Source organism: Centruroides sculpturatus, unplaced genomic scaffold (assembly GCF_000671375.1).
Source record: "Centruroides sculpturatus isolate CEXI.00-Female unplaced genomic scaffold, Cexi_2.0 scaffold11, whole genome shotgun sequence".
Lineage (NCBI taxonomy): Eukaryota > Metazoa > Arthropoda > Arachnida > Scorpiones > Buthidae > Centruroides > Centruroides sculpturatus.
The window spans coordinates 180,774-252,862 of NW_019384501.1; the positions used below are offsets into that span (position 1 = coordinate 180,774).

The window sequence follows — 72,089 nt, forward strand, 5'->3', positions numbered from 1 at the left end:
ATATTTCGTCCTGATTTCCTTTTTAGAAATTTATTTAAAAAAAAAAAAAAATTCGTAATGTGTGTGGAGAAGATGCTCCTAAACTTCGAACGTGTCAAATGTGGTTTAAAAAGTTCCGTTTAAAGGAAATAAAACGTATGGAACGACCAAAACCTATCGACGAAAGAAAACTGAGAAAATAAATTGTTTAAAAATCGACGAATAACACACAATATATGTAACCAAACACATCAAAAATAAAGCGTATGAACGTAATACGAGAGCGAGAGACACGCTTTGAGCACGTTTTTTCACTACGGTACAGTTCGAAATTTAAAGGATCGTTCGAACTCCGAAACGAATTTTTGCCGAATTTAGGATTGGAAGTTACGAGGTACCACTGTACTTTCACGAAATTATTAAATACAATATTAGTAGAAAGAAATCTGTCTAAAGAGTGAAAGAATTAGTTAATTATACAACTGTTAATTAAATTATAAAAAACCCTGTATTAAAAGATCATTTAATTAATTAATACGTGCCTAAAATTCGTTAATTGTATTGTAATAACAAATTATTATTATTTTTTTATAAATATAACTTAAATTATAATTATTATTACAAATTATTTTAGTAATTATTGCTTACCTTGAATATTATGAATGCAAGAAAGAATGGGATTCAGGCCCTTCAAAGATATATCGTTGTTATGCGATTCTAAAACTGTAGTCATGTTTGTTGAAAGTGGTTCCACATAATTTTTCTTCTAACTTCTTATAAAATAATGCTATTAAATAAGAAAAAAAATTATTTACAATTTATGTTTGATATACAGTACAGTACTTTGAATAGATTATATCATAATTTTGTCACGAACCGCAAGACATTCAATTGAAATTCTTACTATTTGCAATAGAATATATTAGGAAAAAAAGAATCAATGAAGTTATATAATATTAATATTTTTAAAATATATATAAAATCTATGAAATAATTAAATAATTTTAACGATAAAATCATTAATTGGGCTGCAATTTGAAAAAAAAAAAATTATAGACCTTTATTTTATGCTATTATATATCAATTTTCGTTTAGATTAGTTGAAAGAATATTTTATTCCTTCACTAAACGTGTATATTCACATAATAATTTGTTAATTATTTCATTTATTAAAAGGTTAAAGAAACGAGTATTGAAAAACTAAACCTATACAGAATATCTTTTCTCACTTTTCTTGATTTTCTATAAACCTTTCTTGATAGCTTTACAGTTTCTCTATACCAATGTTTCTTAACCTGGGGTGCATTCAACCCAGGGGGTACGAGATTTCTGAAAGAGACATTTTCTAGGAAATAAAATTGTATTCATCTTTTTCGTTGAGAATCTATCCTTTTTTTTAACATAAGCTCTTAATTAAAATGTATTAATATCACATTTAAATATATAATTGTGTTTTTTTTTTGTGTTGTAAATATCTACACTTAAGTCTTTTTATATTAACAAATGAGCGCGGATATATAACTATACTCGTGTTAAAATATCCGTGAGAACTTTGGATAACAATCATTCATTATCCATCTTAGTGCTTTCAGAATGGAAAGATTTAAATAAATAAAATACTATAAATGACAGTATTCATATCCTTTCGGTTTTCTTGATAGTTACACAGATACTCAGTGCATGTTTCCATAGTTTTTCTTAACATTTTACGATTGTCGAAGGTTATAAAACGATCAGAATGACTAGGAGAATTAAATCTAAAGAAATCGACAATAAAAGAAATAATTTAGAAATCACATAATAGAGGAAAAAGGATTTCAGATTCATTTCTTTCAATCAATTTCTTCTCACATTATATAAAACTTGTAAAATTTTCTTCTAGTTTTAAAAGTGATTCTTATATAAAATTTTTATCTTGATAGAATATTATATATAAGTGTTTTAATTCTATACAGTATTATTCTTATTGTATAGTATATATTTCTAATCATTTCGGAATTTATAATATATAATTTCGAATTAAATCTTAACGATTTCTCTCAATTTAAGCTAAAATACGTAATAAATACTTTTTTTTTATATACTTAATTCAATGATAAATATTTATATTGATGTATAAATATTCTGTATTCACCGAATAATTATATTTTGAGCAATTTGCTTACAAATATTCAAATATTTCATTCACTTGTTATTCAAATTTATATCCAGTGACAAACTCCAATGACAAGTGAGCGTAATTATAATTTTATATTCGTGATTTAATGCTCTCATTTCAAACATTCCATTTTAAAATTAAAAATTTAAACTTATAAATACAGAATGCATACACAAATTAATTAACAATTAATTAATACTTATTAAAAATTATGAATAGAAAATTTGATTATTATAAAAATTAATTTTTTTATACTTGAAATTCTATGCTTTACGAAATTAAAAATGTATACAATTATTAATTTCGTATTAAAACTATGCTCTTGTGCAAATTTTAAATTAAGTTAGCATTCAATAGATAAAGCAAAGTGATAATCAAGAACATTAATAAGTACTAAGCGACATATTTTACAAATAAACAAACGAATATACTATCTATTCACCTACTTATAAAAAGAATAAATACTAAATTAGTACTCAACAAAAATTCCATTCTTCCTTAAATAAATGCTAAAAATTCATCAGCAAAAATTACATTTTTTTTTTTTGCAATCAAATATTATTAAAATAAATCTCAAAAAATACAATACAAAATTACATTAGAGAAGTGTTAAAACTTCAATTTTCTATAAATTTAAAGCATAAAAAATATCTTAAATAATAATTTAAAAATTAAATTTAAAAAAAAAAGAAAAAAACTATAAATTACAAAGAAAATGCATTTACTTTTTTTCTTTCTTTCTTTAAATTTACTAAACAATTTCTAAATTGTTATTAGAGATCAGAATAGACGGAACCACTCACCAACAGAAAGCAACTAATCTCCTCAACGCTGTGCAATGGAAGGTTTCACGCACCGTGACACGTGAGTAGCTCTGTATCCGGTTGCCATGACGATTCTGCAGAACATCACGCTTCATCAACCAAAACCTTTTTTTTTTTTTTTTTTAACGATTATTTCATACCACTTAGCGGAATCTCAATAAATTCGAGTCATATACACGAGCGTATTAAAACACGAAGTTACGCAATTAAAATTCGAATTAAAAGAAAAAAAATTATAATAATTTATACAAAAAATAAAGAAAACTAAATTAAAAATTTTATTTAGAAGAGAAAAAAATATTAAAAAAAAAAAAGAAAATCATCTATCTATAAGTTAGAAGTTAAAAAGAAGATTAGAACTTATCTTCCTTGTATAAGAAAGAAGGTCATGTTTATGACTGGGCACGTTTCTGGTGCTGTTCACGTTGCTTGTGCATGTGCCTTTCAATATATAGGCCTACCCATGGCTAATCCACTTAGTTGCGTCAGCAATGACACTCGCTAGTATTATGTTGGGATGAAGTAATAACAGGGGGGAGCCTTTACTTTTTTTTCTTGAGCAGTGACAATAAGTATTATTATTATTATTATTATTATTTATTATTATTGTGATCGAACATAAGAAATTTCGTTTCTCTCCATTTAACAAAAGTGACTTTTATATAGTACATGCTGTGAATGTATACGGAGATTGAATCCTAGAATTTTTAATACTCATAAACTTAAAAATTTTTATTTTAAAGAAATTTTCTTACAGAAGATACTTCTTTTATAAATGTAATTCTGCTAAGAGTGTTAATTAATTTTATTAAATTTTGAGCATATTTATGATGCTGAATTTCTTGTTGTGGATCTCTTTATTCTCTATAGTATTTAAAATGATGATAATATTGAAACAAAGATAACCTTAGAAAATTGGTTAAACAGTTCTACTGACCTTGAAGACATCACGTTGCTGTTTTCTTTTAAGATAAATCTCAATCAATAAATGTATTGAAAACTTTTTATAATAGGCATTAATTAAGTAGATATTATTATTATTATTATTTGTACAAAATCTAAAAATATTCAGCTGGTAAACAAAAGAAGAATTTTTCACGTAATTATCCTTTATTTATTTATTTTTTCCTTCATAAAGGATCAGAATTCCTCATTTATTCTTTATTAAATATTCTTCAATTACAGCAACCTTATATGTTGCTGTAATTATTTGTATATATATATATATATATATTTTTTTTTTTGTAGCATGCTTTATTTTTCTTCCATCTCTTCATTTCAGGTATTGAATAGCCTGCAATGACGTCACAACACAGGTACTTTTAACGTCAGCAAGTTATATCACCCCAGTTACGGAAGTCATCACTGGTCTTTAACATAGGAACAATTTTAAATCATTCGAACAATGCATTTATGTATTATTTGTAAAATCCTTTGAAATAACAATTATATGAGCATCAAGAGTAACAGTAAAAAAATAGATAAAGAATAAATATATATTATTTAAAAAGTAATACAGTAAATATACTTCTTATAGGAGTGCAAATAATAAATATCTGGTGTAATAATAAATAAATCTAAAATTACAAAATAAGAAAAATTATATATTAATTCTTATAAAGAATACTTTCGAATGTATTTATATAATGTAGATTATTTTGTATTTGCATTTTATTGGTCAATAAAATGATAAATTATACTTTAAAGAAAAGAAATAATTTAGCGTTTTAGTTCAATTTGTAAAAAATATAATATTTTCTTTATTTTTTATTCCGAAGGAGGATTATATCTAATAATAATGACATCTCATAATTGTAATCTATAATTTATATTTTCTTCATTTCTTCATAATTTATTTAATATTCGAATTTACATAACTGATATTTAAATTACAATAAAAGAAATCTTTAACAGAGAAATAAGTTATTCATGTTAAGAGGAGAGGGAAATAAAATTTCATTCACAATATTACATAAATTTATATAAAATTGTGAGTGAAAATTCCTTTTTTTCCCTCTCATATATGTAGCAACCCAGGCACACCAGTGACTAAGCGGTTCCGTTCCCTAAACACTGGGAGTTCGGTCGTGTGTTCGCGCCTCGCTAGGACGGGCTGGCCACATGTTTTCCGAGTTTTCTCCACGTCTATAAAGAGGTGAGGGACGAGGCCCGACATATTGGGTATGTTGGGGCCTTCCCTCACTACCCGGTCGCCCCGTTGTGGGCCTAGCCGAACCCATAATTGGCTTGCTAAAAGAGGCCTACAGGGCGGAAGGAATTTTAAAACAATTGGGCCTGCTGAATAAAAAATGTTTTTAAAAAATGCTATATGATAATATCTCGATTATTAGAATCTATTGATAAAGTTTTATTGATTCACAAAAAGGGTTTGAACAAGCAAACAATGATAAAGGCAGAAATACTTCATAAATGCAAGAGTAGAATATTCGTTTTCTTCATATTTCTTGCAGAGACTAATTTGAAGCAAAATGCTAATGGTGTTTTCAATGATCCGGGCCCTCATGACAAATATCCGTATTTGAAAAAATGCGTACCGTATGAAATTTTGAAATCTTGGTGCTAAGAACTGAAAATAGTCGAACGATTGTAAACACAGAAATCTCACTGCAAAAGTTGAGATTTATCGACAGTTTTGTCGAAATATCTCTTTAATGTGTTGGCCATGCACCTGAATATTTGTGTTAACATGTTTTTTAAAATGTATTTCGGAAAGACCAGATTTGGCTTTTTCGCCTTTGTCTCTGACCAGTAAATGTCCATTCCTTGTGAATATCAAAAATTCGTAAAACATTTGTATAGTAGATCTGAATTATTCAAATAGTAACACAGAATAGCTAAACGTTGGAGGAAGTAAAAATATGAATCTCCTGCTCTGTGGAACTCTGGTTTGAGTCCGGGTTGGCTCAGAGATTTTCGTGGATGGGTTAGATCAAATATTTCCTCTTAGTTATCCCAAAGTATGAAAAAAGAGCAGCAATCATAAAATACTTTCAAACGTACACATCATGGCGATATTATTTGTTGATTATGATGATGTCGTTGACATCATTTTTTAATTTGAATAATTCTTCTATTCTTCACTATTAACAATTCCTCATTATTTGAATAGTGAAGAATTGTTAATAGTATAGGACGTTACAAAATTTGTTTTCTTGAGATCAGAGTAAGGTGAAGAGTATTTTAAGTTTATATATAAGCTACATATTTTATGTATTTCTATATGATTGTATGTTTTGTATCTGTTAGGAGGAGCCGATAAAAGCAATCTACTGTGAATATATATATATATATATATTAATTTAATTATGTATTATATGTATAATATTATAGATTTATCGCGTTATCATCGAATATAAATTACGTTAAAATTCATAAAGAATTCGTTATTGTTATATGTTTGTAAAAAGGCTGTTAAATAGTGTGTGCAGGAGCGTCATTTGACCTGGTTCAGCAACCATCAATATAAGGAATTATACTGCAATTATGTTTATATAAGTTTTTAGCTTTTATGTTAAGCTTTCTTCAAGGCTTAATTAAAGAAGTTCTAAAATAGTGAGTGACCAGACATACTGATTTTAGAGATTGTGTTCCGATTTCAAATATGTACTGAATTTTAAAATTACGCTGATTAAGGGGAAAAAAATGCGGAATAGTTCCCTTGACCTATTGGCTGTGAGTGAGAGGATGTTTTAGACACGAACACTGTCTTTTCTCTATCCTAAGTATCCTTTCCAAAGTATCCATTTTGTTCCCCTATTTTATTTTATTCATAATTCCATCACGTAATCTTACAATATTAATTTTTTATAGAATAATTCATTTTTAAGCAAGATATCTATTCATAAATTTATTTTATTTTCATTTTAACTAATAATTTCGAACAAAGCATTTATAATTATGAACAGAAAACATAGCCTAAGTATTGTACCGGTATGTCACAAATCGTACTTTGTTTAAACTTTGTCCATGACTATATTTTAAACCACCCACTTTATTTAAAGTACAGTATAACGAGTTCTTCAACGTTGACAGTACGATAAACAAATAATTCGCATAATTTCGAACTAATGCTTACCTGGGAGCTAGATTCTTGTGAAAGAATATTCTTCATTTGTCATCAGCTCGCGGAGTCTTGTATGTACTATACTGTACTGTCCTAGCAGAATACAACGTTCTTCGTTAGATAAAGCTTTCGTTCAGTTAGCTCGGCGTTGTCTGTCTTATCTGCACTAACAATGTACTGACGAACACAAAATTCTAAGACAACCACAACATATACTGTATACTTAAAGCAAATAACAGGAATTTTCACTAACCCATATTATTATATAGGAGAAAGGGTATAAAAAAAAAGGAAACTACAGGTAAGAATTGACGAATAAAAAAGCTATTACACTAAAATATAAAAACTCAGCAATAGCAGAACACTGAGAAAAATACAACTGTAATATAGATATGAACGGAATTAAACAATTACATCACGAAGAAAATACAATAAAAAGAAAAATAAAACAACATACTAGTATTATAAATAGAAAAAAATAAAATGAATTTAAATGACGAATTTTAACTTAGCGCTAACTGCGATGAATATATTAGAACAGAAGTAGAAGAGTATAGTTGGGTGACAAGACTCCCCGGTTTTGCCTGCTTTTAATATTCGATTGTACAGTACAATCAATAGAAACATCACCAAACGATCGCCTAAATAATCAGGCTGTAATTCCGTTAAATTAAATAATTAATACTAATTTACTACTAAAGGTAGACGTTAGACACCATCTCCTAACTAAATTAATAATTATAATTTTAATACTTTATTAAATAATTTAGAACCATCTGGAAGAAAAGAACTGAGCCGGGGAACCATCTGGAAGAAAAGAACAAACTCGCAGCCTCCGCTTGCCAGTTGCGCCATCCTGACCCTGAGTAAGCCTTCGCTTCCAGATGTATTTAAATTTTGATATAACCTTACGTGGCGCCGGCTGGGGACGACTCCTACGCCCACGGTCTAAGTACAACTCCACCACAGCACTCAGGCTGAGTGCCGTGGTGGAGTTAGCTGGCTGAGTGACTCAGCCACCTTACGTTTTACCCGTCGAGGTATATAAGTACTATATAACAAACATTATTTAGGCAATAATCGTTTGGTGATTTTTATACCTATCGGGCTTCGCGATATTTTACTTGTAGAATCAATGTTTGAATAGAGCAAGTTTATTAACACGCAAATATAATATCACCAATTTATAGATCAATAAATGAATAAATTTTAAAAAATAGCCAAAATTCAATCAATTTTAGACCCATTTTCCTGATTCTGAAATATGTCCTGTAGGATTATAAATGTTATAGCCAGCCTAGTATAGAGAGAGAAGAGAACAATGTTAGTAGTGAAAGATATAGGTGATATGCAGAAAGGTTACTAGCAAATATTATACAAAAAAAAAAAAAAATCGTAGGCAGAGAAGAAACTGTACCAATACAAAGAAATACAAGAACACTACAAATATGACTGAAGAAGGATGTCAATAATAAAATATGACATTTGCAATACATTTCATCATGTAGAAGTTAGTGAAGCAAGATTTTTTGGTTTTTAGACCAGGAGTGGCAAACTTTTTTGAGCATGCATGCCATATAGTAAGCATACTTAGCTTTAAAGATGTTTATGTTTAGATGGCTGGATGGCAGAGTGGTCAATGTGGCAGCCTACCACTCTGGCGAGCCTGCGATTGAATCAGGATGGGTCGAAAAATCTTCAGGAATTTTTTGGGGTGGTCCTCATATAACAAACTCTCTCTGCTCCGCCAAATGGCACTTTAGTCTATAGAGTACAAAGAGGCTATGCCTTAATCATAGGCCTGGTATGGCACCCAGTAATCACTGAGGTGTCTGGACTTATAAGGTCGAATCTGAGTTAAGTGCTCAGGCTCTGGTGGTACTACCCAAGCCCACCAGTGGCCGAGCGGTCTTTATACCCTGAACACTGGGAGTTCGGTTGTGGGTTTCCGCCTCGCTCGGACAGGCTGGCCATGTGGAGTTTTCCAGGTTTTCTCCATGTCTGTAACACCTGAATAGGGGCCAGTTTCCCTTAAAAAGACCTCCTGGAAGGCATCCCCTAGGCAGATCGCCCTATGTTGTGTTGCCGTAACTTAAGAAACAACAACAATGGTACTACCCAACAGGGACCATCCATCCTCACTCCCAAGTCCAACCCTCTTACATGGATAAATGTTTTGGTGCAGTCTGTACTGCACAGAGTTCTCTAACAAGGAGAGACCGGTTTTTATAAATGGTCAGCAGGGTTCCCTCCCCTAGAAAAGGGGGCCTTGCCCAGTACGTCCACTGAACTTATAGGTCAAAGAAGCCTATTACAATTTCCATCAATTCCTTTAGTTTCAATAGGTTTCCTTTACTTGCAGCGATTGTTCAAAGTACTTGTTCAGAAGGCTAGACCAGTCAACCGGAAGTCCTTGCTTAGAGGACAGTCAACTACCATGTCTCCGAGAGGGCACCAACAGGAGCAGCTACCATCTCTTTATCCGAACTTGGACTTGAAGTGGGGAAACCTCCTGTGTCCCGGTCAGTATTTGCATTATGTACCAATTACAACTCACTGGAGTTTGCTCAACTTCAGACATGAAGGTGTAGGTTGGCCCATCTATAGTACTTTGAGTCCAGCACTCTTGCCAGTATATCATAGATCTTTGCAATAAAGTACCTTTTATGTAAGAAGACAAAGGTTCAACTCTGTCTTCATTACAAATGGGCCCCTGGCTGCTTCCTTGGCTAGTTGGTTGGCGTGCTCGTTACGCAGAATCGCGATGTGGCCTTGGACCCACCTCAGGTCAACGTGTCGTGAATGCCTCGCACTCAGTACCCTAACTCTGATCTTCTGTACCAACTTGTCCTTATGATACCCGTCACTCAGGGCCTGAAGCGATGACTGGCTGTCAGAGTAAACCATGACCGACTCTGTACCCGGATGTTGTAGGATCCACTGGGATGTCCCCTCCAAGGTCACCAGTTCCGCCTGGAACATGAACGCCTACTCATTCAGTCTGACTGACTGACTGTACTCTTTAACTCTGTCACAAAAAACGCAGTACACAGCACTTACTAGGATACCGTCTTTAGAGCCATCGGTATATATTTCAACATTGCTGTTTGTCGGTTCACTCCATAGACACAGTTTCATTACCTGCAGGGCGGTGGGCCTCTGAACCATTAGCAGCATCCTGCTGTGTTTGATGTTGGCAGATTCCTTCAACCAAATACCAAATCACACACTCTTCCACCAAATACCAAATCACTCAGATCGCTTCTCCACTAAGACTGTAGTCCTGTCTAGCTAGTCTCAAAAGAGCCGCTATTGTGACGTTTGTTCTTTCTTGAACACACCTCAGATAGGGCATCCAGTATAGAGTCTAGTGAGGTTGGTCCATCTGGATATGTTGGGACCCATCCCTCACCATCCAGCTGCCCCATTGTGAACCTGGATGCCAACCATAATGAGCTTGTTAAAAAACAAAGATGTTTATGCATGCCAAAGTTTAAGACTTCAAATAATGATATTTATTAAACGAATATGCTTTAAATTAAACGAATATGTTTTAATTACAATAAATGTAAAAATCTGATTGTAAAGGCAGATTAAGAAGGATGATTGAAATCATATGATAATGTTTCGTAGCAGATGATTTCTCCTTACTTGCCATAGATTTGCCACCTGACTTAAACTAACTAATTGATCTGTATATCTTGTTTTGTTTAAAAATTTTAAAGTGATCCTCTGATTTTAAGATATTTTAATAAACAAAATAATAATAAATAAAATCATTGCAAATTATGAAGAATATAGGAAGATCTTATTTGCTATATTCTTGAACCACTAGGTAGCTGCTTTGGGGCCTAATTTATTTCTCCTTCATAAACACTATGCTCTAACTTATCTATGAATGCATCATCATCATCAAAGATGATATCATCTTTGTGTTACTGAAGTAGCACAATGATGTATTCTATACATTTTTGTGCTACTTCAGTAACAACTATTTTTTATCTCCTCCCATAAATAAGTGAAGACAAAAAAACCAGTGAGGTTTTCATGTCACCAGTTTCTTTTGTTACAAACCAGAGCAAAAATCTGATTTTGATTTTGATGGCATATGAAGTAGGGATTTTTTTCAACATTAAACCTTATTGTAGACAGTATTTTGGTCCTGCAAAGTCTGTTTAACTCTGGCAAGGCATAATAGATGATCTGAGCCACAGTCTGTACCCAGTATGCTTTAACTGCTTGCATCATTCCTTTTTCCCAAGTCATAGTTGCCTGTGATGTTTGAATCTTGTTTTTAAACAAAACAAGATACACAGATCATTTTAATTAAATTATTCATACACAGATCAATTAGTTAGTTTAAGTCAGGTGGCGAATCTATGGCAAGGAGAAATCATCTGCCACGAAACATTATCATATGATTTCAATCATCCTTCTTAATCTGCCTTTACAATCAGATTTTTACAAACTTACTTTTGCATTAAAGTTTCTTATAAGGTAAACTAATGCTCATTTTAGAGACCTTCTTTACCTAGATGTCATCAGAAAACCATTCACTCTCATCATCTAAGATACCTTTATGCTCACACTGAGGAAGCATTGAGGTGCATCATCTGATGCACCTACACTTGGATCCACACCTGCAGAATGGTGATGCTTTGCAGTTTCCTATGCTATGCACTAATAGGAATCATCATCATCTGGTCGCTTGTACTATGAAAACTCCAAGCATCTTGAAACTTTTCATGCTTGTTATAAATGTTACTTGTTCATTGTTGATATTAACCATTCTCAGAATAGCAAACTGTGAAATTGTCTGATTGAAAATATTCACTCAGACAATTTGTTTATTCCACTACATATCCAATTGAGTTCATTTATGCCAAGTATGCTGATATTCAGTCTCTGTCATTAAACCTGAAATGCATATCCTTTAAATTATAGAAAATAAACCTACTTTTTCCATCAAAAAGAGAGTTCCTGTGTGATTTGTTCTCAACAGCAACCTTGTGCTAATTCTGAAGGTAATACTAAAAAATATTTTGTTTAAGATCTTATAGCAGTGCTACTCAATCTATGGGTTGCAACCCCAAATGGGGTCGTGGAAAATTACCTTGGGGTCACACTGTTAAAATGTTTGAATACCATTGCCTTATAGTATTCCCGTATTGCAAAACTTTCAGAGTCACCCTGTAGAATGCCTTTTCCCAAACTTATCACAATGATCACAAATGACTAAAAGTGATTTATTGATTGATTAGTTTTTCAATTTTTGTTTCTATATATTAATTCCAATATGCATGTTGAATGTATTACTTGACACTCCTACTATGTCTGAAATGCATATTGGAGTTAATACAAAGGAATAAAATAAAATAAAAAAACAATTACTTTAAGTCATTTGTGTTCATTGTGATAAGTTTGAGAAAATGCATCCCAATAGCTAAAAGTACAGTACATCAAGATTATTAAAAGCAAATAATTTTATTTTAGTGTGATTTGCTTCTTAACTTGAAAAGTATTTAATAAAAACATATTGAAAAAGTATTTACAGTAAATGATTGCTACTATTGTTAAATTATATTATTAAGTGACTCTAAAATAATAAAGAACTATTAATCAAATTATTTTCCACCTTTTATACAAATGGTTTGCACAAACCTTTATTTTTGTGAAGCACATATACAAAGGGAGATTTATTGATCAAGAAGGATGACATTGAGTAATATTTTATATAAATTTAAATACAATTAAAAGGCCACTCACTGTAATTAATAAAATAATATCATAGTCAAAATAATCACATTAATTAATATAATACATCAATAATACTGCATGTATTTTTAAAACAATACACAATTACAGCACCTCATTATTTTATAATTGTTTTTAATTTTGTTTGATGGGATGTTAAAGTCATTTGTATATTGTAGTGGGTGACAAAAGCTTCTTATGTTTTTTTTCTTTTGATAGAGGCACAACAGTGAAGAGCACGGTGCAACAACAACAAATATGGCCTATAGCCATCCGTACAATACAGATGTCTTTGAATATGTTGTTACCTTGATGTTACTTGTTGTTTTATTTGAACTCTGATGTTATTAAGCGACCCTTTGTTTAGCCTACATAGAAGGCATGAAGTTCATATATCATGCTGAAATGTTTAGTTGCTGGATGCCCAAGCTAAAAAAGAAAATTAAATAGATAAAAGTTATTATTATTTTCTACTTATTATAGTTATAAAAAGTTATTTAGTAATTATTAAAATAATAAATAATGAAAAAGAAAGATGAATTTAGAGCTGAAAATTAATATTAAAGTGCTAGTTACTTTGTCATCAGACAACTAGAATGATATAAACCAAATCATCAATTTATAGATTCAAACTAATTTATATGAGATTGTAGTGCTTTGCGACTATTTTCCTTTTTTGTTGTTTCGGTTTTTCCCTCACCCCTTTCGTTTTTGTTCGTGGTGCCACCTGTCCCCAGTTCACCATATATTGGCAGCTGGATTGGCCAGCTGATGTCACGTGTGGAGGCTATCCGCTGTGTAGGATATATAAGGTCATGACCCACGTGGAGGAGTACCTTTTGGCTTCCCGATTGTTCCTGACTATGGTGTGCCAGCCATGTGTGTAAGATCGAGACGTTGAGCATGGGAGACCTGAGGACATAGGGAGACAAGACAGCAGAAATCGGTTTGCATCTAAATAAGGACAGTGTGGCAGGGGATAACAATTAGTTCAAGAGAAAGAAGACCGGCTGAAGATTCATAGGCACAGATTAGTTCTTCTTCAAATGTTTGTACACGGCGGAAGATTGTCGTGAGTAACTTTGTTAATTAATATCTTCTGTTGTTACACATCGTTTGTCACCCGCGTTGTCACGTGTCGTGAGCCCCCAAAGTCGAGGAGGGAAAGAGAGGAAAGGCATAAACGTATGTATTGTTCGCTTGTACCACTTGGATATAATACATTATTGTCAATAGTTCGTGTCTTATGTAATTATCCCGTTTGTACCCTAACGAAAGTTAATTAAATACTAAGTTATTGTTGAGCCGACTTGTCCGTTGTGTTTTGTCTGAAGCCCTGCGGACTTGTTCTACAGGAACCCTACAAGATATTTCATCAGATGTGTTTTATTGGATATTGGAATATTTTTCTTAACACTGATACAGATCAATCAAGTACTGTGGTTTAGGCACAAGATTCACAGTGCTACAGTAAATTTCATGGTCTCACGTTCTTGTTTTTGAATTTTTTATGGCCAAAAAAACTAGTAGTACATCTTTTAATTTGTTCTATTATTGCATTGTGGCTGTCCGCCATTTTTGTATATACATAGTTATAGTATTTAGATTTAGAATTCTTTGTTCTTTCCTTTCCTTCTTCTTCTTTCTACTAATGACCATTTCCGGTCACCCGACAGGAGCGGGAAATTCGTGGGTCCTGATTGGTGGCTTATCGACGTGAACAGGGAGGGGCCCTGCCCGTGGGGTACAGAAGGAGAACAAAGGGGTGAGAAAGACACTTTTTGCCCGGGTGACGAAGAGAAGAGGTTGCGAAAGTATCGTCGGGACATTAAGTCGGACCTCGAGGACAAAGAACAAGCCGAACGTGCTGAGTATCGAGTAGTCCTAAAAGAAAAGAAAAGGACTAGTGACTTGTCCAATAAGAAATAGTGGTCTACAAAACCCAAGTGACAATTATCATACCAGGAATGTTGGATATTCCAATGTCGATCGACAAAATCCCCACAATCATCAGAAACCACAATCAGGACCTCCTGTGCTAAATACCGGTATACTTTTCCTTCCTTCATTTTCCTCTCCTTAGTGTAGTGTTAGATTTAGTTAGTTATAAGTTAGTAATTAGAATCCGTATCGTGAGAACAACTCATTGTAAGAATCCGAACGAGAACAGAGACTTGTTATATATATCTATCTGTGTATGTGTCTCTGACGGGCATCACTGTATTACCTGTTAATTCTGGTTGTAATAAACTATTGTTTAGTTAGTATTTGTTGGAATAATTGTCTCGTACATCCTTAACTTTCACAGCATCCTAATATAATTTTACCATGTCTTATAAAACTTACAACAAAAAAAAATGTACAAAAACAAAGTAGTAGTTTTGGTCAGAATATTTACTTATTCTTCATAATCTGCATCAAATTAACTCAAAATCTGATTATATACTAGGCTCATATTAATTTTTTAATTATTATATTCTAAATTAGAATCCAAAAATAATCAATTAAGAAGTCAGTAATGAATGCTTCATTTGATAATATTTAACAATTGCCAAAGCTAAATAATTGATTAATCAATTACATCCAATTAATCACCCACTTTAGAGTCACAAACATTTTGCCAGATTTGAAGATTTGTTGGTGATATTAAAAGTATGTAATTTAATCGGAACATATTTTTAATTTACAGTACTATCACATTTTATTTTCTGAGAACCCAGCTGGATGGTACAATAATAGAATCCATAATTTACAAAACACATTTTAAAGGCAATAGAGAGGTCGCGGCAAAGTTCAAACGTTAAACTTGTATGGCAAGCAGAAGTACACATTTGACATTTGAACTCCAAGTAAAACATGTTGCACCACACGTTCACATCATGCACTGACTCATGGGATATTGTTAAAAAATGGTGGAAACGTTTAACAACGACAAATATTACTAGTGAAGGTAAGTAAACAAATTTAACTATTTTAAAGTATTTATAGGATGTTTAATAACACTAAATAATTATTTTTAATTAGTGTCATGTCTCCTACCGTACAATAGGACTACTTCATACTTTTGTTGAGGGAAGTAGTGGCTTATGTAAATCCAAAAGCAGCTCAGAAAATTATTTTTAGAAAATTTACAAACATATTATGCCATTGATGGTAGAAGATGCCGTGAAAGAACAAACCTACTCTTATAGAATTATGATAAGCTATTATGAACAGAGATATATAAATTCTATAGGCACTTCACATCACTTGCAAAAAAATTGAATAATTAAATAATTTCTGGATTAAAATCATCTGTTTCTTTACAATATTATTCATAAATGCTTAAATAATCATTATTTTAATAAAATATGTCATAATTTTGTGTTTGAGAATCATAGAAAATTATAAAACACAATTTCAGAAAATTGAGAATTGTTTATAGTTTGTTTGAAAGTTTTAGATTGGATATACAATATTCAGAAATTTTAAGCTTCAATGTTTTGAAAATGTCTATCTTCCCATTAATTATATTTGACAGGAAGTAACCTATTTCGTTTTATTTTCTATATAAATCACTATTTTTTTTATTTAAAATAATTTCTTACCTATTATAATTATAATGATGATTATCCCAATGCTGATCATGACAGTAAGCATCTGAAAAATTGAAACTTATTTCAATATAAAATTTAAATAATATACACTATTTTATAAATAGATATAAATTTAATGAATAATAACTTTTGGGTTAATGTGTATCTAGATAGTCCAAGATGGCGGAACTTCGGTTAGGTTAGGTTAGATTAACCATATTTTTAGCAGACGTTTCCTTTTTTTTATATTTTGTTCAAGAACTACCGTGAATCAATAACTAGTGATGTTTGGCACTCTCCCTTCTGGGAAGAGTCCGTTGGGCCCATGAACAGTCAGAAGTGCTGCCATTGGGGTTACCTAGGTACACATTAACCAACTTTTGTTTAATTATAAGACTGGGTTTGGATGGGCACTCTGTTGCACCACTGAATGCTACCACTCATTCACATGTACTAATGATTCAAATGCACCAATAAGTAGCACTTCTCACCACAGTTTTAGATGAAAAAATTTATCAACTGTATTTGTATTTACATTTTATATTTCATAATAATATATATGAGGATTTTTAAAATAATCTTTTCAGCTATCTTGGTGTGATATTAATAAAGAATTTATAAATTTTGTTATACAAATTATTCATATTTTAAATACCATGAATAAACAAATTTGAATTAATGAATGTGATTTAGTTTCTGTTTTTAATAACAAAGTAAATCAAAAATAAACGAGATCAAAATTTCTACTACTACTAATTTCTTTTAAAAATATTGGAAAGTAATGAGGATAAAACAATTACTGAGACTAAAATACCAACTGACAATGATAGAGTCATAAGCTGTTGCAGAGCTGATTGGTAGGTTTGTCAAGATCACCTAGTGTCCTTGGGTTAGTTGCTTGATGTAGCCATGGAAAGTAGTCCATGTGAAATGCCTCACACCACCAATGACATCCACATCACCAACACATGTTAAAGCACATCTTCAAAATATAAGGTTTCAATGGGGAGATGAATGGACATGATTGAGCAGTACCATTCACAAGGAGACATACAACTTGCAAATCTTGCTGAATCCACTATTGATAGGGATAGTGTTACCACCTGTCCGGTTTTCACCCGAACAGTCTGGGAATTGACTCACTGTCTGGGTGAACTATTAATTTTGTCCGGGAATTTTGTAGAAATTATGATCTTAAAAATTATGAAATTACGATGAAACAAAGTTCTTGCAAATATTTTTACAAATTTACACTATTTTAACAGTGAAAGAAGTCACACTCACTGAAATTCATCTGCAATTCTGCCATGTTAGTTAGGTCTGTTTATGTCAACGTGTGGTGCGCAACCTGTCGACCTTTTTTCTTTTTTTGTTTTTTGCATGTACGATCGTACATGTCTCCAATATCCAATAAAGCAGCTAAGTCATCTGTACCTGTACTTTCTTAATTTAGGTTACTCCTACATAAGTCCCTAGTCCCTAACTGTAACTGATTTAGAACCGCCATGCCATTATTCTTCGCATTGTAAAATGACATTGCACATGCGTCAGGAACTTCTATTCAAACAAACCTGACCTGTCGTCTGGGTCAGCAATTTTCAAAGATGGCAACACTAGATAGGGATTAGTTCAAATAATGCTAGAAAAAAACTAGTGGAAACCTAACGGAAAGTAAGATTGAGGTAGTTGAAGTGGTTGTCATTCCAGAAGTGATGGAAGCATAGCATAACTTCAATTCATACCAGGTACACTGAATGAATGAATGCATGTTATCTTTCTGACTACACTTTTAGCAATATATGGTACAAAAGTCAAAACAAAATTCTATCAGACAAAAATCTTGGTGGTCTGTCTATGACCCACTTTACTTTTTATATAAAGTACTAGCAAAATTCTTTAAGCAAAAGAGCTAATACAAGTGATCAAAGCTTAAATATATTGTCATTGGAATAATGGCTCTGTCTTTATCTCTTGTGTTGTTGAAGTTCTGAGCTGCTCATCATCTCCATCACACTCATCAACAATTTCATTGGGCAGTATAAATTCATCCAAATCTAAAGTTTTCAAACATTTGAATTATATTTCCTGGGCTTGTTGAGCAGATCTAATGAAAGCTATAAGTTGACATGAATCAAAATCTCAAATTGAATCAATGACTGCCATTGACTTACCTGTTATTTACTGGAAAGTCAATTTATTGCTCGTTTAGTATGTATCAGCCAATGGTGCACTCAGGATTTAATCTTGGGAAGTTGAATTGAATGGATAAAAATTTTAATGCAAATTTAACAAAATTTCTACCTTATGTGACTGGTAATTCATTAGTAGTATAGAAATAGAAGACAATACAATATACATAAAACAAATGAATTTTAATTAGGAAAAGATTCTTGGAAAATTTCCTAGTGTTTTTTTCTTCCTTTTTTTTATTGGAAGTTGTCAGGATCCTTGATTCCTTCTGGGTACATCACTGGTGCAATTTCTCTGTAACCATTGATGACCCTAAATATCATCAATTTTGTCCATTGTTGATTTATTTTTGATGAATTGAAGCAAATATTCACAATTATAAATGTTTTTACACAAATCAACACTAACCAGTATACTGTAGTGCCTGAGAACAGAAAATGATGCAACTTATTGCTCAGCACCTCAAACAACCTTTACAGCTCCAGTGGTATGTGTTTACACCTTAACAAACATTTTCAACCTCATTGAGATCTTCATCAGGCTACTTTAATTAGGAATTCGAACGCGTTTGGAACAGAACGTATACGATTCAAAATTTATAAACAGATTTAAGAATACTCATGGAACGTTACGCATGTGCTAAAATGACTGTAACGCACGTGTAATATAAAGTTTGCGTAACGGTAGAAGCAGACGAATTATACACATTCATTTATGAGGATGAGTTCCCTCATAACAAAACTTCTACGCGCTAGATATACCGATTGCAAACGCGTTCGAATTCCTAATTAAAGTAGCCCGATGAAGACCTCGATGAGGTTGAAAACGTTTGCTAAGGTGTAAACACATACTACTGGAGCTGTAAAGATTGTTTGAGGTGCTGAATTATAACTCCTCTAGTGTTGGAAGACGTTTATTTCTTATGCAACTTATTGCCATTTCTGACTGCTGTATTCTCATCTTTACTAATATGACCAAAATGTAGTTTTGTTCAAATCTGCCAGTATGTTCCCTTATCAGTTGTGCAACAAAGTGACTTGTCTGAAGGCAGCCTAAATGTCTTTCTAAAATTTTAGTTATAAAACCAAAATATTTTCAAATATTGTTAAATATTAAATTTTCCTGTGATAAAACTATTATTAAAATCTTGGTTTTGTAGCATTTGTGATTTTTTTAAAACTCTTTCTGTTAAATGAGCATTAAGGGGGCCTTTTTTCAAGCCAACTGTGGGTTTAGCCAGGCTCAAAATGATGTAGCAGAGGTGAAAAAATGGGGCCTGTCACATCTGAGACAGACTCTTCAAAAAATTCTTGAGAGGTTTTCAAATGCCCAGATTTGATGCTGGGTCTCAAGAGGGGGATACTGATGACTTAATTGACTTGACTTAGCCTCTAGTCAAAAACATTTATAATCTGAAGATGCTTTATAAATGTAGCAGAAACTATTGCCCATTGGTCAAACGAAACATCTCTTTTGGGCAAAGATGTGAATGAGACAGTGAAGCTTCTGGATGCAAAACCAAAAAGCAATTTACCAATTGCCAATCACATGAATGAAGAATATAATTTTAAGCAACTTATCTTTCCTCACTGGATGTTTAGTTATCTTCTACCCAGACAATTATTTAACCAGGCAGCTAGTCAACAGCAAGACCACCACCTCAACTATTTCAGCTTTATCTTGAAGTTTAATTGTAGATCATATATTACAGAATAAAGAATGAAAGAAATGTTTGTTTCAATAAATGTTTATGTTAGGGAATAATTGAAAACTTTAATGAAATTATTTTTATGTTGAAACCTAGTAATGGTTCAAGTGATTTAAATACTAAATACAGTCAACTCCCAATTATTCACATACAAGATCAATTACAACTTTGCTTAAATCAACTGTCAAACTGACAAACTATACAGAAGGTCACTAGGTATGTGGATAATAATTATACTTTATAATAAGTATATTTGAAAAAATACTAATTACTATTTTTTTTAATTTATTGTTGTTTAATGAATTTTATTATTGATGGATTATGTTTATATTCATTCTTTAAATTTTTACAAATGTTGTTGGTTTTATATATATATATAAAATAAAAACAATATGTATATATAATACATCAACCAAAGCCAAAATATTGGGCTAGAAACAGAGATAATACTAATAACTTAATAGACAATTTGGCATTAGAGTTAGGCATTAGGCACCATCTCTAATGCCAAATTGTCTATTAAATTATTAGTATTATAGCCATTTCTAGCCCAATAATATTTCGGCTTTGGTTGATGTATAGCTTTAAATGTGTTGGATGTAGTAAGGATGTTTGATTATTTGTATATATAATATATTTTGTGTTTCTCTTCATTATTGTATGCATAATTGTTACAGTGTGAACAATTACAATTTATCAATAATTGTTTATTTCACACACTATTGATTGCAACCATCTAATAAATAATTCTTTAAAGTCTGTAATCTTGTATTTGCAAGTGTAAAGGAACTATTGATGATTCAATGATCCAAAATGCAGAATTTTAACTTTATTTACTCTGATTAATTTCATAAATTATTAAATGCATTTTGGACAAACTTTCATTTTACAACCCCTCATCAGTAACTAAGATTATTTAAGAGATATATTGTTATTGAAAATTGTGGAATTCACAATGATCTGTAATAGGATGATTGCGGGTATGTAGAAGTGTGATTACCGCAAACAATGGGAAGACAATGTAATATCATAAAAAATTAAGTTTATATACAATTAATATGTACAGAATATATTTACAAGTTGCACAATTAGGCTACAAATGGCAACTGATACAAAGTCTATCAGGCAATATGAATTGTTGGTGGATAAACAATTCATTAATTTGAACACTAAATCTAACATATCCAGCAAGTAATTTCCTTGATGCGAAAGGATTTGGCTCTAAGCTTACCTTAGCAAGTCAACACAATGCACAGTTCCTGAGAACATGTCACACTTGTAAAAGAAATGTGAATTCTCCGAGCAAAACCAAGGAAACCAGCATGCCAACCATAAAGTCCCAGAGAGAGAGAAGAGAGAGACAGTTGCCAGTCTGCACCCTCCTTAAATACCCCATCACAGCAGTGCTGCCAATCCAAAAACTATCCAAAAGAAAAAATATAAATTGACAATGTATAGCCCAAAAATAGACAATTACTGCTGAAACAGCACAAAATACATAAGAGCATTTCTCATTTCTTTCAACTTTACAGGAGAGCAATTTAAAAAAACAGGACTTTCTTATTTTCTTTGTAAATAAGAAACTATTGAGCATAAAGCACTGCTCTTTTCAAGTTTTCCTTTAAAGTACTTGGCAAATACTATAAACACACAAGTTCATTGCTGGCTTCATTATCATCATTATTTTGGAGCCTTATTTTGAGATACACCTTTATGTTCTGCTAATAATAATAAGCTTTCTGCTGATTTAATGAGATAAGCTTTTCAGAATTAAAACATAACTATGATTTAATATTAAAATTTGGCTCAAAGTAACTAAATCAACCGATTGCTATTAAAATAAAATGTTTTATAGGAAAAATGAGAAAAGACATTATTGTACTGAAGAGTTTTTAATGACGAACATAAAATCAACAATAAACACAAAAACACAAGTAAATTGACATAAGGATAAACTATTTAAGAAGAAAATATGTGCGTTACAAAAGTAAGTTAAAAAATACTTTGGAAAAACAAAAATAAAATTCAAAAATTTTATTTAAAACTGTTAATATACATCAGAAACTGAAAGATACTAAGTGGTAAAGTAGGCTACCTGCTTACTGGTATATCATTTAAAGTGCAATAATATATTTTTTGAATAAAGATGAAAATAAAAATGAACAAAACCTTTTTGACAAGAGAAGAAACTAAACCATATATAACAACATTTTCTTTTTTTTCCTCTCTTCTTTTACTGTATCAAATGAGACAAAGATTTATAAAACTGGACATGTTCAGGCAAATTTATTACTGGTGTTGGTCCAGAACAAAGAGCAATTAAGTTGTGTTAAGATTAATCATATTCGTTTTGTAAATCACGCTTAAATTAAGCGTCATCTGTTCATTTTTTATGTCCGGTCATTGTAAGACCACTCTGGATCGAGTGTCAGTTGTATATACAAAAGGTAAATTGTTTACAAAAACTCAGTTTGTAAACAATTTACCTTGCATTGGTTGTGTCTACGGCAAACATCATCATATCTCTCACCCAAGAAATAACAAGGTAGCGAAGGAAGTACTGGATCTGATACACATTGACTTAGGTGAAATAAATGTCTTATCTCTGGGAAAGGTAAGATATTTTCTTCTATTCATGGATGACTTTTCTTGTTTTAGGACTGTTTATTTTTTACAAACCAAGGATGAAGCCCCTGCAGCATTGGGTAAATACATGAAACTAGTTGAAAACCAATTTGGAAGAAAAGTGAAGAGCCTAAGGTCTGACAACGGGACAGAAATAAAAAATTCAACTATTGGAGGAGCTTGGAGTTTTACATACTAGGACAATTACATATGACATACTTAGGTATAAAGATCAAAGTGTTGCCTGAGGGAATTTTTGTGAGTCAACCTGATTACACAGAAAAGATCTTGAAATGATTTAGGTATGATCAAGAATAAGCCGTGTCAGAAATATTTGGAGTATTGCAAAAAAAGTTATAATTGTAACAACTACAATCAAAAGAGCCATTTCACAAGGAAACGTATAAATGAGAAGTCAAACGAATCAACAAAGGAGATATGACCAAAGGACGACGACAAGCTCTTGTCACTGTAGGATTCACATCAATGAAAATAAATGACAAGAACTCAAGATGAAATTGACAGGCTATTTGGTATCAAGATAGTGCCGCCACACAGCAGATGACCTTCAGGAAAGAATGGCTGACAAACTACAAAGTGCTGGAGGAGTATATGAAGGTGATACTCGGGAATACAGAAATCAATGGGATCGGAGTAGGTGACGTCGAACTTCAGGCTTTTAATGGAAGGGAATGGTATCCAGCAACCCTGAAAGATGTTTTATATGTTCCTAATATATCATTCAATCTATTTTCGGTTACCCAAATGTTGGATAAAGGGTTTATTCAGACTGCCAATGCAAACATGTCAATTATCGAAACGGCCGATAGAAAGGAGCAAATAGCAGTAGCACAATGACTTGAAGAATTGTATCAAATGATGTTCTGCAGAGAGGTCACAGGAATGTACATGATAGCCAACTCAATCAAAGTCTGGCATGAAAGGCTGGCACATCAGAATGTGAAGTACTGCAAGAGTATTTTGGACAGAAACAATATAAGATACATTGATGACTGAGCCCATAACCTGTGGTGATTTCTAGTAACTGTGAACAAATCAAAAGGCGAGATAAGATTAAAGAAAACATTTATTAACATCCGACTTGGATCTTACACAAAAGACATCTGCTATCGTGAACAATTAATAAAACCTTTGAATTGTGTAATATTCGAAAAGTTATGCTATAATATGATTAAGGAGGAGTGTTAAGATTAACCATATTCATTTTGTAAACCAAGCTTAAGTTAAGCATCATCTGTTCATTTTTTATGTCCAGTCATTGAAAGACTGCTCTGGATCGAGTGCCAGTTGTATGTACAAAAGGTAAATTGTTTACAAACTGAGTCTGTCTATTGTCTGATAAATGTATATTTTTTTTTGTTAATTGTTCACGATAGCAGATGTCTTTTGTGTAAGATCCAAGTCGGATGTTAATAAATGTTCTTGTTAATCTTATCTTGCCTTTTGATTTGTTCACGGTTACTAGAAATCACCACAAGTTGTCATACTTTTCCAATGGCAATGGATGATATTATGGTTGTTCATAACGAGAGATTTGTAAGTCCGCAAATAAACATTACAAATAGGAACACAGAACCAAAACCTGTATGATTGAATATTCCTTTAAAGCTCTCCGAACACAGTTCTTTTATCTTGTTTTGTTAAAGATCCCAACTTAATGGGTTTCTTAACCCTATTATACTCACAGGGATATAGGTTGCCTCCTATTCTCATACAAGTATATAATATATGTGCACATAACACAAAACCTTGATAACTGACTTAAAAACTAATCTTATGTCTAACTTAAAACTAATATAACAGGGAAACGATTAAACTTAGGAAAGTATAGAAAGTGTAAAGAGATAGATAGAGAGTCCACGTTGATTTATTGATTTCTTCGGGGAGGTGCCCTTTCATAGATGTGATCTTTTATTCTTTTTTACTGATTCAGCAATTCATTTTCGAGGTTCTCTAATTCTTTTGGTTTTCCTTAGTCCCTCATGCTTCTTCCTCTCTAATCTTGACAGTCCTCTCCTATAACTGACGTCTTCTTCCCACCTCTCTCTTTTCGAGCTTCATTCACTACACTGTATGTCTGTTCCCTTTGAGGTCCAACCAAAAAGTGTTCTCCTCTCTCCTCACCTCTGGCTACATTTTCTTTTGTTCATTTCCCCAAATTTGGAGAAGCACTAATACCTTACTCCTTTGTTTCACCCTTGGTTCTGAGAAGGGGTAAACCTCCCCCCTCAAGTAGTAACGGTCAATATGAAAAGTTCTCAAAGACAATAGAAAGAAAGTAGAAGAATAGAAATAAAACAAGGAATTGTGAACTATATGCAAACTACAATATGGCTGATAGCTACAATATCTCTTATTTAAGTTATTAAGTTGTTTTGTCAACACTAGTGCATTTTGCCATTTTAAAGTAAACAATTGGCAGTTGTGATCAATGTGGCTTGTTTTAAAAAATATTTTACCTAATTCATTCTTCCTTACATTGAATTTAACAATTTATGTCCATTTAAAACTTTTTTCTCATTATCAATTTGGACAGAACACATTCCAAAGTTTACACTAAATTTTTTAAGTAAAAAAAAAATCATTATAAGTGAAGAATGCATTATATATGACTTTGTCTTTCTTCTAAGACGAAAGACTGGTATAAGCTGAGAAGGCACAAACAATTCACCAACCTTTTTAATTGTGTATGAAATCACACTGTGAGCTGAGTTTCTTTCACATTGTCCGTGATTAGTGGTAAAGAAACGAAGACTCACTTCATCTAAGTGTTTCAACTGCAAAACAATATATACGAGAGCTCCTGCCACAATGGAATTCTGATTTTGTCCACCACAACCATCAGCAAATAAATAGGCAGTATGAACCTTCCTTTTGTCATATTTCAGAAATGTTCTAAACAGTGCTGTTGATACTTCAGAAGCACCTTGATCACTTTTGCACTTATTCCAGGTAAAGCAATAGCAGTCCTGAGAGGCTATGTCATAAAAAGTTAAATTATAAACAGCAAACTTTCTTTTGTAACATACTGTACTATCATTTGATACAAGCAAATAGAAGACCTGTTGAAGATCAAAACATAAACAAAGCAAGCTGGGCTCATTTTTAGTGGCAAAGCTTGCAAGAGTTTTTTATTTCATGCACAGCATTTTTGGAAACAATATGCTTGCCATAAACATCTTGCATTTTTAGTTTTGTTTCTTCAGATCCCTGGAGATATGCTGTGCATAAACCACACTGGTCCTTTTTGGATCTGTGAAATGAGAAATTCATGGATTTAAAATCTGTGTGGTATGATGTGAAACACTGTTTTCTAATGTTGGGATCCATCTCTTCTAAAATCATAGTATACATTTTATTCAAAGTCAAGTCTCTGTGAAGATATTCCTGAGTGCCATCTTTTTGGCAGTAATGTGACTCCATCTTTTGGAATTGATTAATGTGATCTTCAATCAGCTTTCAATTACCCTGATCCCTCAATGCAGGATGTTCCATCTTGCCACCTCATGTGGAATGTCTACACATGCCATTGTTGCTAGTTTGTCACCAAAAGTGTTGCCTACAATAGTAGCTAATGTTTTGAAAAATAATGATAATGTTGCCTATGTTAAAACCTAAGCTTACAGCTATACATCAACTAATGCCGATTATCATCAAGCTAGAAATGTCTATAATATTAATAATTTATAAGACAATTTGGCAGTAGAGTTAGTTTTGGCACAAATTATCTTATAAATTATTAATACGTAGTACGATCCAAAAGTTTGGGGACTTGGCATAAAATTCCTTACCCTAAAAAGTTTATATTGCCGATGCACAACCACCTTCAAACTAATTACCTTGGGCGACGATACATTTTTTCCAGCGGTCGTATAACTTCTGGAAACACTGCTGGAAGCCATTTTTTGAAACATCCCGTACGGCCTCCTGTGATGCTGCTCTACACCTCATCTGATGACACAAAACGGCGTTAAATAAATAACACCATGTTTCATCACCTGTTATGATGTGGTTCAAAAATGATGGATTCTTATTGGCTTTGTCGATTAAATCACCCGATATTCTCATTCGTTCTTCCTTTTGTTCAGAAGTCAAAAGTCAAGGGACAATGTGCTGAGACACTCGGTGCATGTTAAGATCTTCTGTTAAAATATGCTGGCAACTAGTCTTTGATAAGTGAGTAGCCGCAGCGATTTTTTCAAGAGTTTGGTGGCAATCTTTGCAAACACATTGACAGACTAACTCAACATTTTCTTCGTTCTGTGAAGTCGAAGGTCAGCCAGAGCGTTCATCGTCTGCGATGGATTCTCGTCCCGTTTTAAAACACCGATGCAATTCGTACATCTTCAATTTCGCCATGGTAGAATCACTGTACACCTTTCTTAACAATTTTAAAGTCTCCATAGGTGTTTTATCTAAACGCTGACAAAATTTAATGTTGCAGCGCTGTTCTTAAAACTTCATTTTTATTACGTCGCAGAACAAAGGTAACTATCTCCGGAAGAAAACAGCAGCACTCGCGATTTAATTACGTGACATGGGCGAAACAAACCTGAACACGTAGGACTGGTTTGATAGAATCCATTTCATACGCTGTAACTTCAAATACATGCTTTTGTTGTCATAGATTACTGCAGTCCCCAAACTTTTGGATCATACCACGTATTATAGCTGTTTCTAGCCTGATACTATTCGGCATTGGTTGGTGTATAACTTTAAAATATATTGGGTTTAGTGATGATGTTTGTTTATCCTAAGCTTACAAATGACTTCAAACAAAACAGACTAGAATGGGCAAAATCAGTAATGAATTGGACTGACAAAAGATGAAAAAAGATGGAAGAATATGACATTTACAGATGAAAAATGTTTTATCTGGATAGATCAGATGGTAATAAATATTATAGAAATATTATGAGTTATAATTAGCAAAAAGATGAAGTTAATCTATTCTTGAAAACAGAGATCTTCAAATTCAACATGAAAGCATTGCTTTTAAATAGAATAGGTAATGATATAATAGTATTTACTAGAAATACACAGTAATATAAAATCTACAAATTGTTAAATATGTTTAAGAAGAATCTTCTAAAATTTAATATTACTTGAAATTATAATAATTTTCTTACAGCGAAATCCCATTTCTGGNATAAAAAAGCAAAGAAATATTTTAGCAGAGAAATGGGAGGTGATAGAGTCATAGTTTGTTCAGTATTGGCTTTTAATGGCAAAGAAAATATTATCATAATTAATGATAGAATGACTTCAGACAAATATCAAAATATGTTATTGAATATCTTATTCCATTTGGACCACTGATTGGAGGAAATTAATGGATATTCCAGCAAGACAATGCTCCCTATCATGCATTTAATCCACCAAAAACTGGCTTAAACTAGAAAAAATAGATGTAATGGACTAGCCATTGTGTAGCTCAGACTTAAATCCCATGAAAATGTGTGGGCAATGCTTTCTTGAATGATCTATGCTAATAACAAACAATACAAAACTGCTGATGAACTGACAGTTGCAATTGATAACTGTTGGGATAAAATAAACTTACATGAACTGCAACATTTGTCAGAATCAATACCTAATAGGATTTAAAAGCCAATTCTAAAACAAAGAAAATTATATTAATTAGTAAAAGTTTATATAAAAGGGCAAATTTACTACTATATGTATAATTATTTTACAGCAGATTTGATTGTAATTTTTATATTAATTCATCACTCAGAAATTTGAATATTTTTATTCACAAATATGATGTATTTGTGAGAAATTATTTATAATAATGAGCTTGTTAATTGTTAAATTGGTATAAATAAATATTGTGTGAAGTTATACACAAATTTCAAATGTATGTATAATTTCTTTACAGACTGTAGCAGCAAGCTGCTATTGTGGCTGTATGCTGTATTAATGTATATATGTATAGAGTAATTTAAGTATAGCCTTATTTCTTTCCTTTGTTCTTTGTTTCTTCCTCCTTCCGGAACTTTCTTTTCTAATGTTCTATAACACTTTTTCCCTTGGGTGGAATAACTGACTTTGAGAACCTTCCACCCATCCCAACTTCTGAAGGTGTGGGGAATGAAACAATAAATAGCAGGAGGCCCTCGGGGCAAGTTGCTGATAGTTGGGACACTTTTTGTCCGAGACAGCTAAGAGTAGAGATGTGCGATCAGTGAGCTCCAAGTTGTGAAAGCAGTGTCGAGAAGAAAGAGTGTGATCGTTGGTATGTACAGTTGGTATGTTGGAACAACAGTGGGCCAAGAGAGGAGAAACAGAAAGCGCTTGTGGGAACCAAAATAAGGGAAAATTTTTAGTATCAAAACAAAAAGTGGGTTGTCTCAAAATCTCAACATTGGACCCTTTCATTGAGAAACACATGAAGCAATGGGTACCCCCTTTCCTAAAAACTCATTCTTTCCTAAGATCTTCTTATTCTCTAATCTTTTTCTATCTTAATATTAAGTATGTTAAGAATATAAGATTAAGTTAGTTGTTAAACATGATTGAAGATTGTGTAATTACTTGACGCAAATATTGTATACGTAAGTCTGTGTAGCGATTGAACGGGCTCATTTTTGGTGCAACTATCGCCATAGTTTGTCTCTGTACCCACAAGAGGAAGATGCAATAGAGTTGGGACCTGTATATTTATGTATCTTATGTCCACTTGAAAATAAAGTCTTGTTCTTTATATTACACTGTCATTATTCAAGTCGCACATAACATCACATTATGCTTATAACATAACTTGCTTGCAAACATGATATCCATAAGCAGGATGGCAACTGAAACTGATGCCATTAGGGTTCCATATTTGGAAGTGACTATCTCGCAAAGGTTACATGTCAGACTTTTCTTTATTCTTTACTGATAAATATCATTAGAAAATCTGACCATTGAACTGGGCTTTCTGTTAAACATATGATAGGCTTAGTGGAATGTGCAGCATGACTTCCTGTAGCACCAGGAAGTAGACTAATTTTGCAAAGCTATATCTTGTGAAGGTTCACATATAGAGGTATAGACTTTGACTTTTTTGCTTCTACAGGCATTGTTCCAACAGTTTCATTCACATTCATATCTGCAATCTTACTGGGCCTAATGTAACTTGAGACTACTAAGTCTCAAGATACATTGGGCCCCATTCTTCACTATCTATCTACATCAGTGTGGGCCTAGCTAAACCCAAACTGGATGTGCCCACAGGATAGCGAGAGTTAAAAAATAAACAAACAAATCTCAAAAAATAAAATTGAATGATTTTGAAGTTAACAATTAAACATCATGCTTATACTTTTTTTATTCTGATTAAAAATTCTAATTTTTATATTGACTATAAATATTTTCAAATTATAGTTTATTTAAAATTTAAAATATCTAATGATAAACCCATAACTTTCTATGGAAATGGATATGGATTGATATGTTCTTGTGTAAAGATCTACCATTGCCATTACAAAACATGGGCATTTGAAAATGAAAAACAATTGCATCCTTGTGCAAATGAATGACAAGGACACTTTACCTAAAATAACAAACATCTGCAACTCTTTTTGTACTCATATGTTAAAGAAGAACTGCATAAAAGTTAGAGAAAAAAATTTTATTATCCAGTTGTGCAGATCCAATTGTGTCAATTATAAAAGAGAGTTGATGGTCTTTACTAAGTATCTGAGTTAAGAAAACAGTAATTAAACAAAGCTACACTGCAAGCCATAATTAATTGTTCATTGTCACTATTGCTACAGATTGTCATTTTGTTAACAAGACTTTATGGATAAGTAAAATCTGTCACTTTTGATGATGTCAGAAAGCTAGAAAGCTGTCAACTGGAATTGATCATGTAACTTAACATGTTTTCATGTCTCTAATATCCCACTTTTTAGATTTCAAGATCTGGTCATTTTATCTTATATGATCTTCTGACCTATCACTGTTGATATAAAATCAAAGAAATATAAATAACCTAAATCAAAATTATAAATAAATTACAGGTCTACAAAAAATAAAAGTGAACACTTTTATTTTGCTATAAATCTTACATTTAATTGTGTTTCTCAATGTGTCCATCTTTTGCATAATATATACTCCTCAGTCTATGTGGCCAAGACTTTAGAGTCTATTCTATTGTGTGGTTGCAGCTTTCTGTCTTATATATATATTTTTTGGCTATTTTTCTGCAATGGAGAAAAAGGTTGGCAATCTGTCGAGTGCACAGGAAGGGTATTTAAGGTGACGTCAACTGGCTATGGGGCTTTTTTTCTTTCTTTTGCTCTTCTTGAGACTGGTGAATGGTACGTAGTAGTGCAGCATTCGTTTTACAAGGACAGTTTTTTAGGTGTGTGAAGTACAAATTGGAATCAAGATCCATTGACAATTTTTATGTTTCAAATTTATACGTCGGTCTCATATAATATTTAGTACCCTTTAAGTGATGTGTGTCACTGAATATATATACAGAAACATTGTCATACATTGTGAAATATTCTTCTCTACTGTGGTTCCTTTGTTCCTGCGACAAATTGGATTACGGAGTGTTGAACTATCTGTGACTACAGTATTGTAACAGTGAGAACTGTAAATGCATGTGGAATTGTATCTTGTGAACTTAAATATATATATATATATAATTGTATAATTATATCTATGTTGTGTATATAAACTTATTGTTAAATTGCATCTTTGTGTCTCTTCCCCACATGGTAATTCACCTACACCTACAATTAGTGAGAATATTAAGTCTTGTGATTTTTCCACACTATTGTGAAATCCGGAATTTTTGCCCACTATTTGTCGATTAATTGTCCCGTATTTGCTTAAAATCCAATTAAATTTTCCTTTAACTTAAAGTGGAACCTAACGGGGAAAAAAACTTTTCGTTTATGTTCGACATAAACATCCGTTCAATTCGAAACTAATCCCACATTCCAACTGCTAAGTTGATAGTTAGCATGGTCCCGGAAACAACTTTGACCCATCCGCGTACCTTTTACCTCACAACAATTGATCACATGACCATTCTCCCACGCCGAACTTATAAAAACCCCTTCCTTCCCCTTCTCGGGGGAGTCGTTCATTCGCCGTCACTTTTACAACTGTGTCCTAAGAATATTGTGTCCTATTCATATACTGTGTCCTATACGATATTGTGTCCGGAAGAAGAATTATTATCCTAATTCTACCACATCGTTGGATATCACAACCTTTTTCCTTAAGAATATTCAAAGACATAAAGAGGTATGGACCTTATTTTTGTGAACTCTCTCTCGGTCCTTCGCGGTTCAGGGATTCAGATTTTCCCTTTTGAAATTGGTTATTGTAATCTCTATGTAGCTAATAAATCGTTGTTATCCTGTTAAAGTGGTGTCATCTTTACTCGTATATCGCCGGTCATCTTACCGACGCACTCCTCCCTCCGCCACTCGACCCGAAACATTTAATCCCGTTACTGCGGGAACGGTAAAATTTTAATCCATCCTGACCAGTGAGAAGGGTTTAACGACCTGTTGCCGGATCGGGAGACCTACACCCTCCCCGGCGGTTCACACTATCATCTCTTAGAAAACTTTTGTAATTTCTTCTTGAATGGCACATTTTAATCCATATAATGTATGCACATTTTGTCTCTTTACTCTTTGTTTCAAGTAGCCCCAAAGGAAATAATCAGGGAGCAGCATCAAGACTGTTTGGCAACCATTCTGAAGATCTGATAAATGCAATTTTACTTTCCTGCAAGAATGCAATTCTAGCCTTTGTCCTATGTGAAGACACAGCATCTTGACGAAATAGTCACCATCTAGAAACAGTCTCTTGGCATCTGCCCAGAAGAGACAAAAGATCTTCTCAATATAGTATTTTGATAATACTTTTGCCCCAGATTCCACAAAAATGGGCTTCATTGCTCCTTTGCTGACATTCCAGCCCAAACTATAATTATTCCAACTATTTCATCATCTATTTTTTCATTCATTGTTTTGTTGCAGATTACCGTTCTGGACACATGCACTTGCTACACATTTTATGATTCAAACATCACCCACATCATTATTAAATAACTTTCATTATTCTATAACATTCAGTGTTTGCTTTGAGATTTTGTAGACCTGTATTTCTGTAATTGTAGAAAAGTTTATACTGAAGTTTCATATAATATATTCATTAAGTAATATATTAGAACAAAGTGTTGCTATATCTAACTTTTTATTAATTAAAAATAATAATAAGCAGACAAAAGAATGGTTTACTAACTTTGCAATTCTTCCACCATAACTTTCTATTCAGCTTTCCTGCCTTCTGTTCAAACTGTGAAGCTTCTTGCCGTAACGTATCTGTAAAAGATAATGAATAATTTATTTCTGAATATATTATAATAAAGTATGATTTACATAATTCAAATGGTATGTCTCATTATGTTTGTAATATGTTGAGAGATAACACTATTGAAACCAAAATTATAGTTTTGTTTAGTTTGGAATAGATTAAATTATGATACTAAAAATTTTAAATAAATTTTGAAACACAATAAATTTTTATACCTTAAATGTATTTAAATAAACCAGAAAGGCTATCATTAATTTAAACTTTATTTTTTCATTTTGTATTTATATTATATTTACAAGTCACAACACAACACTGAAGCTGAAACAAGACTTTATATACAAGGCAAAAACAAAAGAACACATCACGGAACAAAAGTAGTTTGAATATCCATGGCTGACTGTATAACAAAAGCCAAATTAAAATTTCATGGTCATATTTCCATCAGCCAGCACATACACTGTTACCTGCACGATAATCCAATTCCGATAACTTCTGATCTCTTTCCAGTACTTTCTCCAAATTGGCACACATGATATCCACAACCTAGTCATGTCAATTGAATGACATCATCCAAACAGCAGACATAAAGAAAAAGCACAGTGGTTAGTTGTAAAATGACTAGATGAACAGATACCTCCTTTTAATTTTCACAGTATTCTTGTCAAGAAATAAATTATTTTATCTCATGTATGTGTCTTAATAAATAAAATTTTTCACTATACCACAAAGATACTTCTAAAGAATTAAAATAATTTTGCTTTTTTTTATGTGAAGTATTAAAAGAAAATATTAAACTCTAATATTTTTATTATATAATTTTTTTTATCTTTCTTAAACATTTAAATTCAATTAATGTTTTTTTAAGATGTTAACTTAAAATCTATAGTGTGCATTAAAATTATAAAACAGAAGAAAAAGCAAGCAATATTTCATTTTTTTTTTGTGACTTAACTATTCTAGAAAATAAAAAAAATATATTTATATATAACACAAGTTATATAATAGAAATTAAAATTTATTACTGGTAATTACATTCTTCTAAGAAGTCACACTTCAAGATTCTATTAATGATCTTTTTCAAATCAAAATATATCATAAGTAAATAAAAAATTATAGGGAAAAATTTTCGAAGAAGAACTATATGGACTGCTCTACTGAATTACAAGTTAAAAAAAAAAAAAAAAACAAACACAAATTTGGACCCAAATCAATTTTCGTATTTATTTTCTGAAGATCTTATTTATTTGTATAACATACAAATGTTTGCTGATGATAATCGTTGAGATGTACTTTGATTTGAATTTAATAGTTTAAGTAAAGCATGAAATGTGACAGTTTTTAAATAGAATATATCTAGAATGACATAGATTCCTTTAACTATATTTTGTTGATATGATTTGAACTGATAAAATACAAATAATAGATATATATTTTAAATATTAAAGAGTATAGAGTGTTAAAATGTAATAGTACAATCTGAAGTAATGTAGTTTAGCTTTATAAAATAAATGTAAAATGCACAGAGAAGCCTTCCTATTAAAATATAAAATGTTGAAAGTTCTGCAATGAAAGTTCATAATTAATAAGTTTAAGTGTAAGAAATATTTCACTGAATATTGAAAATATGAAAATATCTTGAATAGCTAATGAATTTTAATTCTCTCAAATAAACAGAATTTAAACTACACAATGATAATTATAACCATCTGCCTTTTACTGCTTTTTCAGAGTCCCTTTGTACTTAAAGGCTTAGGTACCTTGCAGTGAAAGACAGTTGATTATAGTGTTTGAGTTTTAATTGAGATAATTATAATAGCTACTGGTATTTTATTGGAACATTCGTATGCAAAATACAATCTTCTATATTTTCAAATACATAGACATACCTTTAAAGGAAAACACAAAAAGTTTTCAACTATCTTAATAAAGTTGAATGGATGATCAATGAATATTGTAGCTGCCTGTCTGTAAGGCTGCATATCATCATGAGTGAGGTGTAGCCTACCATGTGCAGTATCTCTAGTGCCATTTAGCAATATATATTATGGTGGCACTAAATGTCACTAGATATATTGCTAAATGAATATATTTGGAAGAAGATCTTTTTGGAAGAAATCTGAAAAATAGTTGAGAATTTAACTCACAATTTTTAAATAAGAACACATTGTTATGCAAATTAGCATAAAGGAAAACGCCACTAGATGCTGAGAGCTGAACAAATACAATTTGTAAAAGTGAAGTTTAATTGAGTTGTCTATGTAAGAACTATTACTAATATTAAATAAGGATAAAAAAATTAGTAAAAGAAAAGTTCAATCATATAGATTATGTGGGAAATGTTACTGATATTGAAGAGAAAAGTTCAATCATGTAGATTATGTATGAACTGGTACTGACATTAAAGAAGAAAGAACTGTGCTACATGTCCATTCTAGGATCTTCTTGATATCTTCAGGTTTATGTAATGATAGGTTTATAATATAGTTTAATATCTAAGTAATAAATTAATTTTTATAAGACTTAATAGAAGTTTGAGGAGTCTTCAAGATCCAGAAAAGTCTAACTGCAAAAGTCTGGGTCTTGTATGCACCAAGTAAGATTAAGTCTTTGGCTTGGTATTTGAAATAATCCAATATATACTGTATGATTCCCACTTGTGGTAATACACGTCTAAAGATGGAATTTGTGATTTTAAAGGTATGTTATGTGCTACTTGCATAATTCACAATTTTTTAAATTCATATGTCAGGTTGTTGTGTATGTAAAATTGGTTTTATATGTTTTAGTTGACTGAAGAGGGGCGAAATGAAGCCCGAAACGTGTGTATAAATGCGTATCAATGAATATTGAAATAAAAGAATGAATAGTACCAAGTGATCATTATTATGCTACATTGCATTTATAAAACAAAATGAATATATGTTATGGTGTCTGTCACCATAATATATATTCAGTGCATGTGCCAGGCAAGACAGTAAAATTAAAAAAAATGCCAAAGCGCAAGAAAAAATTTTTGCGGTCTCGAATCATATCTCAAAGGCAAAAGATGGCACAGAGAAATGAAACCACGGAAGAAACAGAAGTATGTCTAACATTGCTATGAGAAAATTATCAACGAAACAGAAATAATCAGACAGAAGAGCAACTTGAAAATTATAGGGAAACACATCGAATCAGAGAAAGATTATGTAGAGGAAGAGAAACAGTCTTTTATATATATAAAAAAACTATATTACATATAAATGTATGAACAAATAAAAACCCAGCAAAGCGGGTACTTGCAGCTAGTAATAATATAAGACACTATAAAACAATGTTAAAACTTTCTGCTGAATTTAATTGGAAATTTGTATCTGATAAGCTGTATATATTATGTCTAAGGTGAGACTACACTAGCATAAAAACGGGCTTAAAACCCCTCACCATAATAGCTTTTAATCACTTGGCCTTTTTGTGTTTGCACCTGGAGTGCAGTGAAGCTAGTGAAATTTTTAAAGCGACGGTACTATTGAAGTTACCATTGTATACGTGATATATCGATATAAAGACAATGATTACAGTATATTCTACAAGCTTTTTCTGTACTATATTTACAAATGTAGTAAAAATAATATCTTTATTTTCATATATTAACTTTTATTATCGTATTATTAAGATAATATAAGCTTAGCTTTTCTATAATATACTCCTCTAAATTGAAGGATTTTCCTTTGGCCATCCATATTGCATGTTTTAGGCATCCATTATTATGATCAGGATTGTCATAGATACATGAATACTTGTCATAGATACATGAATACTTTCGGATGTTTTCAATAAATCTTTCCAGATCTATTCTAAAGTAGCCACAAGAGAACATACACAAAAGCTCATTTTCTGCCATTTTTGCACCGTGTCACAATGACTTAGATTTCAATGACTTCTGATTGGTGGATGGTACCATTTTATGGCCATATTTGCATCAAAAGTTGAACACTACTCAACTCACTTTTATGCTGGTTTTATGACTTGCTCAGGCATAAAATACCATGGTCATGTGATTAAAAGCTTTTACGGCAAGGGGTTTTATGCCCATTTTTATGCTAGTGGAGTCTCGGCCTAAATTTCTACATAAAATATAATCATTTTCCATCTAACTCATTATTATATTTAATAACTAGCTGTTACCTGTGGCTTTGCCCATGTGAATTTTGCAATTTGATAGAAATAAATCTCGGTATTTCACTAAGATTCTCAATCATTAGTTGTTACTAATTTGGTAAAATTACTGATTTTTGTTTGTTTCAAACTATGGACTGCTAATGCACCTAAATTCAAGTTTCAAATATTATGGGATTCCACAATACAATAAATCTGAGTTCAATTTTTTTTAAACATAAATGACATTATCTGAAAATTCATAAAGTATTAAAAGATATCATTTAGGTAAGCGTTTATATTTTTGGTGTCAGTGGGTGGCGAGGGGCAAGACACATACGTATATGAGATAGGTAACTGCGTGGCGCAGTCGCGTGATTGACAAGATATGCAGTGCACATGTCTGAACTTGTATATTATATAGATGTCGAAATTTCTCCCCATGGGGGAGAGGGACAAAATTAAGGCTTACCCTGAAGCACTCAACTTCTATTATACTATTTTAGATGCGGTTTTTTTGCATTTTTGATTGCATTTTAATAGGGTACGTCAAGAGAATGTACACTAAGAAGGGATTTTTCGAAATTCCTTCCTGTGGGGAGTGTTATACATTTATAATAGATATATTTTGAGCCACAGCAATGTATGGCCGGGTACAGCTAGTTTTTCAATATATTTATTTTGTTTGTACAAAATAAAGAAATAATTTTTAACGATACAATAGCCATGATTATTATTATAAAAATTTTTGTTAGGCTTAACATCAATGCGAAGCAACATGAAACGGAGAAAAATTTAAACATGGGATATACTAATATACTATATTAATAATGTATTTTTCATACACAATCAGTTATCCAAAACATCGATTTTCTGAACAACCTGAGTCCCCAATTGATTCAGATAATCGACGCTCTACTGTAATTCTGATACTTTATTTGCAAAAGCTCAGGACAAAGTGATTGCCAGCAGGCCACCCTATTGTCACCCTTAATCTGAAGTCCCAACAGTTGAAGATGGTTGGCTTTAAGAATGCTAAATTACTATCCTGGGACCTGGATGCAAAACTGAAAGAAGTCATTGAGAGAGAGGATCATGGGAGGAGATCCTCTTGACAAATGGACAATTGGAGATAAGAAGTACAGTACCTGCAGTGGGGCCAAGAAAATACTTGCTGTCATGGATGTCCACAGAAAATTTTTCAGTGGGGAAAAGCTTAGAGACAAATAATTACATCTTTACTGATATTGAACCTACTCTTCCCCCGACTGCAGTCTTGTTGCCCCATATCCAATCTCTTTACAAGTAGTAAGTTATAAATAAGGGTAGAAAAAGGGTTGTAAAAAGGGAGAAAGTAACTAAACAAGGGTAGACAAAGAATCAAAAGAAAGGAGAGAAAATAATGGGAAAAATGGGGAGAGAGGGATGAGAGTTGAAGGAGGAGAGCAGAATAGAGGTGGAAGGATGATAGAATTAGTGAAGAGAGAAGTGGAGTTCAAAAGTGGGCAAGGAAAGGTAAAAAGGATCTCATAACTACATAGATTGAGTTTCTACCTTACATAATCAAGTGTGATAGAAGTTCAATTTTTACAACCTGACAGGAAAGAATCTATGAATGTAGGATGAATTCTCTACATCAATAAATTTTATTTAATTATTTAATTTTTTGAAATTTTTTTACAAGTAAATTATAAAATACATTATGGCATCAATACTAAAATACATATATATTGTATATAAATTTAAATGAAACAATAATGATTTTACTCAATCCTGGAGGCAAGTGTTCTACTTGTCCCCCTCTGCAGACATCCATATTTGCTGAATTGATGATTTTGTGAATACCAAATTTTAAATGAGTCCAATGACTGTATTTTAAATGAATACAACCATCAATTTTGATGGGTTCCTGCTAGTATTATATAAAACTACAAAAATTGTTTATTTTTACATATATGATGTGATATGGTCAAATTTGTAAAATCTTATTTTATATTAATAAATTCAAATAATATTTAAATGAGTATCTCAGCTCTTAGTACTATTTTATATATTCAATAAATTGTTTCATTAGTTTGTAAATGTTAAAACTTCATATTATATATTTAAAAAAAGTAAAAATTCAGTAAAATTGTATCATATATTTATGCATTCACATGGAATCTAATAAATTTTGCTAAGTTACTTTTATTTTATTTTAAGAAATTATTAAGATTTTAAGCTGGTAACTGTAGAATGAGGAATGATAATCATTTTGAAAATCCTATTTAAAATATTAATTTTCAAATATTAGACTGTTTTTTTAATTACTGTAGCAAAATTAATTTCCCTTTCCTAAATAGCAGGAAAAACTTCTCTCTAGTAGAGTTTTTCCTGCTATGGTATGAGATAGTCTATAAATTACACAACACTATTTTTATACATTTTAAATACTATCCAACTCCCCTGTAATGATTCATAATGCTGTCATACATACCAACTTCCAAAATTATATGTAATGCTTATCTTCAATCAACTCTTAATTGTACTAAGAATTAATACACAACATGAGATATGTTGTTGCCATTTGGCAAAAGTACTACCTTGGCTTAATCCCTATTAAATAATTTATTATTATTTAACAAACAAAACCAGTCAATTTAAAAACCCTAGCATTAGATAACATTTTTGTACACACTCCCACCCCTTGTAATGATTACCTGCATACTCACCCACTCTTATTTTCATTACATAATTTATCAACAGCTCTATGTTGTTTTAGTGATTTAGCCATTACAATTAATTCAGTATTTAATTGAAAAATCTTGTACTACAAATAATCAACAGTATTAATTAGTGATATTAAGAAAAAGTTTCTATGAAGTTTAACAGATTATTTTTTTTTTACTATTTGTGTTTTTTGTAATATTTATTGAAAAACAATCGTATTTAATTAAATAAGCATTGTATTTAATTACCATAATACAATTATAATGTAATTCTATCAGAAGAATATACAGTACACAGAGAATGCTATCAATGTTATCTGTGTTTAATGACAAAAAGAAATGATTTCACAAGTACTTTTGACTTTTTCAAAAATGTCTTCATCAGGCAAAAGAACATACAACACTTGCAAGAAGAATATACAATTTTCAAGAAATATAAATTACTGTTAATTTTAAAATCAGTGTAGTAGTAATAATAATAATAATAATAACAACTCTCCCACGGTCACCATATTGTCGTGATGGGAGAGCCCTGTAATTTTACTGATCCATAGAGCAATGCCAGCTGGAGCTCAAGCTTCTGGTAGGGACATCTATGCCAGTAAGGTCTATGGGAAGAAATGAAGCTAAGAGTAGTAATAATAATAATAACAGTTATCCCAGGCTTGACTTCTAGGTTAACAGTCATTATTGTACACAGCTATATGCATAATTTAAAATGTATAGTTTTTAAGTTTAAACATGAAGTGGCACCAGAGAACTTTTATACATTTTACAGTGTGGCATAAATCAAAAAATTTAGCAATAACTGGTTTAATGAAATAGTTGATAACTTTATAAAGAATAATAATTCAACAAGAAGAGTAACTTTCTATATGACAAAGGAGTAAAATTTGTCAAATTACAAATTTAAAAAAGTTTATTAGAACAATTGTACTGATCCGAAAATTTAAAAACCAGAAGGTTCCATTGCTTTGTGAATATTGTGACAGTAAAATTTCATGTAGAATTTTAACTTAACAGTTTTCATAATTATAATTATTTACATTTTATAAAAAAATATTTATTGTCAGATTTCTGATAATGTTAAATTTTTTTTATTACCTCATCCACTTCAGCCTGAGTTTTTTGTATTCTTTTCTGAGCAGCATGCTGTTGAGGATTTGGAGGCCTTGGTGGAGGAAGATCATCAACATTGACTTCAGATGACCTAAAAGAATTTTATTAATATTCAAGTTTATTCAACAGAAGAATGTTATATTTGTAACAAAAATTATGATAAAAATGTCAAATTTATTAATAAGCAGTTATATATAAGACAAAACTAAATTGCTAGAAATACATAGCAAAAAGTTATCTTTATAATTTTTATAAAATTTTCCTGTAATGGATAATGCTTTAGATCGGATGTCCTTAATGTGGTGCTAGCAATCTGAGGAGTCAGTCAATTTATCTGGGAGGTTGATCAATTAATACGGGTAATTTGTGGATGTCAGTAGACAAATTTCTTTTTTATTATATTTAAAAATTTTAATAAAAATAATATCTGAGTAGTATCTGATATACTGTATCTTTCAATTTTAGTAGAGTAAAACAAATAGTTTTTACTTAAATACAAAATCAAGCCCAAATCATATTACTAATCAAATAAGTTGGCTTGATTATTTTATTAGAATTTTGACTTATTTTAATAAAAAAAAAATTATTATTAATTGCTAACTTATTTTTAATCATCCAACTTGTAATTTATTCTTATTTTGTATAAGAACATACAGGGATTAATAAATTAAATCTAAGTTTAGAAAAGAATTGATAAGCAACAAAAGTTGAAAATATCTGCTTCAGATTCTACATTAAAGAATACAAAATATACCTTTTTTATAACAATATGTGTTAAAAATTACAATAAAAATTCAGAATAATACTGTACATTGTGTAATTTATCAAAGACTGACAAACTTAGTCAATGTTTATGTCAAATTTTATTTATAAATTACCATAATTTCTATTTTTCTTAACCAGAACTTCAAATTTTTTATTGGAATATTTTTATTATTTTGCTAACATTTTAATTTGCAGAAATTCATATTAATCCCCTTTTGTAGATTATTTCATAACAATAAATTACAATATTTTGCACCTATTTTATTCATAAATGATCAATATCAATCAAATAGAATATTTTACTCTTAGCAAGACTTATCATATTTAACTACGTTCAGAAAATTAAAATCATTCTTTATTCAACAATATTCTTTTGTCTTTCTATAGCCTTCTCAGTTTGTATCAAATACAAAATGTTGATACAAAACATAAATTTGCATTTGTTATAAGCTGAGAACAGAATAGCTGAAAATGTTACATAATAAGAATATTTTATTTTCGCAAACTTAACAATTTAGCCTTTTAAATTATAAAGCGGTACAAATTTAACAAATATTCATGCAAATACGCCATCACCTGGATGCCCAAAACTTTTGTCTCTCTCATTCTCAGAAGACATTCAAAAGGATGAAAGGAAAATTATGAATTAAGAAATTCAAATTCAAGGAAGTGCATACTACTGACATAAGTTTAAGTCATGGGTAGGAAGATATTGCACATTTTTTTTTAATCATCATATGTATACAGGGTGTTTCTGAAATAGGATAAACTTCGAGAGATGATTCTTAACAGAAAATAATAGAAGAAAAGCATATAAACATATGTCTGGAACATCTTGTTTTTCCTTATTTTCCAGCGAGGAATCATTCCCAGAGTTTGTCCCACTATTTCAAAAAGACACTGTATTTTTAGTTGTAGTTAATATATGATATATATTTTGTAATTATATTAAACCATAGATAACGTTAACGAATATCAAGAAATTTAAATAAATTATCAATTAAATCTGGAATTTATAAGTTCAATACGGTTAAAAATCAGCCTGTAAAGCGTGCTTCCCTGCATTACCCAGTGCTGTGCAGAGAAGTTCACATTTAATATTAAAGGGGAAATTATCTAATAAATTATTATTATTCAATTCTTGAATAATAGAATTAAGTTCTTATTTTTATCTATTGTCATATTGAATGAAATCAAATACTAGATAAAAATGTAAGAAAATAAAGACATTCAAGTTATCGAAATGGATAAGTTTAACACGAAAATAGTTATTTAAAATTACAATTGACCAAATACTTACATTTTACTTTGATTGAACTTATTATTTTTTTATTTCTTAAGTAAAATGGCGATCGAGCCAAATCTACGATCGTCACTCATCCGGGTATTTCTAGTAATTACAAATGTCACCACTAGAGGGAGAAAGTAATAAAATGCTTTTTTTTCTTTTTATAAAATGTATATTTTTTAAATATCATAAATTATACATTAGATAATAATTTATGATATTGATTTTAGAGAGAACAATTTTAAAAATTAAATTAATTCTTAAAATTATACTTTAAATCAATTAATATATTATTATTTAAATAATATACTAAGGCACTTGGTTCTAACCCGGGTAGAAAACCTTACAAATTTTTCAAAGGTGGTCTGATCTCGATGTCGGGCTCCATCCTTTCCATCTGGCCAACCTCACTGTGGGTCTGACCGAATCTATAATGGACCCGGAAGAAAAAGATTCATCTTAATGTTCACAAGAACATTAAGCTATTCCCAATTGTGGGCATGGCCGAACCCACAACGGATACGATTATAAAATTCTTTTAGTGTTCCCTATGACAGAACACAAAAATTAAAATCGCCACGTATCGAAAGTTATGATTTGAGACAATAAATAATGATCACAAAGTATAAATTTCTGATTTTACGTGTACTTATCCACATTACAGCAAATATGTTCTACAGATTCGGACATTGACGGATTTAGAAATATGGCGCTTTTAACTTGTAAGAGCAAAATATGCTAATAGTGACCATTTTCAGAATAAAATGATGACCAAACTTCTTAAGATATTTTTTTTTTCGGGTCTCCTGTAATATTAAAGTTGTTTTCGCCGATTCTGGTGGTCTTTGTTTCCATGCAATCAGATTCAAGGATTGGACTTTGCAAACACAAAGTCCAATCCTTCTGATTGGACTTTGTGTTTGCAAAGTCAGTTCAGTTCAGAGGAGAATATTCTACACAGTTGGAAAAATGTTGCACAAACTAGTATAATAGATAGAGATAATTAGAAAGCCGTATATAATTTGGATAGGCGATAGTTCCGATTTAGTTGTATCAATATTTATTTGTATCATTGTATTTATATTTGTATATTTATCCGATTTAGTTGTATCAATTTAGTTGTTGGGTGTGATAACAGTCGATACAAGTACGTTAAGTAGTTGTAATCTGTGGAAAATCTTTATAAAATTGTAAATAAACCAGTTACAAGTTGCTCAACTTTCCCGGCAACATTTAAAATTTTGGTGGCGCCATCTGTTATCATATTTTATTAAAATTTTTTTATATTTTTAACTATTATAAAATGACGAAAAGCTTAACGAGTAAAATCGTCATTAAGTCCGACCCTACTGGATATTTAAATACGACCTCCATTATCTCTCTACACCCTCGACCTTTAAGAAAAAACAGCAATATATATAACCGATTCTAGACTAATTTGACTCAACATTTCCAAAGCACGTATAATTTTTTTTGGGAATAATCCATATAAACTATGCTATAAACAAAAAATTGTAGGATTACTTATCGAGTGTGTACCGTTCGACGACGCCATTGCTTAAGCTTGTTTTCGTCGCGGAGCGGCGCATCGAACGGCGGCATATTTGTTGTATATCTATTTAGCGATAATATTTACCTTTCAAAATTACCGTTTTAATGCTTGTCATATTTTCCGACCACTAGATGACGCTTCTACACGTGCGTGCAGGAAGCGACTAACACTCGACTTCATGCATTCCTTGTCAATATTATAATAAGACAATAAAACAATTAACACTTATTGACAGTAGTAGTAGCAGTAGTAAGTTAGTGTGGGCTATACTGTACTGACCATCAACCCCGACTTTAAAAATAACATCTTCCTCTTAAATTTCACACAAAGCCGATGTTAATAGGTGTAAGCCGAGATAATAAACGGAGAGTTCTTAAATTTAATATGCTTATTTTTGCGTTTTTGAATTAAATAACAATAAAATACACATGAAAGAAACGCTTTCGGAATTCCATGAGTATTTTACGTCATTAGAAAGAAGACAAAATAAAGAAATTAAACATATAATCGTAGTTTTTTGATGTAATGTTGACAGTTTCACAGTTTTAGAATAAAAACGCGTTCGTTTTTTTAATGCCGTTGAGGAATGTATGACCTCACTTAAACCGGCATGCCTGTTTTTACCATAGGGAAATATGTGATATCATGGTCTCTCCCGGATAGCCCGACATGCCGGACAATCCGCGAAAATACGACATGAGGAATTATTGTCAGATTTATGTAAGATATAAGCGAGATAAGCCATAGTTTAGGGCTTAACTATAAATGGTATTTTCGGTCGATGATAATTTTGGAGGATTCTTTTCAGTGCTTTGGAGTCCCATTATGGGTAAATTCGACCCGTAAAGAAAGAAGAAAAGAAGACAGATTGAAGAATACGTTGTGTTTTTCAGCAATAGATCATCACGACTGAACACGTTTTTACCATATGAAACCTCAACATCCAAAACTGGAGAGTCGACACCTAGGACACGGTGAGATGTCTAATGTCGGTACTGTAAATAAATGCCTCAAATAATAACTGGCCTTGATTTTGTACAGTGCCAGACCATTTCAATAAATTTTTAAAATATTTCAAATTATTTTTAATTATCAATAATAACTTTTAAAAATATTTTAAAAGATTTAAATGCATAGGCCTATATTAATTTTAATACGATTGTATTTAAAGTTTTTCATGTGTTTTCATTATATAGATAAGCAAATGGAAATTTGTTGTTAGGTTATAGAAGCTTATCAGTGTTCTTTAATTGCTAGGCAAATATTTTTTTAAATTTGATTACTAACGTAATATTGGATTTCACTTATCCATGTCAAAAGCTCAGAATTTTTAACTGATTATATATACAATTTAAAATAACAAATACATAGATTAGTATTCTAGAAAACATAAGATTTTAATGGATACTCGTGTTTTATATTTCTTAAAATTATTTCATAATGGCAGTTTCCAAACTATTATGCTGATATTAATCAAGTATAGTCCTGCTAACGTAAGTTGGCATTTGTCGAATCAGAGAACCATTCATAAGAGAGAAAGGGATACCAATGCTTCAAGACTAGAATAAACAATTAACTATGTACAGTACAGTACAATTAATAAAGCAGTATCTCCCCCTACAACTAATTGAAAAGTAGATTAGTCTGATTTGACAACTGCCAACTTATGTTGGAAGAACTATAATAACGTCTAGAATAAATAGATGTTTATGTAAAATCAGACTAAAGTATATTATTTATCTTGTACTTTAGAAAACGAATGTACAGATTGAGGGAGAAGTCGGGACCGCTCCGAACAGTGAAGAACTCAGTAATTCAGTAGTAGTATAGAAATAGAAGATAAAACATAATGTAAATTTTAATTAGGAAAAGATTTTTTGTGAAAATTTTCCACTGTTTGTTTTCCTTTTTTGTTGGTAGAGGCCAGGATCCCTTGGACCGCTACTGGTCCCGAATATCTTCAGAGCGAAGAGAGATACAAGTGTAGCGATACAATTTAGATGCAGAAGAGAGAACTTTTTTGGCACTACGTTGGGAAGACTTTGTGAATGTATTCCTTATGAAATGCTGTCATAAAATTATAGGTTACAAGACTCTTCTCAATGAATATTGTTAAGAGAATTCAAAATGGAAAAAAACCAATCCGCGAGGCGCGAACCCGCAACCAACTTCCACAAATCGATGGTTTTACGCGCTCGGCTGATGGTGATTGCGTACTGTTATAGTTCCTACAAATTTGTAGATAGAAATTTCCAAAGACGATCCTTAAATATCAATAACATGTGAAGATCTTCGACAAATGAGGACCCAAGAGCAAATATCAAGGCAACGATAGCCCTCTAATTAAATTTCTAATTTGTGAAGAATTAACTGAAAATGTTAAGAAGTAGAATATAAAATTTGGAAATTAAAATTTATAAAAAATGTAGTAAAAATAAATTCTAATTATTCAATAAAATTTCATAAAGTATAAAAATTTGTGCAAAGTTCAAATTTATTAATTAAATAAAAGCTAATATTAAAAAAAAAGAGGTCTTATCGCACTGATGACTTGCAACAAACCTAATGGAAAATTTATTAGATAATTGATATAAATAAAGGATAGGATCTTTCTCACGAGAACAAAATTTCTAAAAATTATAATGCACAAGAATTAAATTTGTATATCGTTACATTTGTATGTTTAATTATACTGTATATATTTATAGACTGTAAATATATAATACATACATATATATATATATTTATTTTTATAAAAAAGTGTATTAAGTAGATTAAAGAATATATCTAACAGTTCACAAGGCCTTGAATTCGTCATCGATGCAGGTGTTTATTTTCCACAAGATAAACTGTAACGTAGCTATCAAGGTTTCAATATTATTCGATAAAATGAACAGATTGACAGCTGTCTACCTTCTGGTATTTGTTAGTATGTCATTTATTTTTCTGTAAACATGTATCTTTATTGCTTATTAATTCCGATTTTACTTCGAGAGACTACGGGATTACAAGACGAAACTAAAAAGATCATATCTGCAATTGGTAAAATTTCTACAGATTTTAATGCAAATATAATTCCTGCTAAAGTTTCTTTGAAGTCACGAAGACCGAGATCGATTAAAAGGTATCCTCAAACAATTTGCACACCTTGGGATTCTTGCAAAGATAGATGTGGAGAAGGAACCGTATCGCCTCCTTATTCCTGTTACTGTGATTCTTTATGTTCTTCATACGGAGATTGTTGCGTCGATTACGAAGAAGTGTGCCATACTTTTATGGCACCATCAGAAGAGCAACGTTATGCATCTTGTTACACGAACGAGCGTTTACCTCAACAAATTTACATAGGTAATTATTGTCCCGCAAATTTCACGAGTACAATTTTAAATAAAAAGTGTAGTAACAAACTTGCGCCTGTAACTAGTAGCAACGGTCGGGTTTATTTAAATACTTACTGTGCCCATTGTAATGGTGAACGAAAGAATCTTTCTTTATGGGAAATTTCTAAAAATGGTTGGACTTTTGAGCCACCTGAATTATTCCCGGAACCACGAATGTGTTTCAACGCAATTGAAAAATGTAGCAAAACAGGTATGAAGTTTAATAATGAAGATTTGAACGATTTATGCCGAAAATTTACAGGTCCAGTTTCGGGTGGTAAGTCCAAATTATTTTATAAAAATATCTTTTGCGCCTATTGTAACGGTGAAGATTTAAGACATTTATCGTGTCCAATGTGGTCATTTAATAGTTTAAGATCGCTTAAATATTTGGAAAGTCATCTACAAAAGGTATTTTCTGAAGAGAAACTTCAAACTCTATCGAGAGGTAAAAATAACGATAACATACCTGCAGCCTTTTCTATTTTGTTAAATTTTGGACTGGATGGCAAAGAACGAATGATGTTCTCGACCGAAGACGAAGAAGAAATTATCAAAAATCAACGTCGTTGCGGAAAATCAAAAATTTGGGATCCATTCAGCAACATTTGTCGAACATTATATTGCAGTACAGAATATGTATTGATAGATTTCAAATGCGTTCCAAAATCAGAAGTAATTGATAATACGGATCCCAATGAAAGACCAGACATGATAGATGTAGATTCAAATTGTATTCATCTAACACTAAGTTTTAACGTAGAATTTTCTGATTTAATTGAACATAACATATCAAATGAGTGGATATTTAAGGAACAATTACAAGAATCTCTTGCTGTATTTTTTCAAATAACTGCAAATCGCATTCAAGATATGAATATTACTTTAATACCTTATAATACATCTAATGATAATTATACCAGAAATGTTTCGGAGGATATTAAAATAGAATTTGAAGCTGAATTTAAATTATGCGAAAGTACTAATAGCTCCAAAAAGGAACCTTCCGTGGATAATATTGTATCGATGATGGCAAGTTCTGTTTCTCTTGATGCGTTTTACTTAGACATAGCAAATGTGAAAAGTAAAGTATCTCAGATTCATCAAAGTATAGATACTTTATCAACTTGGTGCTCCGCTTCAAGAGGAGGACAACACAAAGAATACTGGAATCAAGATTTTACACTAATTTTAAATAATGACAATAATAGCTCTAATATGATTAAAGAATTATACATTAACAAAACCGGTAAAACATATTCTAAAGGGCAATTTGTGGCTAATATACTATTTCAAGGATCTAGACATAATGAAAATTTGATAAATGTAAGTGGATTCGTCATCGTATGTGAACATAGTAAGGTTGTACTTGATCCATCTTGTCCTAGATTAAAATTAGAAAAAGACGAGTATAAAATATTACAAAATAGCACCTTAATATATACAGGAAATTCAGAATTAGGCCCTTCTATGGATTTATCTGTTTACGAACGTGTCGAGAATGATAGTGTTCTTGTTTGTTATAATATAACTAGATTTAAGAATTGGATGAAACAGGATTATATAATGGAATTTGATAAAATTCAAGCTTATCTTAGTTTGATTCTTTCTTGTGTTTCAATAACGGCATTAGTTATTGTGTTATTTACATATATTATCTTTTCGAAATTGCGAAATCTTCCGGGATGGAATACCATATTTTTAACAACTTCAATATTATTAATGCAAATAACCTTTCTTCTCGGTCAAAGAGGAACCGTCAAAGGAACTCTATGCCAAATTGTAGGGATTTTGACACATTTTGAAATTCTAGCATCATTATTTTGGATGAACATAATGGCTTACGATTTATATAAGACTTTTGGAAACAAGAACATGTTGAATTTAGAGAGAAAGATCACAACATTATTTTGGTATATTTTGTACGCTTATGGCATGCCCGCTGTTATTGTATTATTTTCATACTTGATGGATAATTTTAATCCAACTTTTGGTGCTTTTTATGGTTATAACGATATTTGTTGGATAACAAATTCCAAAGCTGCATTAGTATTTTTTGCATTTCCATTGGCCATCATTGTAATTGTTAACATTTTACTATTTAGCTTTACAGTTCGTGCCATTAAAGTCGTTCAAAAAATGATTCGATCGAAATCCGATCAAAAGCAGAAGCAAAATGATGCTTTTTTATATCTCCGAATGGCAACAGTCATGGGTTTCACTTGGATCCTTGCATTCCTTGCTGCTTGGTATCCGCGTGATAAGCTCGTTGGTGAAATATTAGCTTATCTTTTTATTATTTTTAATACTTTACAAGGTCTTTTTATATTTTTTGGTTTCGTTTGTAATAAAAGAATTTTAAGATTTTATAAAGATAAAATTACAAGTTTAGAATTACGAGGTTTTAAAACATGTTCATCGTGTGGAAAATTTCGCTGTGTTTGCCAAACGAAACAAATTTGTCGAAGTTCGTCCACTGAAACTACTTTCAATTCAATTTCTGAATCTGTTCCTACTTTAATTAGTTTTAAATCTGTTTAAATCTAAACGAATATCGCGATTTGCAGCTCTGGTTTATCGTATTGCAAATCCATGAACAAATGAATTGTTATCGGTTTAAATATTCCTTTGTATAAATATGTTCCATATTGGTCTCGTTACTTATCAATTGCTTATATTTTTCGAATAATTCCAATAATAGTCAATCTGAAATCCTAGGGCTTTCAGTAACTAAGGATAATGCATTCGTGTCCATGGATAATAATTAGAAATTAAATTGCATTTCATTTCAATTGCTTCAAGCAAAATTTGCAATTTTTAATATAATTTTTCAACAAGGATCATATTCCCTAAGTAAACATATATATATATATATATAAATTTAATTATTAATACAATATAATACTAATAAACTGAATAAAATAAAAAAAAATTAATGATGATAATGTCATACGACATATATATTTTATGCTATAAGTTTATTGAATTTTTTAGTTTATTAATTTTTATATTATGTTCTATATATATATATATTGACATCGACGTTTTTAACTTAGATTAAGCACTTAAGAACGTAATTAAAATTAATTATTTGAACATATATGTATAGGCTATATGTGTCTGTATTTTATTCTAATATCATATTTATGTAATATATGTTTAATGATTTGTATTGAAACTTAAGTGTACAATGAATGAAGAATGTGTTTTAATGTTTATTTTGATTAAATAAAATAATAAAAATGTATTCATATTTTTTAAAATAATCCAGTAGTTATTGTCTTATTACGTATGTTCATCGATTGGGTTTGTAGATGTTGGTTTATGTCATGGTTGGGGATAGATAAACGGGTTGGGGAGCTGCTAGTGTTCTCACCCTTCGTTTTCGTTCTATGGACAACTGCTCCCAGTAGGCTAAATTGGCAAGAGTTGCGATAGCACGCGTGTATTTTAAAATGGATTTTTGTGGCGTATTTTAATTATTTTAGTTGTACTTTTTAAGTATTTGTAACACACGAATTGAATATTTTATTTTTACAAGCATAAAATAAAGGAAAAAAGCATAAAACTGAATTAGCTGTATGGGAAACTCTGTGAACTTTGACTTATAAGTTATATCCGGTTCGTGAGCATCTCACTGACAACGAGAGAAGTTCAAGTTTAAAATTTGAGCTTTCTACACCCAGTTTTTTTTCCCTCTACGAGCATTTGCAGTGCCTGGTGAAGAAAAGAAAATATAGCTTTTTTTTTTTTTTTTCAATCGCTTATATTTCGGCAACCGCATTACAGAAAATCTTTGAAATTTTGCATACTACCTAAGAAAACAATTTTCTTTCGAATGAGATATTTGGAATTACTTCAGATGTTTGGGGCTCCGAAAATCGGCAACTCTAATTTATGTTAGTCAGTCAGTGGCTTTCTTACTTGGTGGGGAGTCACGGTTACTCCTGATATTATAAACAAAAAGCAATGAGAATGAACAGGTGCTGCGAAGAGAATGTATAGTCATTTTAATTAATAATACTTTTTATTTTTGTTTTATATTATTACAGTAGAGCGTCGATTATCCGAATCAATTGGGGACTGGGGTTGTTCGGAAGATCGATGTTTCGGATAACCGATTATGTACGAAAAAATATATTAATTTATCCCATCTTGACATTTTTCTCCGTTGCGTGTCGCTTCGCGTTGAATTTTCGTCGATGTTAAACCTAACGGAGACTATTGTATCGTTAAAAATTATCTTTTTATTTTGTACAAACAAAATAAATATATTGAAAAATATAAAAACAATAAAAAATTATACTTCAGATGTTAATTTAGTATCAAAAACGTAAAATATTTGAGTAGCCCAAGATATAGCCAAAGATTGCAGCGCCACAGCACTGACGAAAATTTTAATTTGCCGACTGGAATTCTTTCGGATGATTGACTTTCGGATAATCGATGCTCTACTGTATTTTTTTTCTACTTTTCTGGCTGTTATGTATACACAATAGCCGGGATAGTATAAGAGTAAACAATGGAAAGTATAACAAAAGAAAGTAAAGGAATCGTATTAAATTTAACCTTCCGATATTTTTACAAATCTGTACGTTTTGAGAACACCGGAATCCAAAATAGTTAAAAGAACAGCAAAAGAAAAAAAAATCGTGGATATGTATGTACAGTCGACCCCCTATAACGCGGGTTCATATAATGCGGATTCGTATATCGCAGCGAAAAAATTGCGACTGTATTCGTATAAAGACTCTAAAAGAGACTCGTAGAATGAGGTAAAACGTCATAGCCGACTCGTGTCGCGACAGGATTGGTCGAATCTGGACCAATAGTGGACGAGCAGCCGAACTACTTACACTCTACGGAGAGTTTAGGCGGGCAAGTTGAGTTTCTATCGTCTGTACAGTATATAAATTAGGTACTGTAAGTCTAATACAGTACTGTAATTTTATACATTTCTTGTGAAAAAAACATTTCTTATTCAACGGACATAAAAATTATTTCTATTAATGATGTGTCCAAAGTTCAGCGAATTTTTGGCAGAAAAATAACTTATCAGAAAACGCGTCCGCCGTTCGGTGCGCTGCTCCGCGACGAAAACAAGCTTAAGTAATGGCGTCGTCGAACAGTGCACACTCTGTAAGTAATCCTACAATTTTTCGTTTATAGCATAGTTTATACGGATTATTCCCAAAAAATTATACGTGTTTTGAAAATGTTGAGTCAAATTAGTCTAGAATCGATTAATTTTATGGAAGAAAACTTTTCAAACAGCCGTAGTCCGTAAACTGCACACGTGCCGGGCTGTGATTGGTTCATGTATTTAAGGATTCCTACAACGTGAAATTCTTATATAGTGGAACGTATCTACCGCGTTATAGGAGGTCGATTGTACGTGAGTTTGTGTGTGTGTTGACGTCTATTTCGCTTAAAATCTCAAAACGGTGTACAGATTAAAGAACGAAATTTGGCACAGTGGCTTGTGTATAAGGGGCATTGATGCTATTAAATTTTGGTGATGAAAGGTCGAGAGGTTGGGGAGATAGAAGAGGGTCATATATCTCGAGAGGAGTAAAATTTAATGACGATTTTACTCGTTATTAGCATTTATAATATTTTATAAAAGTCACATCTACCTTCAAAATAACGGTTTTTGCCATTTTAAAGTAAATAAAAGTATAATAACAAATTCTGATAACAGATGGTGCCATACACAATTTATTTATTTTTGCTTAATAATATAAAAGTTATTTTTTAATTAAAACTTACAACAGCTAGGAAAATTACACAATTCTCATTTCTAGATTTGCTGCGAAAAACATGCCATTACCATTTTCCTTTCATAAATATAAAATTCATTGATTTGATTACTGAACAAGAACGTATCATTCGATCCTGATCACTCAATGGAGTGTTTGAATGTCTTTATTTACTTGTTGTTTATACGTCTTTAGATGTATGATAGAGTCGTATTACTGTAAATTGAACAAAATTTAAAAGTAAATTGATTTGACTGATCGCCATACGTTTCCCGGTTATATATAACATTCGCAGAAGTAAAAATAATACTCTATGTAACGTGCAACTGATATTACTCAACTTTGGCATATTCGATTTCGAAAGTGGCGAAAAGAAAGACATTGAAACATTAAATAATAAAATAAACGTAACTTTTAGAAAGAGAAGGTAAATTTTTATTTAAAAATAATAATAATTTTAAACTACTTAATTAAATATTCCTGTTACAGCTGTCCCTTGATAATCCGAAAAGATATGGGACCAAAGAAGTGTGGGATTACCAAAAGTATCCGGATTACCGAAAGTGATTACATATTTGGCATTGTTTTGCTAGCAGTAGCCTACGATATTCCCTACTCCAACTGTTCGAACAGAACGGCTCACGGAAAACACACGAAATGTGTGTCATCTTGTAAGAATTGGGCGGGGAGATTCACGTCGCGACATGCTTCTGTGCAAGCAGACACGTAACGGGGACGGGTACCTTGACGGGAGGTGCGTCGGACTACTGAGCATGTCGGATTACAAAACGTCGGACTATTAAGGGACAGCTGTATTTTTATAGATTATCCTTATTTGTTTAATTAATATTTACAGAAACAATTGATTTTAGCTGTTTAAGTCTGAAAATTATCAATTGTGTAAACATAAGATTTCTTTCTGCTGAATTCAAAGTGATATCTTCATATTTAATATGTATAATTGATAATTAAAAGTCTGAAAATTGGAATTGGAACTGATACTTACTTTAAAAATTAATACTGAATTAAACTAAACATAGATATAAATTAATGTTATTATTCAAAATTTTCTTTTTTAATTTTGAATTTTAAGAAAATAACTACCAAAGGGAATCTTACGTTATCTGAAGGGATTACATTACGTCAAATGAGGCACTCTTATTACTCACAAGACAGAGAGTAAAAAAAAAATAAAAAGAAAACCTTCTTTATTGAATTAAAAGCAATAAATATTAATTAAAATATAAATCCAGATTTATATTGAAATCATAATTCTAATTATATCATCGCACAGACAGCGAAATTATATTTCTGAAGTGACAAAAAATTAAATGGCGCCTTGTCTGGTTCTGTTTTAGACTTGTATTTAATAAAAACTTTAATAAAATAATTTATATGCGTGAGTAAGAGAAAAATATTTTTAAAAGAATGAAATGAATATATATATATATATTAATTAGAATGAATAAAAAATAAAAAATAAATTAAATTAGAATAGTTAAATTGTATGGTACTTTGCACGCCAAGCAAATTCTTCAACTTTGGGCACGCTTGCCATTCGATCATCAGTCTCCGTCAGACCCTGAATTACTATATTTTTCTTCCGCAATTCATTTGCCAGTGAATCAACACTATGCAAAAGTAAACTATCTTTGCTTTGCGATTCTTGCTTAAACTTAAAAATTCCCTCTAGTTTAGTTTCAATCTTAGTCGAACTTTCATCGTTTTCGTTATGTCAATTTACAAGCCAATCGATTCTAGCAGACACTTCACTTAAATCATTATTAAACTTTCATCTAAAATTGAACGTATTTCGTTAGGAATCGACTTACAGTAGACCCCCNTTAATTGTATTAATAAACTGTACAGATAAACAAGATTAAAAATCACGATGAATTGTGATTCCAACTATATAGAAAAATAAATTATTTAACTAAAGTAAGAAATAGGAAGGAGTCTATAGGGGATGGAACGTTTAATGCTGCATAAAAGAGGATCAATGTGGATGAATACAGATGTCAACCTTTCGTATGACACAATTCCACATTGGATTACGAGTTATTTTTACAAAAATTGGAGATTTTTTATTTCATATGTTATATCAAAGTTTCAAACGATAAAAGAAAGCTTTATTATATATATATATATATATATATTAAGAACTTCTGAAAAAAAGACAAGAAAATAGCTTTATAACTTCTATTTTACAAATTTAATTTTTATTCAATGTATAAGTAATGTTTTTTAAACTAGAAAAAAAACACATTTTTAAGTTATGTTAAATCCATTAAGTAAGTGATTTAATGTGAAAATATGTTTTTATTAAATGCCATATTAATAACAATTTTTCGAAAATTTATTCTTATTATTTTTTTATACATGTTTTATAATTTAATTCTATTTTTTAATATACTTTTTCTGCAATTAAATACATTATTCTTTGTCATTCCTTCTGTTCGTCCCACCAGTGGCTGCACTGGTGGGACGAATAAAAGGAATGGCAAAGAATGTGGATAAACTACTGAACACTGGACGTGGGTTCGCGCATCACCAACGTGCTGTTCACGTGGAGTTTTCTTCACGTGTTTAGCATCTAGTTTAGCGTGTAAATAATGGCTAGCTTCCTAAAGAATGTCCTTCCAGGAGGTAACCTCATGCCAGTTCTTCCGTGTGTAGCGTTGTCTCAAACCAACAATAAGTTTTAAATATGTAATAATTCTACTTATTCTTTTCAAATTCACATATATTTTAAAATAATTTACATAGTAAGAGTTTAAAAATTAATTAATTATTCTTGAAATTTAAGTAACAATTTAGAATTAGAAATTCTAGTCATGCACCAAAGGTTTTAATAAGAAAAGGGATGAAATAAACTGCTAGAGAATCTTTCAAATAGAACACAATATAAATTTATTAATAAATTAATATGTTCGAATTAACAACTTTTTTAAAATTTTGTATTACATATAATTCAAATTATAATCGTTGAAATAATATAATTAAAAGAAATTTAATGGGTATAACAATCCGATTAAAGCTAATGTGGCTTTTATAGCAATAATTCCATTTCCGGATCGAGCTGTAAAACAATTTGGTAAACATATAAATGTCAGAAACGAAATATGGCAAAAGATATTTTAAATTTATATAAAATTTACTTACTTTCAGCAGCATTCATTCCATCACTTTCTTTAGATTGGATACAATCAATTACTTCTTTGGGTACACTTTTGTCTTCTTTATCTATAAAGGAAATTTTTATTAATGGAAAACAATTTTCCTTCCATTAATAAAAATATATATTTCATATACATTGTCACAACTAGTACTTACCACAGAAATTCCTTACACAAACATAATCCCTTGAACAATAGGCACAATACTCTCCTATTATATAAGGTTGCCTTCTTGTATCCGCACTAAAAAAGAAAACAAATATGAATATTGATGTGAAGAGAGTGAAATAACATATAAAGTATTAGTTTTCAATGAAAGCAATTAAAATTATGAAAACTTTTACATAATTTATTCTAAAAGTCTTAATACAATAATAATATAAATTTTTTAATATTAATTATGTTGTTGTAAATGTTACATAATAATTGTGTACAATAAATATTTCACAAGGTGTTTTATATATATACGTAATTACGTAAAAGTAGTTATAAATTAACTCTTCAAAATTTAATCAATTTTGAAGAGTTAAACTGTAGAGCATGGTATAAAATTTATCCAGTGGCTTTCTACAAAATGATGTTCCTGTGTTTGACATTGGTAAATTTAAATCCTTTGAAATAAAAACAATCTGTAAAATGCACAAGAAAAGAAATTTATTCTACTTTTTTTTAAGTCAGATGTATTAGTAGAGGTGGCTCAACTTAATCAACTCCACCACCTAATTTGATTTCTCCGGTGCATTTGTTTCCTTAAACTTCTCTCTTTCTATGTTATTCTTCCCAGAAATGCAAATAAAATACAATGAAATACAACTGTAGAATACATTCATAAAATTGCAAAATTGATGGCCAAATAATCAAGGCGGTAAAGCCTGCTGCACTAAGTTATTGCAACTTTCATTTCAGTGCGCTAGAATTTCTTGAGCATCTTATTTGTCTTTTCATCCTATGAACTCAGAGGAGCAATGCTCATAATGGGGGCATTTATTGTGTATTATCTGCTCCATTGATTTAATAATAACGTCTTCTGGATACTTCCGTCGTGAGCCATGAAGAGTGAATTTCGTGAAAGGAGCCCACGCGTAACGCTCTCGATGAAAATTCGAACCTTTGTCCCCTAGAGAAGTAGAGTGACGTCTAATTGCATTAACTATCTGGCAATTATCCTGTATATATGCTAGTCATTTATCTTCATAACTATTTATATACAGTATTATATAATATAATTAAATAAATAAAATAATTTAGTTTTTGTTTATAAAGGTAGTATTCTGTTTAAACGTCAGATCATCCATATCTTGAATAGAGTTGCGGGTCTGAGTCCCGCTCCGGGCCGATTCTTTTCTTCCAGAATATTATAAATTGTTTAATATAATTATAATTATTAAATTTAATAAAAGATTGCACCTAACGCCTCCCTCCAGTGACAAATTATTTAGAAAGTAATTAAATATAATCGAGAAAAAGATGTTTGTATATTTATATGTAGATCTAGTTTGATTTAGCTCTCTTATTCTCTCCATGACCGTATACTAACATTTCTTCACAATCCCATATGATTGCATAAAATAGTTTTAATAAATTTGATAGATTTCGATGAAATAAAGGAATAAAAATTAATACAATATATAAAATTCATGTGTTTGAACTTACGGAGGATAAATGTTGCATATCATGAAATGGCCCGAACCGAGATTTTCGCAACTCGATTTTGAACAACCAATTGCGTAACTTTCGGCCCATACAATCTATTAAATTTTAAATTAAATCTATTATTAAAATTTGATCTTATCAAATACAACTTTGTCGATTTTAAATGCTTAATACTTACGTTTTTGAATGAATCACAATTACCATTACATTTATTGGTTTCGTAGGTATAATTAGAATCATTGGCCCATTCGTTTAATAGATGTATTTCATCAAAGGATTTGTTGATTGAACCTCTATTTTGACTGAATTTTTTCTCACAACCAGGAGGACCAAATTCCCTTTTACATTGATCTCCCCAATCCTTAGCGAGATTTGCTAATTCGTCACTCCATATCTACAAAGATATTACAGAATTATATTATTAAAAATTATTCTTTTATATCTACATAATAGTTTCATTTTACATTAAATTCGACCAAATATTTTATTCTCTCTATTTTTTTATATTTTTATACAAAACACGAAATCGTTAAATCCGATTATGGACAATGACATATTTTATACCATCCATCAGTGGCTGAGCGATTTCAACTACTTAGACACTGGTGGACGGTCTAAAATATGAACATTGATAACTGGTCCCTGGTTCGCTCATCACTTTAGCTGTATGGTTTGGTTTGATGGGATACGGCAACAGAATGCCCGGGCAATCTGCCAAGAGGGATTCCTCTCGGGAGGATTTTTTATGAAAATTCTGAAATTCCCTTCTCGGGAGTACCCGTAATGAATAATTATAAAGGCTGATGAGCTTATAAAAAAAAATTAAATTCATCGATCATTTAAACATTTTAAATTAACATTATTACTAGAAAATAGAACTATTAACTGAAATAAATTTTTTAAACTTTTCGTCGAACAGTTATTTCAATTTGTAAATATTTTCTAAATGTAATTCACTTACCACTCTCACTTTATTTGACACAGCATCAAAACTATCCTCTGAAGTTCGTGACTTAAGATTATTTACTTCCTCTACAATTTTGTTTTCTTGATTCGCTTTGAATCCACTGTATTTCAAGGCATCCGGATATTGATAGGAACGTTTAGAAATACTTTTTAATTTGTAGTTAACCCCACCTTTTGTAGAAATGGATAATCCATTGTTTACCCAATACAATCCCAAAAACCATACTATCCAGTTTCGAGTCATGTTTTAAAGTTTTCGAATTGAAATCGCTTCCAGAGAAAAAAAAAAAATGGAGTCTAATTCGATTAATTTTCGTTCGAATTGATTTTAAATTTAAGAATTTAACAAACGATAAATTAAATAATTGCTGACGTCTTTTATAATATTTTATCCGACATTTTTTTATTTTTTAAGATAAAATGTTTATGTAAATATTTAAAAGTTTATTATTATTTTTCCTAACTCATAAATATCTTGTATAGAAATATTTATGATGCTTGTTCATTCTCTTTGAAGCTTAGTAACTCCTGTGTCTTTTGTCGAAAAAATCTAGAATTTTTCAAGGAGGTTTGGGTATTAGGAGTCTGAACTATTAAATTTTGGTGGTTAAAGGTCGAGATAGCTTTTCTAATGATTACATTGCCACTTTGTAGAGCTTCCGAGAGATACGAGAATTCCTTCACGATGTCGATCATTGATGTTACGTCTTTTAAAAATCCAAACTAAACAAATAGTTGGTTAATTCCTCACACAGAACTGCGTACTAATGCTAATTGAGATGGTCCAGAACAAAACGTGATATTTCCATCTTGGGGAAATACTTATTTTTTATTAGATAGTGTTATATTAGCTAAAAGTATCTGCAAATCGAACCAGACTTAAGTCTGTAATACATTAATTTACAATAATGATATAATACTGTATTTTATATAATTCAAAATATCAGTTTTTACCTTTCCTTGACAGAAAGTTTATNATTTACCCGCCTAAACTGTCCGTAGCGTAGCGCTGGACAGCGGAAAATAGTTCGGCTGCTCGTCTGCAATGACGAGTTGGCAATGACGTTTTACCGCGTTTTACGCGTCCCTTTTAGCGTCTTTATACGAATATTGCCGCAATTTTTTCGCCGCGTCATAGGAATCTACGTTATTGGAACCCACGTTATAGGGTGGTCTACTGTACTTGATTTAGATTTAGCAGGAAAAATGTCTTCTAATTTCACAATTTTCAACGTAGGTTCGCTAGAATAACGACGTCTCTTGCTCTTAACATTACTGGGGTTTCTCTCTATGCCACTGAGAATCAACAGAAATGACTATATAACTACGAAAAAGCAATATTTTACCATAATTTTTAACTTTCCAAAAAGTCACTAGCAAACTTCACCAATTCCCCTTTTAAATCGTGATTTTTTTTATTGTCTAGAAGCAACGACCAATGTTCAATGGTTTCTTTTATACTTCAGTGGACACTTTTATAATCCAAAATATAAAAATAAATTTATAAGCATTTTTTAAAATATTCGTTGTAAAACAGTAAAGCTTTCTCACCTTAATAAAAAAACTTTATATATATATATTTTAGCTCTCTGTTAAATAGTAGGAGTGAAGACATAGTTTCCCATTCTTTACCCTTTATATTCGGCCCCATTTAAGATCATACCTGTTCGTAATGGATATAACTGCAGCTTGCTAGCTACATAAACTACACTATGCTGGTGCTAAACGTTAATCAATTGATAATATGAAATTATTGATTTGAACTCTACAGGGACCAAGCATATTTGTGTATTGGTTGCTGCAACTTACACAGCATTAAATACACTCAAATATTATCTGTTGCTTATTTTTAAAATGAAATAAAAACTATATTTTATTTGAATGATAATACGTATTAACTGTTGAGAAAACTGAATTACGTGACTGAATTACTCGTCACACAATCGATTGTTTATATCTATTTACTAGGTACTAGTAGCTAGATAATACATTGGTATTGTTAAAGTTGCGTGTTATTTTTCGTTCCTAATTAGTTTAGGGCAGTTCTATAGAAAACTTTTTATTTACTACTTGTCTAATATAAGCCACAACAAATTATTCTATTTAAAGTATACCTGTTAATTATAAATATAACGAAATAATTAAAGACAGTTTTTCATAATTAAAGACATGGAAATTTTTCATATTTTAATTACAAATTTGAATTTTTTAAGTGGTTTCTTCGTGGCTTATATTAGATTTATATTTAGTTAATTGATTTTTACTTTTAACTTTCTAGCAATTGGGAAGGAAAAAAATCAATTAGACTTATGTAGTATATGTTGGGTGGTTCAGAAGTCATTTACTCAAAATTATATTTTAAAAGGCTTGAAAAATTTATTTTAAAATCGTATCAATTATATTTAGTTGTTTTGATTTTGATTCAATTCTCTGATTTGGGCGGGCATTGAACTTATACATCTAAATAACGGCAGTACATCACCTTGGTGCATTATTGTTGGTTAGATGTATGAGAGGAACATCTCAGTCGTATTCTAAACAGGAATTAACTTCCAACAGCGATCACAACAGCCGGTTTTTATATTTCCGTCAGTGGACAGAGGTTTTACTGTGTATACATTGTTTAACATATTTTAAATACAAATAAAATTTAACAGCGAATACATATGGTTTATCGTACATAACGGATAAAATGTATGAAGTGACGAAATCATCTTCTTGTATACAACTTATATCACGTGTCACAATGACTATAGCAACCATTTTCTGTCGATAAGTTTTGTATAACATTTACTAACGCTCAATAACACAGGAAACAGGTAAGATACTTTTCATCAAATTATCGAATATTCTTAAATATTTTCAATGAAATATTTAAGTTCACTTTTCTAAGCAATATTTTAAATATATTTATCTAATTATTGAATCTTCATTTTTAACGAATCAATCGAATTGTATTATACTATTATAATAATTAATGCCATATTCAAACTTGTGTATCCAAGCTACAACATATTAATATAAGATGCTTTTTCCTTTCGCTTTTCAGAATGAAGCGAGACGTTACATAGCGTGAGACTTTCAGTTGTACAGTACATTATTTATTTATCATACATGTGGTTATAACTGTTATTATTTTGTTGCTATTTGTTATAAACATTTACAGTTTACATCTGAATACAATTTAAGGAAGGACAGACAGACACATGGACGGCAATTTTTGAAAACTTCAACCCGAAAAGTACTGTATAAGATTAGTCAAAATGACATGGACAATATTGAAAATTATAAGGTTTACAGATGAAGCCACGTTTTATTTCAGAGCTGAAGTGAAGCGATAGAACATTTATGTCTTAAAAAGTGAGAGCACACATCACATAGCGGAACATTTCCATAGTAAACACTAGAAATGTGATGATATTGCGATATTCACATTTTATTATATGATAACTTAAAACAATATAGTATTGTGTTTTCAGGTAATATCGGACCGTTTAAATTTTCTTAAAATAATTTTGAGAAAGAATAATGATTGCGAGACGGAATCAGACGAGCGATATCGAAAGTGTCAGAACAAAAGCTGAGTGAGTAAATTTATAATTATGTATATAAGTAAAGTAGTTCTAACTGTGTAAATAAATTAAATAATAATAATTTACACAATGTAACCTGTAGGTATCCAGAAAAAAGATCAAGTAGAGAAAAGAAACTATGTGTAGCCGTGGTAGTTCTTCTCATCTTAGTCTTAGCTCTTTTAATTGCAGTCATTATTTTAGCCATTTTAGGTAATGAATTTTTATTTTTAAAAATGCAAGCATATAAAATTTTATATTGATTGTATTACATTGCATGTTTATTTGTATATTAGTAAATTTTCGTTAAATTCATTAAGTCTTTTCGTTATAATATCCATTAGGTATGATTTGTAATCATTTACAATTATGGTTGTTGCATTTCCTTTATTATAAACAGTAAAATTGATTCTATGAAGTGGGAATTAAATGCTGGAAGTTTTAAACCTTAAAATATTAACGGGATTTTATTTTGTTCATATAATTTAACCTATGGTAGATTTGGTTGCTTTATACGTCGTTTTGTTTAAGGCTGATTGTAACGTCTTTTATTAATGAGAAAATATTGAGATGATCTCCCGCTTAACAATGAAACAATCTCGATTAAAAAAAAGAACAAACTACAAACGATTATACATACATCGCTTACAAAAATGTTTAAACACAGTAAAGGGGTATGTGTGTATGTTTGTGTGTACAAAATATGTTCTACATCTCTGACATTTGTAATAGCCCGGTACTTCAAGGATCTCCGAGCTACAGTACAGTCACCTGTGGGCTATTGTAATGTAACACAAACTCACACTAACATGCCACATGTTTTCCCTAGTAATTCTCATCACCCTCTTCATTAAAACGCATGCAAAATTTTTTCTTGGTGCGCTTAGCAGTCTTGTACTTGTATAATTCTTATCGTACATTTTGCTGTCACCTTTCCTTTTATTCAGTGCAACGATAACAGAGTCTCTCTGATCATTCAGCACGCACCCTTTCTCTCAGCACAAACTAAAGAGGCTCGTCAAACATACCAACAACACTTACCAACATATTTTAACATTTCAGCACATACTCCATCCACACCCCCAGCTTTTCCAATTTTTAACTTGTCACTTGCTCTTCTCACCCCATTTACATTGATCTCCTCACATCTCATTTTCATGCATTCTAACCTCACGCTTAGACACTTTGTCGTGACATTTACACATCTTAAAGCTCATTGAAATATAATTTTCTAATTAAATTTTATATATTCCAGAATGATACATAACTATCATAGTTATCATCTTACGTAATAAATCTCTAAAATATTTAATAATAAATTAGTAAATTATTGCTTTTTATCATGTATAATTCAATTTGTCATAAATAACGTTACTTTTATTGCTATTATTAATATAATAATCAAAGTAAGTATTGTACTTATGTGTCTTCCTCTGTTGTTTTTCTTTCTTCACAGATGGCGCTACTTCGTAAAACGTTGAATTGTTTTGTATTGCTGTAGTGTTATTATTAATAATTTAAAATTTAAACGTTGAATTAAAAAAAGTAGCCGAATTTGTACTTTCTCATAGAAAGTAATCCGTCGTGCTTAAATTATTTTTCTGTAAATTAAATTAAATTTTCTGAGAATTAAATTAGATGTGTAATTTAATTCTCTTGATAATTTATTTTATTGAATTTGTTCTAACCATAACCTTTGTAAGCTATACCTATAATATTGTCTTTTCCCTATAAGAAGATTAATTAAATTGTAAATTTATTCTTTAAGATACAAGACCTGAAATGGAAGAAATCTGCACAGAACCTTATTGCGTAAAGTCGGGTAATTTTTAACAAATCTCTTAAAATATAAATTTAGTTTTAATAAATTATACACGTATAAGTTATATATTTAAATTTTATACAAATAGCAAATTTTATATTGAGTTCCATGAATAATTCTGTCGATCCGTGTGAAGATTTTTATCAATTCAGTTGTGGTAAATGGATAGAGGATCATTCGGAAGATCACGGAACAAGAACATTAAGTGTTGCCTCGGAAAAGTTGGAAAAAATTCTAAAAGGTTCGAAACACTATTTTCTTATTTTAAATTTACCGTTTTAATAGAAATTAATCTTCTTACAGAGATATTTAAATTAGAAAAACAAAATGAAGATTCACCCAATAGTGTAAAAAAAATCATAAAAGCTTTTGATGCTTGCACAGAACATGGTAAACTGAAAAATATAATAAATTAAAATGCAATTTTTTTTAAATAAATTTTTAATAAAAATTATGAGAATTTAAAAACATTTAAGATTATCTTTTGTATTACAGATGACTTCAATACAGAAAACAAAGAATGGATAAAAAAAGTGACTAACGAAGCTGGTGGATTTCCTTTGATAGACACCAATTTTCGTAGCTCATTCTCTCGCTGGACCGAATTGTATTCGAAGCTTATTAAAACTTATATTATTAATTCTCCTCTGCAGATATTTATTCTTATAAATCCATTAAATACAAGTGAAAATGTGATACACGTAAGTTGTTAGTTGTTTCGATTGCATTTTTAAACTATTAGATTAAGCGCGTTAGCTCTTAACTTATGCTTATAAAATGCTTGTTTATAAGCTTGTTTAAGAAAGGAAACTGCAATTATATATATATATATATATATATATGCAAATATTAAAATAAATAAATTATATTTATTATTATCATTTTTCTTGTTTTAGATGTCTCAACCGACTTTAAACGACAAAACAGAAATAACGAGAAACACATTAACAAAACTTACCTATACTTTTGGAAACACAAATAATGCTTCCATACAAAAGGATATTGATGATGTATTTTGGTTAATAAAGACAATCGCTAATGTTAGAACATTTTAAAAAATTTAATGAATTATCTTTTTAATTAAAAATTATTTATTTCAAATTTCAATTTTAGTTATCGCGTTCAGATGCTGAAGTAATGGAAGACAAAAGTGATCATCAATTGGTGACAATTGAAGAATTAAATTCGATTTTTTCCGAGGTAAGTAAAGATATATAAATAATAATAATTATTTTTTTTAAATAATTATTTATCTATTTACATTTATTTAGGTGGATTGGTTACCTTTTATAAGAGATATTTTTAAAGATTTTCTAAAACCAGGAGTGACCATCACTGCACAGGATTATGTATTTTTAAATGGAAAGAAATATATTAAAAGTATCATAGATCTTTTTGAAAAGAATTACATTTCCGAAAGGTATGTGAACAGTAATTTTTTTGATTATATATTTTAATTGTATTAATAAACTGTACAGATAAACAAGATTAAAAATCACGATGAATTGTGATTCCAACTATATAGAAAAATAAATTATTTAACTAAAGTAAGAAATAGGAAGGAGTCTATAGGGGATGGAACGTTTAATGCTGCATAAAAGAGGATCAATGTGGATGAATACAGATGTCAAGCTTTCGTATGACACAATTCCACATTGGATTACGAGTTATTTTTACAAAAATTGGAGATTTTTTATTTCATATGTTATATCAAAGTTTCAAACGATAAAAGAAAGCTTTATTATATATATATATATATATATATTAAGAACTTCTGAAAAAAAGACAAGAAAATAGCTTTATAACTTCTATTTTACAAATTTAATTTTTATTCAATGTATAAGTAATGTTTTTTAAACTAGAAAAAAAACACATTTTTAAGTTATGTTAAATCCATTAAGTAAGTGATTTAATGTGAAAATATGTTTTTATTAAATGCCATATTAATAACAATTTTTCGAAAATTTATTCTTATTATTTTTTTATACATGTTTTATAATTTAATTCTATTTTTTAATATACTTTTTCTGCAATTAAATACATTATTCTTTGTCATTCCTTCTGTTCGTCCCACCAGTGGCTGCACTGGTGGGACGAATAAAAGGAATGGCAAAGAATGTGGATAAACTACTGAACACTGGACGTGGGTTCGCGCATCACCAACGTGCTGTTCACGTGGAGTTTTCTTCACGTGTTTAGCATCTAGTTTAGCGTGTAAATAATGGCTAGCTTCCTAAAGAATGTCCTTCCAGGAGGTAACCTTATGCCAGTTCTTCCGTGTGTAGCGTTGTCTCAAACCAACAATAAGTTTTAAATATGTAATAATTCTACTTATTCTTTTCAAATTCACATATATTTTAAAATAATTTACATAGTAAGAGTTTAAAAATTAATTAATTATTCTTGAAATTTAAGTAACAATTTAGAATTAGAAATTCTAGTCATGCACCAAAGGTTTTAATAAGAAAAGGGATGAAATAAACTGCTAGAGAATCTTTCAAATAGAACACAATATAAATTTATTAATAAATTAATATGTTCGAATTAACAACTTTTTTAAAATTTTGTATTACATATAATTCAAATTATAATCGTTGAAATAATATAATTAAAAGAAATTTAATGGGTATAACAATCCGATTAAAGCTAATGTGGCTTTTATAGCAATAATTCCATTTCCGGATCGAGCTGTAAAACAATTTGGTAAACATATAAATGTCAGAAACGAAATATGGCAAAAGATATTTTAAATTTATATAAAATTTACTTACTTTCAGCAGCATTCATTCCATCACTTTCTTTAGATTGGATACAATCGATTACTTCTTTGGGTACACTTTTGTCTTCTTTATCTATAAAGGAAATTTTTATTAATGGAAAACAATTTTCCTTCCATTAATAAAAATATATATTTCATATACATTGTCACAACTAGTACTTACCACAGAAATTCCTTACACAAACATAATCCCTTGAACAATAGGCACAATACTCTCCTATTATATAAGGTTGCCTTCTTGTATCCGCACTAAAAAAGAAAACAAATATGAATATTGATGTGAAGAGAGTGAAATAACATATAAAGTATTAGTTTTCAATGAAAGCAATTAAAATTATGAAAACTTTTACATAATTTATTCTAAAAGTCTTAATACAATAATAATATAAATTTTTTAATATTAATTATGTTGTTGTAAATGTTACATAATAATTGTGTACAATAAATATTTCACAAGGTGTTTTATATATATACGTAATTACGTAAAAGTAGTTATAAATTAACTCTTCAAAATTTAATCAATTTTGAAGAGTTAAACTGTAGAGCATGGTATAAAATTTATCCAGTGGCTTTCTACAAAATGATGTTCCTGTGTTTGACATTGGTAAATTTAAATCCTTTGAAATAAAAACAATCTGTAAAATGCACAAGAAAAGAAATTTATTCTACTTTTTTTTAAGTCAGATGTATTAGTAGAGGTGGCTCAACTTAATCAACTCCACCACCTAATTTGATTTCTCCGGTGCATTTGTTTCCTTAAACTTCTCTCTTTCTATGTTATTCTTCCCAGAAATGCAAATAAAATACAATGAAATACAACTGTAGAATACATTCATAAAATTGCAAAATTGATGGCCAAATAATCAAGGCGGTAAAGCCTGCTGCACTAAGTTATTGCAACTTTCATTTCAGTGCGCTAGAATTTCTTGAGCATCTTATTTGTCTTTTCATCCTATGAACTCAGAGGAGCAATGCTCATAATGGGGGCATTTATTGTGTATTATCTGCTCCATTGATTTAATAATAACGTCTTCTGGATACTTCCGTCGTGAGCCATGAAGAGTGAATTTCGTGAAAGGAGCCCACGCGTAACGCTCTCGATGAAAATTCGAACCTTTGTCCCCTAGAGAAGTAGAGTGACGTCTAATTGCATTAACTATCTGGCAATTATCCTGTATATATGCTAGTCATTTATCTTCATAACTATTTATATACAGTATTATATAATATAATTAAATAAATAAAATAATTTAGTTTTTGTTTATAAAGGTAGTATTCTGTTTAAACGTCAGATCATCCATATCTTGAATAGAGTTGCGGGTCTGAGTCCCGCTCCGGGCCGATTCTTTTCTTCCAGAATATTATAAATTGTTTAATATAATTATAATTATTAAATTTAATAAAAGATTGCACCTAACGCCTCCCTCCAGTGACAAATTATTTAGAAAGTAATTAAATATAATCGAGAAAAAGATGTTTGTATATTTATATGTAGATCTAGTTTGATTTAGCTCTCTTATTCTCTCCATGACCGTATACTAACATTTCTTCACAATCCCATATGATTGCATAAAATAGTTTTAATAAATTTGATAGATTTCGATGAAATAAAGGAATAAAAATTAATACAATATATAAAATTCATGTGTTTGAACTTACGGAGGATAAATGTTGCATATCATGAAATGGCCCGAACCGAGATTTTCGCAACTCGATTTTGAACAACCAATTGCGTAACTTTCGGCCCATACAATCTATTAAATTTTAAATTAAATCTATTATTAAAATTTGATCTTATCAAATACAACTTTGTCGATTTTAAATGCTTAATACTTACGTTTTTGAATGAATCACAATTACCATTACATTTATTGGTTTCGTAGGTATAATTAGAATCATTGGCCCATTCGTTTAATAGATGTATTTCATCAAAGGATTTGTTGATTGAACCTCTATTTTGACTGAATTTTTTCTCACAACCAGGAGGACCAAATTCCCTTTTACATTGATCTCCCCAATCCTTAGCGAGATTTGCTAATTCGTCACTCCATATCTACAAAGATATTACAGAATTATATTATTAAAAATTATTCTTTTATATCTACATAATAGTTTCATTTTACATTAAATTCGACCAAATATTTTATTCTCTCTATTTTTTTATATTTTTATACAAAACACGAAATCGTTAAATCCGATTATGGACAATGACATATTTTATACCATCCATCAGTGGCTGAGCGATTTCAACTACTTAGACACTGGTGGACGGTCTAAAATATGAACATTGATAACTGGTCCCTGGTTCGCTCATCACTTTAGCTGTATGGTTTGGTTTGATGGGATACGGCAACAGAATGCCCGGGCAATCTGCCAAGAGGGATTCCTCTCGGGAGGATTTTTTATGAAAATTCTGAAATTCCCTTCTCGGGAGTACCCGTAATGAATAATTATAAAGGCTGATGAGCTTATAAAAAAAAATTAAATTCATCGATCATTTAAACATTTTAAATTAACATTATTACTAGAAAATAGAACTATTAACTGAAATAAATTTTTTAAACTTTTCGTCGAACAGTTATTTCAATTTATAAATATTTTCTAAATGTAATTCACTTACCACTCTCACTTTATTTGACACAGCATCAAAACTATCCTCTGAAGTTCGTGACTTAAGATTATTTACTTCCTCTACAATTTTGTTTTCTTGATTCGCTTTGAATCCACTGTATTTCAAGGCATCCGGATATTGATAGGAACGTTTAGAAATACTTTTTAATTTGTAGTTAACCCCACCTTTTGTAGAAATGGATAATCCATTGTTTACCCAATACAATCCCAAAAACCATACTATCCAGTTTCGAGTCATGTTTTAAAGTTTTCGAATTGAAATCGCTTCCAGAGAAAAAAAATGAAGTCTAATTCGATTAACTTTCGTTCGAATTGATTTTAAATTTAAGAATTTAACAAACGATAAATTAAATAATTGCTGACGTCTTTTATAATATTTTATCCGACATTTTTTTATTTTTTAAGATAAAATGTTTATGTAAATATTTAAAAGTTTATTATTATTTTTCCTAACTCATAAATATCTTGTATAGAAATATTTATGATGCTTGTTCATTCTCTTTGAAGCTTAGTAACTCCTGTGTCTTTTGTCGAAAAAATCTAGAATTTTTCAAGGAGGTTTGGGTATTAGGAGTCTGAACTATTAAATTTTGGTGGTTAAAGGTCGAGATAGCTTTTCTAATGATTACATTGCCACTTTGTAGAGCTTCCGAGAGATACGAGAATTCCTTCACGATGTCGATCATTGATGTTACGTCTTTTAAAAATCCAAACTAAACAAATAGTTGGTTAATTCCTCACACAGAACTGCGTACTAATGCTAATTGAGATGGTCCAGAACAAAACGTGATATTTCCATCTTGGGGAAATACTTATTTTTTATTAGATAGTGTTATATTAGCTAAAAGTATCTGCAAATCGAACCAGACTTAAGTCTGTAATACATTAATTTACAATAATGATATAATACTGTATTTTATATAATTCAAAATATCAGTTTTTACCTTTCCTTGACAGAAAGTTTATAGTAGAAATGTATCTTTTTAGGTTTCAGCAAAATATTCAATGTAACTAATGGAATCTAACAGTTTTGCAGATACGATTTGTTGAGAGAACTTGAATGTTGTCTTCAAATGAGTGTTAGACGGTATGTACTGTATAAGTAACCGAAATTTCATTGAAATCCGATAACAAGGATCACTTTGGATAGAATGAAAATTAAAATTCGAAAAGGAAAAGTTGAAAGTAACATGAATTATTGTCGGAGGACCGTGAAAACGACTTGGAGAAAACTCGAGTTAAGAATATTCAAGTTGGAGACGTTAAATTCCTACGCTATTCCATTGATACTTATCAAGTGCTTCATTTTCTTCGAGTTAAAGAAATACTCGAGTTACAAACATTAAGTTTTACTGTAGTTGTCAGAAAATTAATATCTATGTACTAATAAAATACTAATTGTAGTAGCGGTTATTCAGTGATAGTGTTTTCAAGTTCCAAAAGAGCTAGAAAAGTCATAAATGATACAGCAAGCTCAATTTGTAGATAAATAACAAACACGTTTTTGGACAATGTTGACTTATAAATTT

General features: G+C 30.7%; 7 protein-coding genes across 10 annotated transcripts in view; 3 read left to right on the top strand and 4 right to left on the bottom strand.

Annotated features, from left to right (window-relative positions):
* Window positions 1–3,016, bottom strand: part of LOC111622061 (period circadian protein-like) — a 78,336-nt gene extending 75,320 nt beyond the window's left edge. For 2 of the 4 annotated variants that reach the window (XM_023364378.1, XM_023364375.1), the window contains exons 1-2: window positions 2,941–3,016; window positions 628–766 (exon numbers count right to left, since the gene is read on the bottom strand). In XM_023364378.1, the coding sequence (XP_023220146.1) occupies window positions 628–712 (85 nt within the window). In that variant the 5' untranslated portion in view covers window positions 713–766; window positions 2,941–3,016. The other 2 variants (XM_023364377.1, XM_023364376.1) reach the window with 2 other exon arrangements.
* A 9,984-nt stretch (window positions 3,017–13,000) lies between these two features.
* Window positions 13,001–43,392, bottom strand: LOC111622062 (vesicle-associated membrane protein 3-like). The gene is made up of 6 exons (XM_023364381.1): window positions 43,283–43,392; window positions 41,203–41,308; window positions 33,718–33,796; window positions 33,182–33,261; window positions 16,387–16,438; window positions 13,001–13,228 (listed from the first exon to the last, which is right to left on the bottom strand). Coding segments are annotated over exons 1-6 (339 nt in total). The 5' UTR covers window positions 43,285–43,392; the 3' UTR covers window positions 13,001–13,208.
* Window positions 43,393–47,728: 4,336 nt separating this feature from the next.
* On the top strand, window positions 47,729–51,031 carry LOC111622040. The gene has a single exon (XM_023364351.1). It carries the CDS (start codon window positions 47,777–47,779, stop codon window positions 50,741–50,743), a length of 2,967 nt encoding a protein of 988 aa, XP_023220119.1. The 5' UTR covers window positions 47,729–47,776; the 3' UTR covers window positions 50,744–51,031.
* Window positions 51,032–56,894: 5,863 nt separating this feature from the next.
* Window positions 56,895–60,058, bottom strand: LOC111622041 (GLIPR1-like protein 1). The gene is made up of 6 exons (XM_023364352.1): window positions 59,752–60,058; window positions 58,969–59,184; window positions 58,791–58,885; window positions 57,295–57,380; window positions 57,124–57,204; window positions 56,895–57,040 (listed from the first exon to the last, which is right to left on the bottom strand). The coding sequence occupies exons 1-6, from the start codon at window positions 59,998–60,000 to the stop codon at window positions 56,961–56,963; spliced, it is 807 nt and encodes a 268-aa protein (XP_023220120.1). The 5' UTR covers window positions 60,001–60,058; the 3' UTR covers window positions 56,895–56,960.
* Window positions 60,059–63,284: 3,226 nt separating this feature from the next.
* On the top strand, window positions 63,285–66,632 carry LOC111622088 (neprilysin-1-like). Its single transcript, XM_023364407.1, has 10 exons — window positions 63,285–63,340; window positions 63,432–63,541; window positions 65,097–65,150; window positions 65,239–65,391; window positions 65,454–65,540; window positions 65,646–65,851; window positions 66,047–66,190; window positions 66,264–66,350; window positions 66,422–66,570; window positions 66,629–66,632. The coding sequence occupies exons 1-10, from the start codon at window positions 63,285–63,287 to the stop codon at window positions 66,630–66,632; spliced, it is 1,050 nt and encodes a 349-aa protein (XP_023220175.1).
* A 1,060-nt stretch (window positions 66,633–67,692) lies between these two features.
* On the bottom strand, window positions 67,693–70,876 carry LOC111622042 (GLIPR1-like protein 1). Its single transcript, XM_023364353.1, has 6 exons — window positions 70,550–70,876; window positions 69,767–69,982; window positions 69,589–69,683; window positions 68,093–68,178; window positions 67,922–68,002; window positions 67,693–67,838 (listed from the first exon to the last, which is right to left on the bottom strand). Exons 1-6 carry the CDS (start codon window positions 70,796–70,798, stop codon window positions 67,759–67,761), a joined length of 807 nt encoding a protein of 268 aa, XP_023220121.1. The 5' UTR covers window positions 70,799–70,876; the 3' UTR covers window positions 67,693–67,758.
* A 741-nt stretch (window positions 70,877–71,617) lies between these two features.
* Window positions 71,618–72,089, top strand: part of LOC111622044 (endothelin-converting enzyme 1-like) — a 7,516-nt gene continuing 7,044 nt past the window's right edge. Inside the window, exons 1-2 of the mRNA XM_023364354.1 lie at window positions 71,618–71,647; window positions 71,711–71,797. Coding sequence (XP_023220122.1) covers window positions 71,634–71,647; window positions 71,711–71,797 — 101 coding nt within the window. The 5' untranslated portion in view covers window positions 71,618–71,633. The remainder of the gene's footprint in view (window positions 71,648–71,710; window positions 71,798–72,089) is intronic.

Excerpts from the sequence above, each read along its gene's own strand:
- LOC111622041 (XM_023364352.1), bottom strand. The coding sequence starts at position 60,000 with ATGACTCGAAACTGGATAGTATGGTTTTTGGGATTGTATTGGGTAAAC. Across the intron at positions 57,381-58,790 it reads ATATGCAACATTTATCCTCC|TGCGGATACAAGAAGGCAAC; the intron begins GTAAGTTCAAAC and ends TTTCTTTTTTAG. Across the intron at positions 57,205-57,294 it reads TTGTGTAAGGAATTTCTGTG|ATAAAGAAGACAAAAGTGTA; the intron begins GTAAGTACTAGT and ends TTTCCTTTATAG.
- LOC111622042 (XM_023364353.1), bottom strand. The coding sequence starts at position 70,798 with ATGACTCGAAACTGGATAGTATGGTTTTTGGGATTGTATTGGGTAAAC. Across the intron at positions 68,003-68,092 it reads TTGTGTAAGGAATTTCTGTG|ATAAAGAAGACAAAAGTGTA; the intron begins GTAAGTACTAGT and ends TTTCCTTTATAG. Across the intron at positions 67,839-67,921 it reads TGGAATGAATGCTGCTGAAA|CTCGATCCGGAAATGGAATT; the intron begins GTAAGTAAATTT and ends ATTGTTTTACAG.
- LOC111622062 (XM_023364381.1), bottom strand. Across the intron at positions 33,797-41,202 it reads CTCAGGCTGAAGTGGATGAG|GTTGTGGATATCATGTGTGC; the intron begins GTAATAAAAAAA and ends TGACATGACTAG. Across the intron at positions 33,262-33,717 it reads GGAATTGGATTATCGTGCAG|ATACGTTACGGCAAGAAGCT; the intron begins GTAACAGTGTAT and ends TATCTTTTACAG.
- LOC111622088 (XM_023364407.1), top strand. The coding sequence starts at position 63,285 with ATGATTGCGAGACGGAATCAGACGAGCGATATCGAAAGTGTCAGAACA. Across the intron at positions 63,341-63,431 it reads AGTGTCAGAACAAAAGCTGA|GTATCCAGAAAAAAGATCAA; the intron begins GTGAGTAAATTT and ends TGTAACCTGTAG. Across the intron at positions 65,151-65,238 it reads ACCTTATTGCGTAAAGTCGG|CAAATTTTATATTGAGTTCC; the intron begins GTAATTTTTAAC and ends TTATACAAATAG.
- LOC111622040 (XM_023364351.1), top strand. The coding sequence starts at position 47,777 with ATGTATCTTTATTGCTTATTAATTCCGATTTTACTTCGAGAGACTACG.